Genomic DNA, 72,089 nt, shown 5'->3' with positions numbered 1-72,089 from the left:
TTCATGGTTTTCAAGCACAGTTGGCCAGTTATCACCTTCACTATGACAGATTTTGTTGTATTACCCATTGCCAGGAATGGCCATTTCTCACAATATCATTGATCACACCAACAGAAGTTTTCATGTTTCAGACAATGTCTACTTTTTCCAGCACCTTTCAAGTCCTTCCTCAATCTTCTAGCAACTACTTAATCCTGAGTAGCCCACAATATTGGGTGTCACTGCCCTGACACACTCCCTCCTCTCCCCAAGGCAGCCTGTTTTCAGAGGACACTTCTCTCATGCTACTCCTGCCTGTGTCCTCCATTCCACCCACACGTCCTGACCTTCTCCTGCTGCCCCTTGTTGCCTCTGACCTCTGATTGCTCCTGGAACTCTAGGCTGTGGCCCCCTCCACACACCCATGGCTCTATGAAGGGACTGAAATGTTTCTGTGAAGGTTTTCATCACCTTGAACACAATCAGCTGAAGAACGTGCTGAGTGTGAGAAGAAATCATGTGGAGGTCTTGTGGGATGCAGCAGAGTTCAACCCAAGTTGCAGAGGATGAATCTTATGTGGGATGACACTACTAGAATTCTTTCCCTAAAGTTCTGCACAGGTACCCAGGAAGTCCTAAAGCTCTTACAGGCTCTGAGAGATTTATGTTTTCTTGCATGACAATCATTTTTCTAATAAAACCTTAGGCATTTTATATTAAAAAAAATCTAAAGATTTGGAGCAATTCAGGTTCACTGGAGTGCGCGGGATCAGGTACTGGTTTTCAAATGATTGACTTCAAGTCAAAAAACTAAGAATAGATGTTCCTTATCTATAGGGAAGAGAATCCAATTTAAAGCCACTCTGATGTACAAACACGCTATGTAAAATACACTAGGCTTCTGCTTAAGAATGAAAGTGACACCTGGAGTTGGTGACTTATGCTTGTCATTTCAACTACTCAGGAGGCTGAGATCTGAGGATCCTGTTTGGAAGCCAGGTGAAGCAGGATTTCTATGAGGCCCAATCTCCAATTAACCACCAAAACAGAGAACTGGAGCTGTAGTTAAAGTGACAGAGGGTTAATCTTGACCAGAAATGTTCAGGGTCAGCAGCCAGGCCCTGATTTCAGGCCGCTGGATCCACAAAAACGTAACTCAATTATTCAGATTTCATCACAAGGGTTCAAAAGCTATATGAACTTCAAGAAATGAAACAAGAAAGTGTTTTGTAAATTTTATTGTACTGTTAGCAGGTTTCCCCACCCTATTTTTCCCTATTTGTCAACAGTTTTTTATTTCTGTTCCCTTGATCTTTTTTATGTATTTATTTTGTCAGTTGTAGGGCTTGAACTCTAGGTCTGGACGCTGTCACTGAGCTCTTCACATAAAGGATATCACTCTATCCCTTGAGCCACAGCACCACTTCTGGTTTTTTGGTTTATTTGGGGATAAGAGTTTCATGGACTTTCATGCCTGGGTTGATTTTGAACTGGAATATTCATATTTTAGCCTCCAGAGTAGCTAGGATTATAGACATGAACTTAGGGCACACCTGGTACCCTTTATCTTGGATGTAAGTTTATGTGATTTGAGGAGAGGATGGAGCAACACAGAAATCATGGGAAAAAAGGGTAAACTAACTCAGCAGTAATGCTCACTAGACACTATGCAGGAAATGAACTAATCAACTGGAGGGAGAAAGGGGGAAGGAAGGGAAAAATCTGGGCGAAAATAAGGGAGGGGCTTGTAGCAAGCACAATACTCATGGAAAATTGAGATATTGAATTTCACAAGCACTGGTATTTCATTACCATCCACTAGATGACAGACGTTACCCACCTAACTCACTCAGCATAGCAAGTATTGTAATTGGGGTGCCTAAAGTTATTTATTTGCACAAACAGTGCAATCCCATTACCATCTATTAGATGTAGCACTTACACACCTAATACAATTCTCTTCCAACTCATCCTACCTCTCTGCCTCAAGACTGGTCACTTGTTAGGTCCCTGGGTCTGAGGTCAAGTCACATATGGGTCTGTGAGTCCCTGGGTCTGGTTGACTGAGTAATGGCTTTTGGCGACTCAGCAGGATCCATATGGCTTGCTTTGTTGGACAGAGAGTAGTATGTGACCCTCCCTAGTATAGAAGACTAGCAAATGGGTTTCAGGTTGCTCTATTTTGTTTTCTGTGTTCATCTTCTAGGCATGACCTGCCAAGTACCTAGTTCATTCGCAAAACCCAGCCCACAAGTGTCCACTTTGAACCATCACATATGGGGGGCTCATTTCCATATCTTAAGGCCTCAATGGTCTTGGTGATTCTTTGTGTAAATTGTCCCGTCTTGTTTACTACTGCACACTAGCTATGCTCTCAACAGAGTGAACTATAAACTATCTGTATATCACCTTTACAACCAAAGTTTTAGAAAGGCATTCAGACTTCAATATGAAGAAACGTGGATGGATATTTAATCTCTCCTTGAAATCTCGGTAATGATTACATATAATATATCCCTAGCCAGGTGCTGGTGGCTCATGCCTGTAATCCTAGCTACTCAGGAGACTGAGAGAAGTGAGGATCACAGTTCAGAAAGTCAGCCCAAGAAGAAAAGTCCATGAGACTCTCATCTTCAATAACTCAGAAATGTCTGGAAGTCGTGCTGTGGTCCAAGTGGTAGAGCGCTAGCCTTGAGCAAAAGAACTCAAAGATAGTGCCCAGGCCTTGAGTTCAAGTCTCAAAACTGCCCGGACTAGCAATACATGAATATATATATATATATATATATATATATATATATATATATATATATGACCTTTACGTCAAGAAATGGAACTAAAACTTGAATAGGGTGTTTATGGTCTTTTTCCACTCAAAAATATTAAGTCTAAGAAAATTCTTGGAAACTACTGATTATATTATATCCTCATATATTTTTTTATGGTCTGTTTTCTTGCCAGTCCTGGGTTTGAATTCAGGGCCAGGTCAGTGTCCTTGGCCTTTCCTCAAGACTAGCACTCTACCACTGGAGCCAGAGCATCATTTCCTGCCTTTTCTGTGTATGTGGTATGGAAGAGTCCAACCAGGGTTTTCATGTACGCTAAGTTAGCACGCTATCTCTAGCCCAAACTCTAGGCCCTTATTACTTTTTTAAGGCCCAACAACTATTCTGTGTCCTGATACTGTTTGTATGTTTACTTCATCTCTTTCTAAACTTGCAATTTGTTTTGAGAAAATAGATTGTTTTACCATAGCAAAGATATGGAACCAACCTAGATGTCCCTCAGTTGATGAGTGGATCAACAAGTTGTGGTATTTGTACACAATGGAATTCTATGCTGCTGTCAGAAAAAAAAACATCGACCCATTTGTTAGGAAATGGAAAGACTTAGAAAAAATTATATTAAGTGAAGTAAGCCAGACTCAAAGGAAGATAGGCTCAATGGTTTCCCTCATTTGTCATAATCAGTAGAAACCTTGGGCTCTACTAGCAGAGATCTGCAATAGAGCAAAACAAATAATTGTTGTCCTTAATGTACTATGTTATCTCTCATCTCCTTTGCTGTCCCTTGGGTATCTCATATTGTTACAGTACCTCACTTTGTTAGCTGATATATTGAATTTATTTGTATTTGGTTAATTGAAATTTGATAGGGAAGGGGGGAAAACCAAGACGGGGGTGGGGGTGGGAGGGTGGGTAAAGAGTACCAAGACATATGAAAGGGTATCAATGTATGTGAATTAATGTACCTTCTATATGGCAAATATCATGTAACCCTTTTATTAATTACAATAAAAAATATTAAAAAAAAGAATTTGAAAAAAAAAAGAAAGACTAAACATAGAGTTCCCCTACCGCCCAGCAATCCCACTACTAGGAATTTATCCAAATTTCTAGAAACAAGGGCATTCTAAAGCCACTAGCACAACGATGTTTATCACAGCATTATTTACCATAGCTACGATATGGAACCAACCCAGATGCTCCTCAGTAGATGAATGGATCAAGATGATGTGGTATTTATACACAATGGAATTCTATGCTGCCATCAGAAAGAATGGCATTGCCCCATTTGTAAAGAAATGGAAAGACTTGAAAAAAAAACATATTAAGTGAAGTAAGCCAGACTCAAAGGAACATAGGCTCCATGGTTTCCCTCATTTGTAATAATTACACATCTAGAACTCTCTTAGCAGACGATTACAATAGCTCAAAAGCTATGTACATATGGTCACACATGATGACATTACAATGTTGGTGGGAGTGCAAACTCGTTCAACCACTATGGAAAGCAGTGTGGCAGTGCCTCAAAAGGCTAAACATAGAATTCCCCTATGACTCAGCAATTCCACTACTTGGCATTTACCCAACCATCCAGAAACAAGGACATACTAAACCCACTAGCACAACAATGTTCATTGCAGCACTATTCACCATAGCAAAGATATGGAACCAACCTAGATGTCCCTCAGTTGATGAGTGGATCATCAAGTTGTGGTATTTGTACACAATGGAATTCTATGCTGCTGTCAGTAAGAATGACATCGCCCCATTTGTTAGGAAATGGAAAGATTTAGAAAAAATCATATTAAGTGAAGTAAGCCAGACTCAAAGGAACTTAGGCTCAATGGTTTCCCTCATTCGTCATAATCAGTAGAAACCTTGGGCTCTACTAGCAGAGATTTGCAATAGAGCAAAATCTTGATACATAAGGACATATAATGTGAAGCTAATTGAAAGGACCTCCAGGATAGTGAAACAAAAGCCATATAATGAATGATTGTTGTCCTTAATGTACTATGTTGTCTCTCATCTCCTTTGCTATCCCTTGGTTATCTCATATTGTTACACTATCTCACTTTGTTATCTTATATATTGAATTTATTTGTATTTGGATATTTGAAATTTGATAGGGAAGGGGGGAAAACCAAGACGGGTGGGGGGTGTGGGGGGGGAGGGAAACGGGTACCAAGACATGTGAAAGGGTATCAATGTATGTGAATTAACGCACCTTCTATCTGGCAAATATCATGTAACCCTTTTACAAATTACAATAAAAAAGAAAAAAATCAAAAAAAAAAGAAATGGAAAGACTTGAAAAAAAAACATATTAAGTGAAGTAAGCCAGACTCAAAGGAACATAGGCTCCATGGTTTCCCTCATTTGTAATAATTACACATCTAGAACTCTCTTAGCAGACGATTACAATAGCTCAAAAGCTATGTACATATGGTCACACATGATGACATTAAATGAAATGACCTCTAGGATATAGAAACAAGAGGTTTATCTTTGTGAGTATTGTCTTTAATAAACTATGTGAAGTTATTTCTTTTATCTTTCTTTCTCCTTTTGGTTAATCTCATGTGGTTACTGTTTCTGACTTTATTACCTGGTATATTATATATGTGTGTGTGTGTGTGTGTGCGTGTGCGTGTGTGTGTGTGTGTATGTATTTTGTTTATTTGAAATAAGGAGGGGAAGGGGCAAACAAGATGATTGGGAGGGGTGGAAGGAAGGAAGGGGGAAGGGGTATCAATGTGTGTGTGAGAAGTAATCCTCCCCCTACCTGACAAATGTAACTATAATGCTTCTATACATTATCCCAACAATAAAATATGATAAAATAAAAGAAAAAAAACTTAAAAAAAGTCTTCCAGGTTCAGCCACACTATTGTCAATGGTAAGATGTCTCTGGATTTATCAATAAAAAATATTTCTTTCTTTGTGTGCATAGATATTATACATATATGTAATTAATATAATACATGTTATATGTTTTGTATCATTATATATGACATAAAGCAAATATAAATGTACATGTGTATTTTTGGTGGTTATACATAGCTTGTACATATCCATATATATGGATTTGTGTGTGTGTGTGTGTGTATATAGTTTAATCCATATATATATATAAATATATTAACAGACACTTACACTCATTCCATGCCTTGGTTTTTGTGAACAATAACACAAGTAACATTAGGGTACATGTACTAAGGGTATTCTACAGAGTAAGCTTCTCCTCATTTGCCTAGAACTAGGCTGCACCTTATCCCCTACCTTACCTCCTGAGTAGCTGGGATTGTAGAGGAAAGCCACTTTGCCAGACTTATTTTTGTTTCAATAATGGATATGTATAAAATTCAGTACTAACAGAATAAGCCTAATGACAATTGAGTCCTGATGCTAAGAACAATATGGTCAATCCAAATTGAAAAGGCAATCTCAGTGAGTAATACAACACATAAGAAATGCAGCACCTCTACCCCATACCTCACATGTAGGCTTGCACACTCACTCTAAAACAGGCCCTGGAGGAGGAGTGCTTCTAGGAATGCTGCCTTCTCAACTGTGCTGTACCTTACCCCTCTACCTTAGGTTTCTCTTTTCTTTTCTGTTATACTTCAATTTAATCTCAGGGCTTCACATGTGGGTGCTCTACCACTTTGAACTATGCTTCCAGCTCATCTTTTGCTGGTTATTCTGAAAGTGAAGTCTCTCAGACACTATGATTTTGAAGGATGATCCTCAAAATCTCACCTTCCTGAGTAGTGAGGAACTCAAGTGTGAGCCAAAGGTGCTAGCCTGCTGTGGCTTTTCCTATTTTCAGTGCAGAGATACTAGAAATACTTAGCTCACTGCAGACAGATTTAGTAGGTAACAGCAGTGCTTAGCCCATAGTAGGTTACTTTTATAAAGTGTTAAGGAGAAAGCTTGGCATATGGTTACAGTAATCATGCACATACTAGAATCAAGTATATAAATGAAATCTTATCAGTATCCCTTAGAGGACAACTCTTTTGGGTTAGGTTCTGGAAGAAGGAAGAATAATTCTGAATGGAATGTCTTTTTGGGTTTATAGATCCTAACCCTAAGTGGATAGAGGACAAGGAACTCAGTGTTCTTATGAATACTATTTACTTATTATACATTTGTGAAATAAGTGACAGAATGAGTGAGTAAAGAAATGAGGTATTAGCAGATGAAAGAGACAAAGAGTCACATACATATACCTAAGATGACTGCTTTCCTTACCAAATGCTAGGTGGCATGATGGCCTCTCGGCCTTTCCAACACTTCCTCCTGGTTCCTAAAAGGGAAGTTGCCTGGAGGATGACCATTCAAAAACTGAACCACTATCTAGATCTGCCAAGGGCTCTAACAACTGTGGAGTGTCTGCTTCATGACTAGGCCTCCCCATACATCCTGGACAGAGAAAGAGGACATGAGAAGAAGCAGGGGACTTGAGAGGAGACAGAACAATGCTAACATAAGTTGGTGGCATTTGCTAAGGAAGGAGGGGATGTAGGTCCTGGAGACCTAGGACTTCTTCATGCTGTCTGCACTCTTCCTTCCTCTACTCTTTCAACTTTTCAGGGGAATTTCCATTTCCCAGGGAACTCTGAAACCTGGGTCTGATGAAGTTTTTTTTTGGAATGAGATAAAAAATTGGTGTTTGTAGCAATGACTGTATGTGAGGTGGATGGGGGTCACTTGTTTCCTAAGTGAGGGATTCCCTACATACACAAGGCTGATCTCAAGTTGATGATCCTCGTGTCTCAACCTTGCAAACACTAGCATGTGCATGTACCACCATTGTAATTTTATTGACCATTTTCACTTAATACTATCACCCCAAACTGTATTGATCAATACCTGTTCCTCACCACTGGTTATGTACACACACACACACAGACACAGACACACAGACACACACACAGACACACACACACACACACACAATTATGTTGCTGGAAATCCATGGAGCACACCTGTAATCCTAGCTACTCTGTAGACTGAGCTCGAAGGATCATGGTTCAAAGCCAGCCAGCCAGCAAAGTTCATGAAACCTTTATCTCCCATAAACCACTCAAAGCTGGACATGGAGATATGGCTCAAGTGGTAGAATGCTAGCCTTCACATAAAGTTTAAGGAAAGTGCCCAGATGCTAAGCTCAAGCCCCAGAACCAGCACACACACATACACACATACACATACACACACACACACACACACACACACACACACACACACAAACACACAGGTCTTAATAACATTAAGCATCTTAAATAACATTGTACGGGCCTTTCTCAAGGTGTAACTTGAACATGAAAACACAGGGGAACCTTCCCAAACTTTTGAGATGTTAGGGTGCTAGTCTAACAGTTCCATTGTCTCTTGAATAGCTGGGGCATAGACACCTCTGTCACAGCAGCAGCACTGCAGATGTGTAACTGTCTGCAGTGGAGTGGGGATGTCCCCAGGGGAATCACAGCAGCGTTGCTCAAATGAGGCAACAGTGCAAGAAGCAAAGAGAAGCAGGAACCTTAGAAAACTTCCCAGCATACAGAATCTGTGTAAAAGGGAATTTAATAAATATAAAGGTTCTTTCTTTTTTTTTTGCCAGTCCTGGGCTTGAGCTCAGGGCCTGAGCACTGTCCTTGGACTTTCTCAAGGCTAGAGCTCTACCACTTGAGCCTGAGCACCACTTCCGGCTTTTTTCTATGTATGTGGTACCGAGGAATCGAACCCGGGTCTTCATGCATGCTAGGCAAGCACTTTAACCACTAGGCCAAACTCCCGGCCCTAAAGGTTCTTTCTGAATCGTGTGCTACAAGTCGATTTTAAATATTTACAATAGATATGTCTACTTTTGATCCTATAAAATATTGCTATTCCATGGTTTCTAGTTACTCATAGGTAAACATACTTTTTGTGTATGTTTATATACTTTAGAACATATGGTTGTTTAATGTTAAGTCATTGAATATTTGAAGTAGCTCAGAGAACTAATTGCGACAACATTCAATTTGTTGGCAGTTAAGATAAAAATAAGAATGCACCTAAAGTATTGCCACTTTAATGACTATGTAAATTTCGTTTTGATTTTATAATATTCACAATTAATCTTTGTAAAAACAGAGTCTTTTGTAGTTATATATCTTTTTTTACAACAAACACATCATGGGAGCGAAAATAAATTCTATTTTTAAGTATAGATTTGTAGAGAATAGACAGTGATTTAGAAAACTTTATTACCTGCTTGCTGTGTGCATACGTATGCCAGTCCTGTGGCTTGAACACAATACCAAGGTGCTTTTCCTAAGCTTCTTTGCTCATGGCTAGCCCTTTACCACTTGAGCCACAGCACTCTTTCTGGCTCTTGGCTGGTTACTTGGATTTAAGAGTCCGGGTACTTTCCTGCCAAAGCTTGTATGATCCTCAGATCTCAGACTCCTATGTACCAATAGTTCTAAGCATGAGCCAGGGCATCAGGCCTACATGCTTATTTTTTTTTTTTTTTGCCAGTCCTGGGCTTGAGCACAGGGCCTGAGCACTGTCCTTGGACTTTCTCAAGGCTAGAGCTCTACCACTTGAGCCTCAGTACCACTTCCGGCTTTTTTCTATGTATGTGGTACCGAGGAATCGAACCCGGGTCTTCATGCATGCTAGGCAAGCACTTTAACCACTAGGCCAAGCTCCCGGCCCCTACATGCTTATTTTTAAATCGAGTTTTAAAAATTATGTTTAAGTGGTTACACAAATAACTTTCAATTCAGCATATGAGTTTACTACATGCTAGTATTTAACTGTCTATCATTCCAGCTTTTAAAATAAGAAGTTCTGGCAGTGTTTCTAAGGTCTCTTCTGTTTTGAGTAACTGATTGACCCAGGGAATATTGTCCCATCTTCCACTTTCCAATGTGATCAGGGGAGTAACGCTGCGGCTTACGTCGCCCTCTAGTGGCAGTAAATTAGAAGGAATAAAAGAATCCTAATTGTTACCCAAAAGTTGAAAGAAACAAAGGATCCAGGAGGAATTGACAGCAAATGATCTAGACAGTGAGAGCAAAAGTAAAACAGGAGGAAAGGGCAAACTACAGGAAACACAGAGAAGAAGTCCCAGGGTCAAATTTTAAGCTTTTCATGCATTTGCTAACTTTATCTTCATTAGAACTCCATCAAGACAGCATAACCTCTATTATTTATTATTATAGAGAAATTAAAAATGAAAGGACAAAATAATGTGCCAAATAATAATGTAATCAGAAACTATACATGAAGGGATTAATTCCAAAGTCAATGCCCTTTGAATCTCAGCTTATAAATAAAGTTGGGAACTTTGAAAAGATGTTGGAATGATGTTGTCCTTTGTTCTTCATTGTCAGTCCACCCCTCGGGGTCAAGCACGATGAGTGTGACAGTGTCACCATTCAATTGCACATCTAGCCACCTATTATGGTCCTTGTGGAAGCTGGAATGAGGGGTGGCCTTTACTGAGGCCTCCCAGGTTTGTACCTCATTCTATAATTCATTAAATCAAATGGGTTGGGGCTGGGGTTATCCAAAAATACTATTACTATTTTTCCTAAGTGATTTCTAGGCTGGGGGTGTGGCTTGGTGGTAAAGTGCTTGCCTAGCATTCAGGAAACCCTGGGATCAATTCCTCACTATCACATATACAGAAAAAGCCAGAAGTGGTACTGTGACTCAATTGGTAGAGTCTTAGCCTTGAGAAAGCCCAACGATACTGCCAGGCTCTGAGTTCAAGCACCAAGAAAGGCGAAAAAAAACTGATTTCTATATCCCAGGTTCTGTACATCATTCACCTGTAACAACTGTCTATCCCTTTGAGTTGATAGCCTTGTTTATATTTCCTACTACATTTATTCCTTTTATCTTTTCCTTGGCATGTAATAGTCTATCTTTAACTAAACATTAGTGATAGGCTATATTTGGTAAAAGATTACTCTGATTCCAGACAATATAAACACTGTGAATGACTTTAAGGAAAGTTCTTAGGCAAGGAACAAAATATGACAGAGAATTCCTGTTAAGTTGTAAATGTTCTCAATTTCTTTTTGAAAACTTCTAATGTGTTATGCACTTTTTCTAGTACTACAGAGCAAACCGAAGACCTGGCACATGGAAAGCACACTCTCTCCTACTGAGTTTCATCCCCAGCATTTTAAAGTAGTACTTAAAAGTGCAAAAGAGACTGTGCATTGGTAGCTGATTCATATAAACCTGGCTACCTAGGAGGCTGGGAATTGAGGGTCAGCTTTTAAAGCCAGCTGTGACCCGTAAATTACATTTTTTTACAAGGAACATCATTAAACATGTAACAATTTTAAGACATCATAAAGTTTACTTTTTTTGGTTTTTCTGTGTGGAGTCAGGCTTGAACTCTGGGCCTGGCCACTGTCCCTGAGTTCTTCAGCTAAAGGCTGGCACTCTACAACTGGCGCCATAGCACCACTTCTGGTTTTCTGGTGGGTAACTGGAGATAAAGAGTCTCACAGACTTTAGTGCCTGGGGAGGGGGGCTGGGAACTGTGATCCTCAGATCTCAGCCTCCTGAGTATCTAGGACTGCAGGCCTGAGACACCACTACACAGCGAAGTGCATGTTTTGTTGTTAAAAATCACTATTCACACACACACACGCACACACACACGCACACGCACACACACGCACGCACACACACACGCACGCGCACACACACGCACGCGCACACACACACACACGCACGCACACACACACGCACACACACGCAGGCACGCGCACACACACGCACACGCGCGCACACGCACACACACACGCACACACGCACGCACACACGCGCGCACACACACATACGCACGCGCACACACGCACACGCACACACGCGCACGCGCGCATACACACACGCACACATGCACGCACACACGCACGCACGCACACGCGCGCACACACACACGCACACACACACGCACACATACACGCACGCACACGCGCGCACACACACGCACGCGCACACACACGCACACGAGCGCACACACACACGCACACACGCACGCACACACGTGCACACACACGCACACACGCACGCGCACACACACGCACACACACACGCACACACGCACGCACGCACACACACGTGCACACACACGCACATGCACACATGCACACGCACACACACGCACATGCACACACACGCACACACACGCACACACGCGCGCGCACACACACGCACACACACACAAACACGCACACGCAAACATGCACACGCGCGCACACACACACAAACACGCACACGCAAACATGCACACGCGCGCACACACACACACACACACGCCTGGCGCCCCGCTCAACAACAAGCTCCACGTTCCTTTCCTGTCCCTGCTCGGTGCGCCCCTGCGTTCCCCATCCCAACGTGAAGGCAGGGAACCCCAGCACCCGCTGATCCCGGGGTGGGGGTCGGGCACATCGTTTCCAGGGCCGGAGCGCGGCCACACGAGGACCCGGACAGTGGAGCCCCGATGCACCTCCTGGTCTGGCCCGAGGCGCCCCACCCCACAGAGGCCCACCGGACCTTAGAACCACACTTACCTCCTGCTCAGGTTCAGTTCACCATCCACGTTCACGTCCGCCTCCTGCAGCGTCGCCATCTTTCCCAGGGATCCTGACTGGAAAGTAACAAGGGTATCAGGACTACTTCCAGGTTAAGCTCCAAAAATCCCGCCTGTTCCGGGGAAAGAGGGGAGAGTGTGAGCTGCGCACGCGCGGAGCGGAAAATAGGCACCACAGTCCCACCTCTTCCGGGAGGAGGGAGGGCGGGCGCTTTGGCTGTGCTGCGCACGCGCAGTGCTAGGTTTCCTGGGTACCTAGCGTTGGGTCGGGCCTCGCCATGGCGGAGCCGAGGCATTTAAGCCAAGACCCAACGGGCCCACCCACTCCTCCACTCTGTTTGTGCGGAAGGACGGCAACTCTATGTCGTTCTACCTACGGCCCAGGACAGCCAAGCGCCGGCTGTCGACGGTCATCCTGCTCAATGTTGCTTGTAGTTGGATTTCTTTTATGGCCAGAGATATTGAACACTTCCTTGTGTATCTATTGGCCATTCTTTTTTTAAAATTTTTTATTGTAATTAGTAAAAGGTTACATGATATTTGCCAGGTAGAAGGTGCATTAATTCACATATCTATTGGCCATTCTTATTCTTCTTTGGAGTAGTCTTTCTTTAAGTCTTTAGCCCATTCACTGATTGAACTGTTGAGTTTTTAAGAGTTTATTTTTGGGGGGGTAATTTTTTGAGTTTTGAGCATATTTTAGATATGAGGGTTTTATCTGATGCAGAGTTGGTAAAAGTCTTCTTCCATTCTGTGGGATTTCTATATAACTTTCAGCTGTGTCTTTGGGCATGCAGAAGCTCTTTGGTTTGATGCAGCCCCACTTATCTAGTCTTTCTTGATTTGTTGTGATCCTGGGTCTTCATTTATGAAGTTCTGACCCATGCCTAGAAGACTTCATGTTTCCTCTACCCCTTCCTGTAATCTTTTCATGATGTCTGGCCTTATATCGGGGTCTTTGGTCCATTTAGAAGAGATTCTGATACAGGGTGATACGATAGCAGAGATTTCTGATAATGGTATTTCAATGGGCCATATATTGTTCAATTATTCTATTTTAGTCATTTCATCATAGTTTTTCATTAAGATTCACTCATTTGGTTTATAACACAAAACTGAAGTTATTTTTACTGCCTATATTAGAAAAATACTAAAAATAACCATTACAGCATTGACAATTAGATTTTTAATATTTCATTCCAATTCTTTATGTTATAGGTATCGATTGCTATTTAGAAGAACTATAAGCAGAATGACATGGCTTTTAGCAAGTTCTCATGAAGTCTACCATAATTGACTAACAATTTGAAAGTCAGTTAACCTGAATCTTCTCTTTAATACTTTTAATATAATCATCTCATCTCCTCATCATTATTGAGTGCATTCAAGGCCATCTAGTATCTGTCTGCTGAAAATTACCAGGGGAAAATGAGATCCCTCATATATTCATCAACATTTCAATGAAACTGCAGATTAAAACTCACTGTCATGTACGCTATTTCTTCTGTCTTCAAAATAATGTGCATTAGTCAATGCTAGGGCTTCCCTATCAGTGTTAAAATATTGGCTTAATACTGCGAGGTGCTTGTGGTTCATATCTGTAATCCTAACTATTCAGGCTGAGATCTGAGGATGATGGTTCTAAGACAGCCTGGACAGGAAAGTTCTTGAGACTCTTCTCTTCAGTTAACCACCAAAAAGCTGGAAATGAAGCTGTAGTTCAAGTGGCAGAGTGCTAGCCTTGATCACAAAAGCTCAGAACTTCACTCAGGCATTGAGTTCAAGCCCCAGGACTGGTGCAAAAAAAGACAAGAGTGTAAGTTAAAATTTAAACATATTCCTTAAAGTTTTCTTCTTTCTGGATAGATATTTGAGAATGTTTATTCTTTGGTGATTATTTCTTTCTTATTTTTGTTCTTTCCCTGAATTTCAGCGTTGCTTGTTATCATTAGCATTTCATGAACACACTTACATTGTTTCTCCTGTGAGAGTTCATGTGTGATCTCAGGTAGGCAATTTTTTTTTGTAATTGTAAGGTGATGAAAGTCACCACTACCTGGTTTCCATCAACAAACTCCTCCCAGATGTCCTGAATCTCAATTCCAGATTCCCCATGAATGAACAAAGCCAACTGAAATGTGCTTCAAAGGGGAGTGTTCCTTAATCAAAACATCTAGGGGCTGGATATGTGGCCTAGTGGTAGAGTGCTTGCCTAGCATTCATGAAGCCCTGGGTTTGATTCCTAGGTACCACATACAAAGAAAAAGCCAGAAGTGGTCATGTGGCTCAAGTGGTAGAGCACTAGCCTTGAGGAAAGCCTAAGGACTATGCTCAACCCTGAGTCCAAGCCCCAGGACTGGCAAAAAAAAAATCTATCCATTGAGTTTTGACCGTTATATATATATTTTTAGTGTCAGTCCAGGGGCTTGAACTCAGGGCCTGGGCACTGTCCTTGGGCATTCTCAAGGCTAGCACTCTACCACTTGAGCCACAGCACTACTTCCAGCCTTGTCTGTGTATGTGATACTGAGGAATCAAACCCACGGGTTCATGCATGCTAGGCAAGCACTCCACCACTAGACCACGCTCCTGGCCCTCCTTTATCTAATTTTAAACTTTCATGCATTGACTGTCTCTAGTTTCTAGGCTTTTTTATTTAGCAGAAATTGAGAACTATCTTTACGGTGAAAGACCACAAGGGGGTGGACAAGTTCTAGCACAGAATAGATGAACTTCAGAGAAGAAAGCAGAAATCTTCTCTGTCTACAAAGTCACAGCCCAGATCAAGTTGTTTCCTTAAATTTTTTTCATTGTATTTAAGCACACAAAAACATAGAAGATATTAGTATTCAAATGAGGGGTTTTAGCTGGTTGCTGTTAGCTCTTGCCTGTCAACTTAGCAACTCAGGAGGCTGAGATCTGAGGAGCATAGTTTGAAGCCAGCAGGGATAGGAAAGTCCTTGGACCTTATGTCCAAGTAAGGATCAAAAACAAATACACAAACCCAAATTTGGAGTTGTGGCTCAAGTGATAGAGCACTAGCCTGGAACACAAAAGCTCAGGGATTGTACCCATGCCCTGTGTCTAAACTCCAAGACAAAAAGAAAAGAAAAGAAAAGGTCAAAGATTATTTTTGTTGTGGTATTATAGTTGTCCTTAATGACTGAAACACACACAAGTTTTGTTTTGCTTTCATTTATTTTTTAACTCATTTGGGGAAAACAGAACATCTATTCAGGTGCTGTGGGCTTCATTCCAGAATGAGAGGGGAGTGAGCTCTGAGAGCTGAGGTACTCACACTTGCCTAGCAGGGAAGGAATGCTCAATCAAGAAAGCCAGGACACCCTAGCCAAATATCACTTGGCTGTTTACCCAATTGTATTACTTGTATGACCTGGCAAGCAGGCAGTACAAAACAAGTTACAAGATGTTGGGATTCCAAGTCCTGGGAAAGGACTCACTTCAGTTTCAAGACATTGATGTCTTGAACTGAGATGAGACATACAATGTGGTGAATCAACTGAAAGCTGAGATGGAGACAGAATATGAAGTCAGGAGGATTAAGTAGAGGACACATCATGGCCAATAGAACTGTTGAACAGACTACGGGAGTTAGATTGTGGTTCAAGTGGGAGAGTACCAGCCTTGAAATAAAGCTCAGGTCAGCCCACAGAATCAGTATTAAAACATAAACAAACAAACAAAAAAACAGCCTTTGTTGGTGGCTCATGCCTATAATATTAGCTACTCAGGACGCTGAGATCTGAGGATCATAGTTCAAAGCCAGCCCAGACACTAAAGTCTGTGAGACTCAAGTATTAGACTTGAGTGAAAGAGCTCAGGGTCAGTGCCCAGGCCCACAGTTCAAGCCGCCATGACTGACAAAAAAAAATAAGAAAGAATGAAAGAAAAGAAAGAAAAAAAAGAAAAGAAAAAAGGAGAGTGGAAGAAGAGACGAACAGACAAACCAAAAAAAGGATCCTAAAGGCAGCCAGGGAAAATGGTTCAGTAACCTATAAAGGAAAACCAATCAGAATAACCCCAGATTACTCAGCAGAGACCATGCAAGCAAGAAGTGACTGGAAGCATATATGTCATGCCCTTAAGTCAAATAACTACCAACCAAGAATACTGTACCCAGCTAAGCTCTCATTCATAACTGAGGGAACAATAAAAACATTCCATTCCAGGGAAAAGCTGCAACAATATGTCGCAACAAAACCAACACTACAGACAATTCTGAAAGATGTTCTATACATAGAAAACCAAAATAAAGGCAATATAGGGAAAGAAATGGCACCTAAACAGCATACCACCTAAGGACCACAAGAACTGTCAAGACACAGGCCCAAATAAAAACTTTTAAAAATGGTAGGACCTAATAAATATCTCTCAATCCTAACTCTCAATATCAATGGACTCAACTCTCCAATTAAACGGCATAGGCTGTCTAGTTGGATCAAAAAGCAAGAGCCATCGTTCTGCTGTCTTCAAGAGACACATCTTACCCAAAAAAACAAGCATCTTTTGAAAGTGAGAGGTTGGAATAAACTCTATCAAGCTAACGGCCCCCATAAACAGGCTGGAGTTGCCATCCTCATATCAGATAAAATAGACTTCAAACCAAAATTAGTAAGAAAAGACAAAGAAGGTTACTACATACTACTAAAGGGATCTTTCCTCCAGGAAGACATAACGATCCTAAATATTTACACACCCAATCCCGGAGCTCCAAACTTCATCAAGCAAACTTTACTTACACTGAAACCATACATAGATCGAAATACAGTGATTGTCGGTGACTTTAACACACCACTTTCACCTATGGACAGATCAACAAGGCAAAAACTCAATAGAGAAACCTTAGAACTGAACAACTATATAGACCAACTAGATCTAACAGACATCTGCAGAATATTCCACCCAGCAACAACATAATATACGTTCTTCTCAGCAGCACATGGAACATTTTCCAAAATAGATCACATCTTAGGCCATAAAACAAACCTGGACAGATTCAGAAACACAGAAATTATTCCATGCACACTCTCAGACCACAAAGGCATCAAACTGGAACTGAACACACATCTCCACCAACGAAAACCCTGTAACTCATGGAGACTGAACAACGCATTGTTGAATCACCAATGGGTCATCGAAGAGATCAGAACAGAAATCCAACAGTTTATGAAATTTAACAGTAAGGAGCACACAAAATACCAACTCCTTTGGGACACAGCAAAGGCAGTACTCAGAGGAAAATTTATAGCGCTGAGTGCCTACAACAAGAAACTAAGGAAATGGAAAAACCTCCCATGCTCCTGGACTGGAAGAATCAACATTGTGAAAATGACAATCTTGCCAAGAGCTATCTACAAATTCAATGCAATACCCATCAACATCCCAATGTCATTCTTCAAAGAAATAGAAGAGGCAATCCAAAACTTCATATGGAATAATAAAAGACCCCGTATAGCAAAAACACTTCTTAGCAGAAAGAACAGTGCTGGAGGAATTTCAATTCCAAACTTTAGACTCTATTACAGAGCTATAATTCTCAAAACAGCTTGGTACTGGCACAGGAACAGGCCTGAAGACCAATGGAATAGAACTGAGGACCCAGATATTAAACCACAGACCTATGGCCACCTATTCTTTGACAAGGGAGCCAAAAAAATAGAATGGAAGAAAGACAGCCTCTTCAACAAGTTGTGCTGGCAGAACTGGTTAAGCACCTGCAGAAAACTAAAGCTGGATCCTTCTTTGTCACCTTGCACTAGAATTAACTCCAAATGAATCAAAGACCTGGAGGTAAAAGCTGACACACTGAAAACTCTACAGGAAGGAATAGGAGATACACTAGGCCTCCTTGGGACAGGTCGAAACTTTCTTAATAAGGACCAAGAATCACAACAAATCAGAGAAAGGCTGGATAAGTGGGACTGCATTAAACTGCAGAGCTTCTGTATGACAAAGGACATAGCTAGTAAACTAATCAGGAAGCCTACAGAATGGGAGAAGATCTTCACCAACCAAACAATGGACAAAGGCCTCATATCTAAAATATATCAACAACTCAAAAAATTGAATCACTCCAAAACTAATCTCCAAAGTAACAACCATCCCATTAAAAAATGGGCCAAAGACTTAAAGAGAGTCTTCTCTGAAGAAGAAACAAAAATGCCCTATAGACACATGAAGAAATGCTCAACATCTCTGGTCATAAAAGAAATGCAAATCAAAACAACTCTAAGATTCTATCTCACTCCAGTTAGAATGGCCAGGATCAGGAAAACGAATGACAACAGATGCTGGAGGGCATGTGGCCAGGAGGGATCACTAGTACACTGTTGGTGGGAGTGCAAACTCATTCAACCACTATGGAAAGCAGTGTGGCAGTGCCTCAAAAGGCTAAACATAGAACTCCCCTATGACCCAGCAATTCCACTACTTGGCATTTACCCAACCATTCAGAAACAAGGACATACTAAACCCACTAGCACAACAATGTTCATTGCAGCACTATTCACCATAGCAAAGATATGGAACCAACCCAGATGTCCCTCAGTTGATGAGTGGATCAACAAGTTGTGGTATTTGTACACAATGGAATTCTATGCTGCTGTCAGAAAGAATGACATCGCCCCATTTGATAGGAAATGGAAAGACTTAGAAAAAATCATATTAAGTGAAGTAAGCCAGACTCAAAGGAACTTAGGCTCAGTGGTTTCCCTCATTCGTCATAATCAGTAGAAACCTTGGGCTCTACTAGCAGAGATTTGCAATAGAGCAAAAGGCCATATATAAGGTCATATAATGTGAAGCTAATTGAAAGGACCTCCAGGATATTGAAACAAAAGCCATATAATGAATGATTGTTGTCCTTAATGTACTATGTTGTCTCTCATCTCCTTTGCTGTCCCTTGGTTACCCCATATTGGTATAGTATCTCAGTTTGTTATCTGATATATTGAATTTATTTGTATTTGGTTATTTGAAATTTGATAGGGAAGGGGGAAAAACCAAGACGGGTGGGGGGTGTGGGGGGGAGGGAAATGGGTACCAAGACATGTGAAAGGGTATCAATGTATGTGAATTAATGCACCTTCTATCTGGCAAATATCATGTAACCCTTTTACTAATTACAATAAAAATATATATATATATAAAAAGAATTAGTTTCAGAATGCACAAAGTTCATATGTGGAAGCTAAATCCAAAAGATAAACATATGTACATAAAAGATCATATATATCTATATGTACATAAATGAACATATGTATTCATAAAGAGAAAAACAATTGCAATAGGACTGTTTGAAATTAGGGGGAGGAAGCAATTCCACTACTTGCCATTTACCCAATTGTTCAGAAACAAGGACATACTAAATCCACTAGCACAACGATGGTCATTGAAGCACTATTTACCATAGCAAAGATATGGAACCAACCCAGATGTCCCTCAGTTGATGAGTGGATCAACAAGATTTGGTATTTATATACAATGGAATTCTATGCTGCTGTCAGAAAGAACGACATTGCCCCATTTGTAAGGAAATGGAAAGACTTAAAAAAAATCATATTAAGTGAAGTAAGCCAGACTCAAAGGAACATAGGCTCAATGGTCTCCCTCATTTGTCATAATCAGTAGAAACCTTGGGCTCTCCTAGCAGAGATTTGCAATAGCACAAAACCTAGATACATAAGGCCATATAGTATGACGCTAAATGAAAGGACCTCTAGGATATAAAAACAAAAGCCATATAATGAGTGGTTGTTGTCCTTAATGTACTATGTTATCTCTCATCTCTTTGGCTGTCCATTGGTTATCTTATATTGTTACAGTATTTTACCTGGTTATCTGATATATTGAATGTATGGGTATTTGGGTTTTTAAGTTGGATAGGGAAGGGAGGAAAACAAGATGAGAGGTGGGGGTGAGGGGAGGGAAATGGGGACCAAGACATGAGAAAGCATATCAATGTATGTGAAGTAATGCACCTTCTATCTGGTGAATAAAATGTAACCCTTCTATTAATTACAATAAAAATATATGAAAAAAGAATAGAAGATAATCTAAGTTTGAATGGGCTTCCTTTGTGTGAAGAAGGGATGTCAGACAGAGTCCATGAGCTTTAGAACAAGTGTTCTTGGGCACAGATATGATATATCTTTCATTTGGGTTTCTTCCCCAAGTAAAAGTGAATAAAAGGAGGTAGGATGATGACAAAGAGGGTTCTGAACTTTGCTCACTACCGCTATTTTATTTATTATGAATAAATAAAATTAATCTCTATGCTGCTGTCAGAAAGAACGATATTGCCCCATTTGTAAGGAAATGGAAAGACTTAGAAAAAATCATATTAAGTGAAGTAAGCCAGACTCAAATGAACATAGGCTTAATGGTTTCCCTCATTTATCATAATCAGTAGAAACCTTGGGCTCTCCTAGCAGAGATTTACAATAGAACAAAATCTAGATAAATAAGGCCATATAGTATGATACTAAATGTAAGGACTTTCAGGATATAGAAACAAAAGCCATATAATGAGTGATTGTTTTCCTTAATGTACTGTGTTATCTCTCATCTCTTTTGCTGTCCCTTGGTTATCTCATATTGTTACACTATTTCACCTTGTTATCGGATATATTTTATATATGCTTAATTGGGTATTTGAAATAGGATAGGGAAGGGGGGAAATCAAGATGAGCGGGGGAGGGGGGAAGGAAATGGGGACTATAACATAAGAAAGGGTATTATCAATATATGTGAAGTAATATATCTTCTTTCTGGTGAATATAATGTAACCCTTCTATTAATAACAATAAAAAATATATGAAAAAAAACCTTTAGGACCAGTGCCCATGACAGGGGAAGAAAGTGACAGGAACTGGACTCAGTCTGGTGAGAATCATTCAACTTCATAAAATCACAAATTGAGTCATTTTCATTGGGAAGACATTAAAATGTTTTTTGCACTTGGAAAAAAATCATATTAAGTGAAGTAAGCCAGACCCAAAGGAACATAGGCTCAATGGTTTCCCTCATTTGTAATAATTATTACACATCTAGAAATCTAGGAGAGGATTACAATAGCTCAAACCCTAGATACATAAGGCCATATAGGATGAGGCCAAATTAATGGACCTCCAGGACATGGAAACAAGAGCTTAATGATGAGTGACTTAATTTTAATGTATTATGTTTCTCTTCTCTTGTGTTGCCCTTTGGTTAATGTCATATTGTTACAGTATCCCACTTTGTTACCTGGTATATTATATAGATGCTTACTTATTTGAAATAGGAGGGGGGAAAATGAGTGAAAGGAGTGATGGGAGGGAAATGGGGACAAAAACATAAGAAGGGATATCAATGTGTGAGAAGTAACGCACCTTCTATCTGGCGAATATAACTAACCCTTCTATACATTAAAATAAAAAATAATAAAGAAATTAGGGGAAGGAAAATGATAAAGAGTAAATAATATCAACATTGTATCTGTGTACTATGATGGCACAATGAAATTGACAGCTATTGAATAATAGTGTCGAGGAATAGAGTATGAGTAGTAGAGGAGGTTAACTTGATTAAAGTACAATATATGCGGGCTGGGAGTTTGGCCTAGTGGTAGAGTGCTTGCTTAGCATGCACAAAGACCCAGATTCGATTCCTTAGTACCACATATATAGAAAAGCTGGAACTGGTGCTGTGGCTTAAGTGGTAGAGCACTAACCTTGAGGAAAGCCCCAGGACAGTGCTCAGGCCATGAGTTCAGTCCCTAGGACTGGCAAAAAAAAGTACAATATGCACATTGTGAAATATTACCGGGAACTCCCCCCCCCGATAATAAATATACACTTAAAAATGAATGACAGTAATATAAAGCAAATCCTGTCCAGGGGAAGGTAGTAGTGACAACTGAGTGGGAGGATCAACAGCAGGAACTTTACATTCCTGCACAAAAATAGAAAAATGAAACCTACTGGAATTGCTTTCTGAAAGGGGAATGATAAGGAGGGTGAGTCTAGCCCAGAAGCATTGTAAACATTTTAAATGTCAAAATAAACCCCCCAAAACTAAATGTTTAAAAAACAAAAAGAAATTGAGGGAAAAAATTGTGAAGCCAATGAAGTAGAAACCTGTTTGATTCCTGGAATACAGCATTTAATTGAATTCTCAAACTGAATTACACTATTTTCTCACCAAAAACACTATTCTATAGGTAAAAACTAGAATCACAAATGCAAACAACCTAAACACCCACTGGAAGAGATTTTAGGATTTGAATGACATTCTAAATGCACATATACATATACATACACATACACACACATTCTCTCTCTGTCTCTCTGTCTCTCTCTGTGTCTCTGTCTGTCTGTCTCTCTGTCTCTCTTCAAGGTATTCACATTATCATAAAATCAAGAAGAAAAAATGAGTGTATTCATCATTTCCTAGTTTAGAAGTAACTTTGGAACACTGAACATATAGCCATCAAGTTTAATTAACTAGTACAAGGTTACAATTTAGTAATTTATTTTACAACTAAATTCTTGGTAAGTTTCCACACAAATATTCCTGGTAGCTATATAAGTAGACTGACATAGATTTCAATTTTCATAAGCAACATTATAAATATAAAATTCTAAATTCCTTAAATAAAACATATTAATACCTAAAACCTTGAGGAAAAAGAAGAGGCAATAAAGTAAACAGTAGGTATTTACTTTTTCTATTTTTAATCCCTCTCAGGGTGGCTACACTGTCAGTGATGATCATCATCCTGAAATATGTCAAGAATATTTCTGAATTTCAGCAAGAAAACTATGAACATAATAATTTTATCAGGTACCACCAAATATAAGCCAAGTATACTGCACATTCAAAATATCTTCATTCCTAAACTCAACAAATTCTAAATTTTATACTCAACCAATTAGATAAACTGACCATTACTGACTGAATACCACCTAATATGTATTCAATGTCTGTTATATGCATAGATTTTAATATATTCTTTTTCATTTATTATTCAAATAGTATACTTAACTTGAGGCAGACCATTTGCCTAGCTAGTAAGAAACCTGAGTTTCAACCCCAGTACCAAAAAAAAAAAGGAAAAAGAAAGATGTAAGGATGCTAGATAGTAAAAGGGAAGCTAAATAATGAAATATAACTAAAATTATGTGTATTTATATATATATATGTATGTATGTTCATATATACACATTAAAATTTGGGGGGTTATAGAATGCTAACGCTCTGTACAACACATTAACCATAAAATTTTATTTTAAAAATCCATACCAAAGAATCCTGTGTATCAAACAACAATGACTTTATGTTGTCAAACTTCAAGAACATCTTATGTAAAAGGTATCTTCCAAAATAAATTACTATATAAATGTACAGCTATCTCCAGGAACAATGCAGCAAGCAAAAACTTTTTTCTATGAATTATCAGAAGGTGAAGCAAAAAGCCTAAGCAGAAAAGTATTTTTGTACTTGTTTGTACTTATACCTTTTGAATTCAGCTACATTTATTTTCAATATTGATACTCAAAAGTTTCAAAAGAAAATGAATTAATTATATCTAAATTATTTTAATACTGCCTTTAATCATCTTTAAGTTGCCTCTGGTAATAAATTTTAAACTACTCAACTTTTTAGCTGACAATTCTATGTAATTGAGAAAATATACAAGGGGCTGGGAGCATAGCTAATTGATAGAGTGCTGGCCTAGCATGCACAAAGCCTTGGTTTGTATTCCTCAGTAACACATACACAGAAAAAGCAGAAGTGTCGTTGTGGGTCAAATGGCAGAGCACTAGTCTTGAGAAAAAGTGTCTAAGGACAGTGTCCAGGCGCTGAGTTCAAGCCACAGGAGTGGCAAAGAAATTTTTTAAAAAAAGACAAAGAGAGGGGCCGGGTGTTTGGCCTAGTGGTAGAGTGCTTGCCTAGCATGCACGAAGACCCGGGTTCGATTCCTCAGTACTACATACATAGAAAAAAGCCGAAAGTGGTGCTGAGGCTCAAGTGGTAGAGTTCTAGCCTTGAGAAAGACCAAGGACAGTGCTCAGGCCCTGAGCTCAAGCCCAGGACTAGCAAAAATAAAAAAAGACAAAGAGAGAGAGAGAAAATAATCTTTACAGATGAAGTACCTAGCAATGTTCAAAGCAAGTTTTGCCAAATGGGAGATTATATCAACTATTTGTTTACCTTGAAAAGATAACATTAAAATAAAAGCATAACACTAAAACCTTAAGGTCTGAATATTTATAAAGTACTATGTAGTGTTTTAATTATACATTAAATAATGTTAAATTACATTAAGGATATGTATCTCCTCATAATGATCATGTCTTTCTGGTAAAAAAAAATCCCTTCTTCTAGCTTTTTTTCATATATTTTTATGGTAATTAATAGAAGGGTTACATTATATTTACCAGATAGACGGTACATTACCCTTTCTCAGGCCATGGTCCCCATTTCCCTCCCCCCTCCCTCCACACAACTTGATTTCCCCCCTACCCTCTCCTATTTCAAATACCCAATTAAGCATATATAAAATATATCAGATAACAAGGTGAAATATTATAACAATATGAGATAACCAAGGCACAGTAAAAGAGATGAGAGATAACATACTACGTTAAGGACAACAATCATTCATTATATGGCTTTTGTTTCTTTATCCTAGAGGTCCTTACATTTAGTGTCATACTAGATGGCCTTATTTATCTAGATTTTGTTCTATTGTGAATCTCTGCTAGGAGATCCCAAGGTTTCTACTGATCATGTCAGATGAGGGAAGCCATTGAACCTATGTTCCTTTGAGTCTGGCTTACTTCACTTAATATGATTTTTTCTAAGTTAGATTCACAGCTGAATTCTATAAGGTCTTCAAAGTAGAGCTCACACCAATACTCTTCAAGCTCTTCAATGAAACTGAAAATGAAGGCACTTTGACAAACTCATTCTACTCATCCTAAAACCAGACAGAGATTCATCAAAGAAAGAGAACTGTAGACCCATTTCTTTGATGAACATCAATGTAAAACTTCTCAACAAGATACTGGCCAACCGTCTTCAACAACTCATCAAAAAAATCACACACTATGATCAAACAGGATTCATCACAAGGATGCAAAGCTGGTGCAACATATGCAAATCAATTAATATAATTCAACACATCAACAGGAGCAAGGACAAAAATCACTAATTTACTGGATAGATGCAGAAAATGCATTTGACAAGATCCAATACCCCTTTATGCTAAAAGTTCTGGAGAAACTAGGAATCCATGGAACATTTCTCAGTATAATAAAGGCTATGTATGACAAACCCACAGCTAGCATTGTACTTAATAGCAAAAATCTAAAGCCATTGCATCTAAAATCAGAAACGAAACAAGGATGCTCACTCTCTCCACTCCTCTTTAACATATTATTAGAATTCCTAGCCAGAGCAATAAGGCAAGAAGCAAGCATAAAGGGGATCCAAATAGGGAAAGAGGAAGTGAAACTTTCTCTCTTTGCAGATGACATGATTCTGTAATTAAAGAACCCTAAAGACTCCACTCCCAAGCTCCTTGAGCTGATTCAAAACTTTGGCTAGGTAAAAGGGTATTAAATTAACCCTCAAAAATCAACTGCCTTCCTTTACGCCAACAGTGAGAGGAAAAAGGCAACAATCAGGAAAGCAACTCCTTTTGCAATAGCCTCAAAGAAAATAAAATACCTAGGAATCAACTTAACTAAGAATGTAAAGGACCTTTTTGATGAAAACTTTAAACCCTGAAAAAGGAAATTAAAGCAGAACTGAGGAAATGGAAAAACCTCCCATGCTCCTGGTTCGGAAGAATCAACATCATAAAAATGGCAATCTTGCCAAGGGCTATCTACAAATTCAACGCAATACCCATCAAGATCCCAATGTCATTCTTTAAAGAAATAGAAGAAGCAATCCAAAACTTCATATGCAATAATAAAAGACCCAATATAGAAAAAACACTTCTTAGCAGAATGAACAGCACAGGAGGAATTTCGATACCAAAACTTTAGACTCTATAGAGCTATAGTTACCAAAACAGCTTGGTACTGGCATAAGAACAGGCCTGAAGACCAATGGAATAGAACTGAGGACCCAGATATTAACCTACAGACCTATGGTAGACCACCTAATCTTCGATAAGGGAGCCAAAAAAATAGAATGGAAGAAAGACAGCCTCTTCAACAAATGTTGCTTACAGAACTGGTTAAGCACCTGCAGAAAACTAAAGTTGGATCCTTCTTTGTCACACTGCACCAGGATTAACTCCAAATGGATCAAAGACCATACACTGAAAACTTTACAAGAAGGAATTGGAGATACTCTAGTCTCTTTGGTACAGGTCAAAAATTTCTTAATAAGGACCAAGAAACACAACAAATCAAAGAAAGGCTGGATAAGTGGAACTGCATTAAACTGCAGAGCTTCTGTATGGCAAAGGACATAGCTTGCAAATTAACTAGAAAGTCTATAGAGTGGGAGAAGGTCTTCACTAACCATACAACGAACAAAGGCCTTATATCTAAAATATATCAACAGCTCAAAAAATTAAATCACTCCAAAACTAATCTCCAAAGAAACATCCATCCCATTAAAAAATGGGCCAAAGACTTAAAAGAGAGACTTTTCTGACGAAGAAATAAGAATGGCCTATAGACACATGAAGAAATGCTCGACATCTCTTATCACAAAAGAAATGCAAATTAAAACAACTCTAAGATTCCACATCACTCCAGTTAGAATGGCCATGATCAAGAAATCTAATAACAACACATGCTGGAGGGGATGTGGCCAGGAGGGATCACTACTACACTGTTGGTGGGAGTGCAAACTCGTCCAACCACTATAGAAAGCAGTATGGCAGTTCCTCAAAAGACTAAACATAGAATTCCCCTATGACCCAGCAATTCCACTACTTGGCATTTACCCAATCATCCAGAAACAAGGACATACTAAATCCACTAGCACAACGATGTTCATTACAGCAAAGATATGGAACCAACCCAGATGTCCCTCAGTTGATGAGTGGATCAACAAGATGTGTATTTATACACAATGGAATACTATGCTGCTGTCAGAAAGAATGACATCACCCCATTTGTAAGGAACTAGAATCGAACCTGTGTCTTTGTGCATGCTAAGCAAGCACTCTACTACTATGCCAAACTCCCGGCCCACATATATTGTACTTTAATCAAGTTAACCTCCTCTACTACTCACACTCTATTCCTGGACACTATTATTCAATAGCTGTCAATTTCATTGTGCCATAATAGTACACTGGGCACCAGTGGCCTGTAGCTGTAATATTAGCCACTCAGGAGGTTAAAATCTAAGGATTGCAATTTGAAGCCAATCCAGGCAGCCTGTGAGACTCTTATCTACAAATTTTATGCATCAAAACATTCACAAGTGGAGTTATGGCTCCGGTGGTAATGCATCAGACTTAGGTGAAAAAGCTAAGGGATAGCGCTCAGGCCCTGAGATCAAGCCTCAGAACTGGCACACACAAAAAATTAAAGACAATGCATAAATGTGTCCTTTGGCCATATACCTAAGCCTTAACTGTCTCAGTGGCACCTGTGGCTCATGCCTGTACTTCTAGCTACTCAGGAAGCTGGGATCTGAAGATTATGGTTCAAAGCCAGCCTGGCACTAAACTGAAGTCTCTGAGACACTTATCTCTAGTTAACCACCACAAAACTGGAAGTGGTGCTGTGATTCAAGTGGTAAAGCACTAGCCTTAAGCTGAAGAGTTCAGAGACAGCCCCCAGGCCCAGTGTTCATGCCCCACAGCCAACAAAAAGTAAAAAACATGTGTAGGATGGTGTTCACTGTACATTTAAGCATTAACCACACTCAGCAGACTAAGAGGGGGAAGTAGACAAGACAAAAGCCAATTTCCTCTAGAACTAATTAAGCTTCAGCTTCAGGATCCTCATTTAAATGTGCCCCTTCCAAGCTTTGTATTTGACTTTGTATAATAAAGAAGCCTCGCCTATAACCAGCTCAGCCCTATGTGTACCCTAGTACACTTAGCCTGTAATCCCTACAAAGTGAGTCAGGTCTTATATTCATTAGATTTGGAGAATATGTAGTCAAACTACAAAACAGAAAATAGTATTAAATATGTTTTATATTCTAACCGAATTCTAACTAATTTGACTACCTTGAAATTTTTTTTTTGGTGGTGGTGGGACTTGAACTCTGAGCCTGGGCACTGTCTGAGATCTTCAGCTCAAAGCTACAGCCCAACCCCTAGAGCCACAGTGTCTCTTCCAGTTTTCTAGTGATTTTGGAGGTAAGGGTCTCCCTGACTTTTTAGTGGCCCAGCTGGCTTTGAACCACAATCCTCAAAGCTCAGTGTCCTGAGTAGCTAGGATTACAGGAGTGAGCCACTGCGCCCAGCTATCTTAGAATCTTTACTAGCTATATACCAATCCAAATCACTAACACTGCAAACCAATACTCATAAAACACCCTTTCATTGTGCTACCCTTGCCCTTGAGTGGCTCTGTGGCTTCCAGCGGACATATATCATCTTATCTTCAATTATACAATGTTTCTTTCTTTTTCACTATCTAATCCTTCCTTTAGGAGATCAATTAAAGCTTTGACCTGTTGGTCCCAATGAATTTTTAAAAATTATTTAATTTTTTTTAATTTACAAAATTTTACCCTCAAAACAAACTTTATATCAATTACTAATTCCTTTATATTTTTATTAGTAAAACTATCCTATGCTCTACCCCTATTCATATTACTTATTCTTATAGCATATATTTGGGCTTCTTTTCCTAAAACAATGTCAAACTTAGTGGCACATTCTTCCCCATCAGTAAACTCTAGATCTCTTGAAAAAATACTAGATTTTAGTTACTTTGTACTTTCTTCCTGAAACACAGTACTCTGTTATTTGGTTAGATGAAGGCCTGCATTTACAAATGATAGCCTCTTTCTACCTCTATTAAACAGAACCTTTCCTGTGCTTTTATAAGACACTCATCCAACTCTCGAATCACAATTATAAACATAATTGCCTTCATTTATACAAAGTTTTACATTATGTACAGTGGTGTATTTCTAGAGCTATAGTCTGATTCTAGACAATATTTTGCAGTACAAGTCTGGTTTCACATTTATTATCCTTTCTTCCTACCATTTCCTCATTTTGTTTTTTTTTTATTTTTCCTCTTTCAAATCTCACCTTGATTTCATCAAGAAATAGAGGCTTCAGTAGTGACTTTCACAAATGAAACATTAAAAAAGAGAATTCTAGGTCAATGATTTCCAGATGAGTAAACAAACTGCTTATAACTGATGAAAATGACACAGGACTGATGTTAACTTCACTTATAAGGGATTTTTAAAATAAAAATGCTAGAAGGGTAAAACTTTGGGAGAAAAAAGTCCACTGAAAACAATGTCACCGATTAGCAAGATTCATATACATGTAAATTAGTGGCTTTACAGCACCTGCTTCATAAGCATGAGGTCCTGAGTTCAGCCCCCAGAATCGGCAAAAAGCAGTACTCATTGTTCCTGAACTTGAGAGTCCCTCACCACAGCCCAAAGAACAGGATAAGGTAAGGCTCATGCAGGTGGGAGAATAAGCCCCCTAGAAATGGCTCTGCACCCCTAGAAACTAAGTGCTCAAACTGGCTAAGTCACATAGCCGTCACCAAATCTGTGCCTTGAAAAACCAGCCTAAGGAAAGACAGGGAACAAATGACATCAAACCCACTGAGGTCAGCTCAAGGTCAAAGACTAGTATTCTGACTTGTAGCTGGCAAGATTCAGGAGTAAGCATTGTGAGAGGCTTATATTTGCTGGGGCTGTGGTCTTTATGGACACATCATCACAGGGCCATCTTGACCACAATAAATCAGACAGGCTCACAGGCCAACCTCAGGGAAATCCCTTCACCTTCTAAGTCAAGATAATAAAAGCTACTTAACACTGAAAAAAAAATAGAGGTTTTAAGATCAATTTTTTTTTCTTTTGTTAGTAGTGAGGCTTTAATGTGGGGTCTGGGTATATGTCCCTGAGCTCCACCACAGCATCTCTTTCAGTTTTCTGGTGATTAACTAGAGATAAAAATTATATTAAGCAATGTAAGCCAGACCCAAAGAAACACAGGCCGCATGGATTCTCTCATTTGTAATAACTAGAGAATGTCTACCATATTCTATTTTTTGTCAAATGTGAGGCTTGAACTCTGGGCCCAGGCATTGTCCCTGAGCCTCTTTGCACTAGATGTTAGTACTCTACCATTTTAGCCACAGCCCTACTTCTGGTTTTTGAGTGGTTCACTAGAGATAAGAGTCTCATGGTGGACTTTCTTGCCCAGGCTGGCTTTGAACTGGGAATCTCACATCTCAGTCTTCTGAGTAGCTAGGATTACAGTTGTGAGTTATGGATACCTGGCTAGTATATTCTTAGTAGATAGGATTACAGGCCTGAACAACTGACACCTGGCTGGGATATTCTTAGCAGGGGATCACTAAGGCTCAATAGCTATGTGGATCTGACCATATAAAACGATGCTTATCGAAGAATGGAAATTAAGAGGTTTTTTTTTAATTGCACTGTTTTCAGTAATTTCTTCTCCTCCTGCAACTTTGGTCTATTCCATATTGTCACTATTTGTTATTTCTGTACCCTTTGTGGTACTGTGGCTCAAGTGGCAGAGTGCTAGCCTTGAGCAAAAAGTATACAAGGATAGTGCTCAGGCTCTGACTTCAAGCCTCAGACTTTGGTCTATTCCATATTGTCACTATTTGTTATTTCTGAACACTTTGTGGTACTGTGGCTCAAGTGGCAGAGTGCTAGCCTTGAGCAAAAAGTATCCAAGGATAGTGCTCAGGCTCTGACTTCAAGCCCCAGAACTGGCAGAAAGATAGAAAGAAAGAAAGAAAGAAAGAAAGAAAGAAAGAAAGAAAGAAAGAAAGAAAGAAAGAAAGAAGGGAGGGAGGGAGGGAGGGAGGGAGGGAGGGAGGGAGGGAGGGACTTATTACCAATGTAACTATAACCCCTTTAATCCCTCTGTACATCACCTTTACAATAAAATTAATTGGTGGGGTGGGGGGAGTCACAGACTGCTGCCTGGCTGGCTCTGAACAGCAATCCTCAGATCTCAGTCTCATGAATAGCTAGAATTACAAGAGTGAGCCTGGTAAGATCAAATCTTGTTACCCTTAATGAGATTGTGGACTGAAGTGAAATGGTAGGGTATCTTGCAAACATGTTTAAAAACCACATCAAAACAAGCCAAGAAAACAATTTTTAAAAGAATAGCTACAACTATTTCCCTGAGAACTCCTTAACTGAAGAGCAAATAAAGGTCAAATGTCAAGTTTATTTTATGTGAGAAATGCTGGCCCTTGCACTCTTATTGTCAAGAAGTCATCAAGTGATTGAGTCTACAATTAAACTTAATAGACTGAGTTTCCATAATATAAAAACAGTATTTCAACATTTTATCATAAGGTCTTTTTATAAAAAACAAAATCATTTTTCTCTTCTTTTGTAAAGCCCTAAACATTTCAAAAACAGACATGTAAAAATGCAGTTAATAAACAGACATTGGTGGCTCATACCTATAATCATAGCTACTCAGGAGACTGAGATCTGAGAATCTTGATTCAAAGCCAAACCAGGCAGGAAAATACATGAGATCCTTTTTTGTTGTCTGTTTCTTCCAATCCTAGGGCTTGAACTCAAGGTCTCGGCACTGTCCTTGAGCTTTCTCAAGGCTAGCACTCTACTACTTAAGCCACAGCAGTACTTCGGCTTTTTCTGTGTATGTGGTACTGGAGAATTGAACCCAGGGCTTCATGCATGCTAGGCAAGCACTCTACCAGTAGGACACACTTCTGGCCAAATCCATGAAATTCTTATTTCCAATTAACCACCTCAAAATTGGAAGTGAACTGTGGCTCCAGTGGTCAAGCACTAGCCTTAAGAAAAAAACTCAAACAGTGCACAGTCCCTGAATTTAAGCTCCAGGACTAGTACTTCCTCCCACCCCCCAGCAAAGAAACACTAACGTTGAATGTTCTGGAAGGCTTTGAGTTCAAATCCTAGTACTGCTAAAAGAAAACAATACTCAGCAGTGTTGAAAATGAACTACACAACTTGTGGGTGGGGAGAGGAGGGAAACACTTGGAGAGAGTGAGGAAAGGGATGACACCTTACTATCTTTGAGAAACAAAATCTTAGACTACATTATTTTTGCAGTATAGTGCTTTTGTGAACTCTCATAACTAAAATATTCCTCCTAGAATAACCAGGAAAGTCTGTGTAATATTACACACACACACACACACACACACACACACACACACAAACAACAACAACAACAACAAAAACAGCCCTTTAGGCAATTAGGACAAAAAGCCTGCCTCCCTCTCTCTCACAGAGGTTCTACTTCCCTCACCATGGCCCCAAAAACTCCTTGGTACAGGCCCCTAGATATCACATCACCATAACTAAATAGTTGTGCATGTGGGCCCCTAGTCATCACATCCATGATTCACTGACCTTGCAAGACTCAAAAGTGATCAGCAGACTGACTGGATCCCAGCCATGTACTCCAGAATAGGCATCCAATCAGAGAAACTAAAGTCTATACAGCTTGTACACTGTATGGTGCCTCCAATTGGGTCTAGGGTCTGCTATGGCCCTCAGGCTGTCCAATGATCTTGAGAGTTACATTGATCTCTCCTAATTAACCCCTTATTTACTCCTAATTAACTCCTTATCTCCCCCCCACCCCCCATGCCCTCCCTTGGGACCCCTGTATAGCAGGAGCTTTATTTCTCTCTGCTTATCTTTTCCTTCAATAAAGTTTTGCCATTTTATTTCTCCTTCTGTGTCCAGGGACTCACTCAAGACCACAGAGACAAAAGAAGGTGCTCAAGGTTTTTTTTTGTTTGTTTGTTTTTAGCAATGACAAGAGCCACCCACTTCAAAAAAATTTTTTTCTACATTAATGGAACCTAGCATTTTATTGGACTTTTTCAGAATTTTTCACTGCCAAATCAAAGTTTATTATTTTGCACGTGAGCACCCCAATCCCTAGAGTTCTACAGCATGTTGTAATAATAAGAGAGATGTCCTGTTTTATCAAAACCTTCCTTTCCTTATCTGGACACATTTTCCCTGGTAGTTTTTACCATGGTCTCAGAGATTCATGATTGCAAATGTAAATCCACTTAAGACACTCTTAAAAATGTGTGGTTGCCATGGAGGAAGAGGCTAAGGGAAATGAACTACAGGATATGGAAACAAGAGATTTATCTTTGTGATTGTTGTTCTTAACGTACTATGTAAAGTTATTTCTTTTCCATCTCTTTTTTTTCTCCTTAGTTTATCTCATGTTGTTACTATATCTGACCTTGGTACTTGGTATATACTTTGTATATACATTTATTTGTTTATTTCAAATAGGAAAGGAAGGGGAAAAACAAGATGATTGGAAGGGGTGGGAGGAGAGAAAAGGAGAAAAACATAGGAAGCGGTATCAATGTTAAAGAAGTAATGTACCTACTACCTGATGAATATAATTGTAACCCCTTTATATATCATCCTGACAATATAATACAATTATTAAATTTTAGAAATATGTGGTTATTATTCTCTGAAAAATACTTTGCTAAATGTTGCCAGAAATTTTGCATCCGAATATATGTAATAGAACACTTGCTACTTTGGATTACCATACAAGCCTTTATGGCATCTGTAACACAAGCTTTATGATATCTTGAGGCTTAACATGTAGTGACAATCTTGTCTCTCATGATCTCAGTGGTGTGCTATTAAGTCCAACAGTAGTAGAGACTTGGGTAGATTAAAACAATGACTCCTTATTACCTTTATTGATCCTTCTTTCCACACAAGTCTCTCTCTACTGTGTTTTCTCACCAGACTTTGTATGTGACCTGTCTTTTATTTTTAATTGTACACACTCTTGTTCACTAAGTCTTTTGTGGTGAGAAATTAAAAGATTACAGTTCATTTACAAAGGTAGGCTACATATTGAGCACAAAATAGATACACTGTTGTACTGACTAAATTGATTATACTAACTAGAGCAATGCAATAATAAAAATACAATGCCTTTAGATAAGTCCCATGACTGCTGGAGATTTGTCATCAGTTCAGAGTGAAAAATATTTGTATAAAACAGCAAATGAAAATGTAAGTACTGTATTACAAATTTTGAAGGAACCTCATACTGATTATAAGTATAAATCTTATATATTTTTAAAGATTTTACTCACTGATTTTACATCATATTTCAAATGTCATGTTAAACAAGTATTCAAGAAGGAACTTTATATGTAATCACTGGCACATTCATTTTAGAACATAATTAAAATTAAACTAAGGGTTTGTATGTAATAGATACAGTTTAATCTATATAATAAAACATTATGTCTATAGAGTGTATGTCCCAGCATGGATTTTTATGTCTATGTAGTAATGTTCAAAAAAATCTTTCAATATTGACATTAACAAATGTACAATTCAGGCCAGCTACAGTGACTTACACCTACAATCTCCATTACCAGGGAGGTAGAAACAGAAAAATCACAGTTTGATGCCAGCCTTGGCAAGAAGTTATCAAAACTTCATCATAACTAACAAGCTTATGACAAGCTCTTGCCATCCCAGTTAAGCAAGAGGCAGTAGGTAATAAAATTATCAGCCAGCCCTAGGCATAAAACTCAAGACCCTATCTGAGAAATAAAGTGATAAAATGCCTTATAGCAAGTGCAAGGCCCTAAATTCATACATAAGCATCATATTATACTCATGGATCAAACATGGATGACGTGTATTAAATTTTCATTTTTTCACAAATTCAAGTGTGCTCTTACAATACTAGCCACAGTAAACTCAGTAAATTTCTAAAATACAATGCTAATATATTCAATAGAATAAATGCTCTCAAATATAGTTAGAACACTTGTTTTGTAACAAGCAAAGGTGAAGGCCTGGGAATGGTGGCTCTCACCTATAATCCTAGCTTCTATGGAGGTATACATCAGAACAACTTTTGAGGTCAGCGCAAGCTAAAAACCAGCAAGTCTAGCTGAGTGCTGGTGGCTCATGCCTGTAAACTTAGCAACTCAGGAGGCTGAGAACCGAGGATATTGGTTTGAAGCCAGCCCAGGCAGGAAGCCTATGCAAATCATTTCTAATTAATCACAGAAAAAGGCATAAATGGAGCTGTGGCTCAAATGGTAGAGTGCTACCCTTGAACAAAAGGCACTCAAGGACAAGGCCAAGCTTTAGTTCAAGCCCCAGGACTCCTACACACTCACACATACACACACACACACAATTAACAAGACCTCACTTCAACAAATAAGTATAGTGGTTCAGATCTATAATCCTAACTTTATGTAAGGCCACAGATAGGTGAATTGTTGTCAGAGGACCCTGGGGGGAGAAGAAAAAAACCTGAAGACCGTATACAAAAAAAAATTAAAGTCAAAGAGGGCTGGAGTTATGAAGTAGGAAACCTAAGTTAGTTAAAACCCTAGTGTCCTCCCCACCCCAGCCAAAAACAGAAATCAGCAAACACAAAAAATCATTTCTCATGGGCCGGGAGTTTGGCCTAGTGATAGAGTGCCTGCCTAGCACGCATGAAGACCCAGGTTCGATTCCTCAGTACCACACACATAGAAAAAAAGCTGGAAGTGGTGCTGTGGCTCAAGTGGTAGAGCTCTAACCTTGAGAAAGTTTAAGGACAGTACTCAGGCCCTGAGCTCAAGCCTAGGTCTGGCAAAAAAAAAAAATCATTTCTCATTAATTCTCTTTTCTGGAACTTGGGCATGAACACAGGGCTGGGCCTCTGCTTTGGCACTCACAGGTGGTGCCATTCCCCTAGAGCTAAACCTCCACCTTGGGATTTTTGCTGGTTAATTGCAGAGTTCTGGATCTGTCTGCCTTAGATGGCTTTAAACTTCAATCACCTGGATCTCAGCCTCCTAAGTGGTTAAGGTTACAGGTGTGAACTATCTGTAACTGATATATAAATTCTTTGGGGGGGGGGGAAAGGGGGATCATGAGGCTTGATCTCAGCCTGGGAGCTATCTCTGAGCTCTTCAGCTTAAGGTTACCAACCTACAGTTGAGCTAAGCCCCACTTCCTGTTTTCTAGAGGTTAATTGGAGATAAGAGTCTCAGGTCCTGGCTTTGAACCTCAATCCTCAGATCTCAGCCTGCTGAGTAGCTAGAATTACAGGCATGAGCCACTGCCCCCGACATGACATAAATTCTTTTCTTTTTCTTTTTGCCAGTCCCAGGCTAGAGCTCAGGGCCTGAGCATTGTCCTTGGACTTTCTCAAGGCTAGAGCTCTACCACTTGAGCCTCAGTACCAATTCTGGCTTTTTTCTAAGTATGTGGTACCGAGGAATCGAACCTGGGTCTTCATGCATGCTAGGCAAGCACTCTACCACTAAGCCAAACTCCCAGCCCCCCCCCTTTTTTTTTTTTTTTGCTAATCCTGGGCTTGAGCTCAGGGTCTGAGCACTGTCCTTGGGCTTTCCTCAAGGCTAGGATTCTACCCTGAGCCACTGCACCACTTCTGGCTTTTTCTATATATGTGGTACCAAGGAATCGAACCGGGGTCTTCGTGCATGCTAGGCAGGCACTCTACCACTAGGCCAAACTCCTGGCCCATAAATTCTTTAAATCATAAAATTTTACATTCTAACTCCAACACTACTGTCCTGGGTATAGTTATCACACAGACAAACAAAAGCTATGTATTGTATCATTGTGATTCAAAAACTCTTCAAATGGATTCTATTTTTCCAGTGAGGACTAGACAATCAAACACACTTAAAAACCTACATGAATCCGGGTGTGGTGACTCACACCTGTAATCCTAGCTATACAGGAGACTGAGGCCTGAGGATCATGGTTCAAAGCCAGCCAGGGCAAGAAAGACCATGAGACTCTGATCTCCAATTAACCACCAGAAAACAGGAAAAGGTGCTGTGTGACTCAAGGGTGGTAGCCTTGAGTTGAAGAGCTCAAGGACAATGCCCAAGTCCAGAGTTCAAGCCCCACGACTAAGAAAAACAAAACAAACAAACCCTACATGATTTCCACTAGAATTTAAGGAAAGCAGCAATGAATAGGTTTTACAAAAGCAAGCTATCAATCTTCCATACTTTCTTGTAATTAATCTTGAATACAGAGTTGTAAACTATATAGTAGTTATCCACACAAAACTAACTTTACTTCCCTTGAAAAACAAAACTATAAGCTGGACACTGGTGTTGCACATGTGTAATCTTACCTCCTCAGGACTCCAGGATGAGATCCGAGGATCACGCTTCAAAGCCTGACAAGACTCTTACCTCCAACTTGCCAGAAAAAAACAAAACAAAAAACAAAAAACTGGAAGTGGAGTTGTAGGTCAAGTGGTAGGCCTCAGGCCTTGAAAACAAATGCCTAAGCCCTGAGTTCAAGCTTCAGTAACACACAAAAAACAAAAATTGCAATGCGGAGGAGGTGTAAAGCTGGCTCTGGTCCGTCAGGCACAGGCGCCATGGGAGCTGTATGTAGGCCAGGCTCCGGTGTGGCGCAGGCGCACTGGGAGCAGTAGGCCAGCCTCAGGTGTGGCGCAGACATATTAGGAGCAATAGGCGGCCTGGCTCAGTGCTCCAGGCCGAATTAAAGGAGGGACTCCGAAGCTTACCCACAGTGGACCCCCCAAACCGAAGTTTATGGAGGCAGAAGCTAAGCCGCGTCAGGAAACAGAGGAACGCGTCTGAAAGTCCAGAGGCGCCACTTACCGGGAGCCCCCAACCCAGTTCATCGCTCCGGACCTTCGGAGGACTTCCGCCTGGGCCAAGCCGGACACCTCCCGTCGTCCACTGCGCTCAGGAGCTCCTTCCGGTTCCGGTCCTGAGACCCACCTCCAGACCTCGCTGCTGCGCAGGCATTTCCGGCCAGGAACGCACTTCTGGCCAGGAGCCTCATGTCGAGGGCCAAGGGGAGCCGTATGGGGAAACGGTGTGGTGGGGACCCAGGGGTCCTCGAGGCCCAGCCAGGAGGGCAGAGGGTTAGGATTTCACAAGTTCCCCTCTAGGGGCCGGGAGTTTGGCCTAGTGGTAGAGTGCTTGCCTAGCATGCACGAAGGTCCAGTTTCGATTCCTCTGCACCACATACATAGAAAAAAAAAAAGCTGGAAGTGGTGCTGTGGCTCAAATGGCAGAGCTCTAGGCTGGAGAAAGCTCAAGGACAGTGCTCAAGCCCGGAGTTCAAGGCCCAGGACTGGAAAAACAACAAAAGCTTCTCCACTGTAATGATGTCGGGCCCTCTCCCTCTCTCTCCACTCTACTATTTGAGCGGTGGGGCCACTTGCAGGTTGTTTTGGGGGCAGTGGTTAATTGGTGATAAGACTGTAGGCCTTTCCTCACATCTCAGTCTCCTGAGTAGGTAGGATTATAGGCACAAGCCTATCAGGTCAGAGAGAGGAAAGAAGACATCAAATGTCACCTGAATTCTTCAATGACCAGCAAAAAGCAGGTCAGGAGGTGTGGTTCAGGTGGTAGACCATCTTCTATGAGGGGATCAAGCCCAACCAGCCAAAAGCCTTGAAATTAAACCCCCTTGGGGGAAAAAAAAAACCTTCCTTTAGCAGTAACAGTTCTATTATTTTAAACTGCTTAATAGATAAGGTCCTGAACAAAAATTGGATCTTGCTGTTCATTTCTGTATTTTTATTATATCATCAAAAAGCATATATCTTACAAACTGACTTACACTTATTCCAAATATAAATGCACACACACACTCAAATTCACCAGCACCAGTAATCAATTACTCAGAAGGCAGAGATCTGAGGATTGCAAGGCAAGGCAGGAAAGTTTATGAGACTCTTCAGTCAACACCAAAAGGCGGAAAGTGGAAGTGTGGCTCAAATTAGAATGCTAGCCTTGAACAAAATTGTTCAAGGAACAGTGCCCAGGTCCCGAGTTCAAGCCCTAGTACTGGCACCAAGAAAAGCAAATCAAGCCAGTCACTGATGACCCACATCTGTAATCCCAGCCACTTAGGTGGCTGAGATCACAGTTTGAAGCCAGTCTGGGCTGGAAAGTTCATGAGACAATCTGCACTAAACTACCGAAGAAGCCAGAAGTGGTGCTGCGGCTCAAGCAGTAAAGTGTTAGTCTTGAGCAAAAGAAGCTCAGGGACAGTGCCCAGGACCAGAATTCAAACCTCAGACAGGACAGGCAAAAGAAGAAGAAGAAGAAGAAAGAAAAAAAGTTACTATGACTTCCTCCCCGCCAGGGTAAAATAATACATTTTCTAAGTCATTGGAAAATAGTACCAAGGATAGGTCCTTCATTAGTATTGTAAATTTTAACTTTTAAACTCATCACAGTATATCTGGCTGATTTGTTGGAGATGGAATCTTGCACTCTTTGCTGTCTCCACTGGTTTCCTATTTCTATCCTTCAGGTCTTACCTCCTTAGTAGCTAGGGTTACGCACATGGACCTGGTACCTAGTTTACTTTCATTATGCCCCAGCTGGAAGAACTGCAGACCCTGCTTCTCCCAGTAACCTGTGACGACAGGGCCATGTAACCACATCCACTTTATCCACTAAGATGGGTGTCTCCCTGACTTTTTGTTTGGTTGGCATTGAACTGTGATCCTCCCAATTTCCACCACCAAAGCAATTTGAGCCACTTCCCCCAGCCTACTTTCAACACTCTAAAACCTGACTAAATTCACTGGGAGGAACAATTAGTTCCAGGACTTTCTGAAGGCACCCAAAGGTAGAATTCGTTGGAGAAGAATCAAGAACTCGAGAGCTAAATGGAACCATCTCTTGTTCCTCACTAGAGCCACTGATGTCTTCCATTACTGGGAGGCAATGAGAGACTAAGATTAAAGCATGAGACATTTTTTCAGACAAAGTATTAATGATGATTTCTTTCACAGGAAAAGAGATTTCCTTAGGAGCAAGGAAATAGCTTGACCTAAAAGCTTATCTTCGGTATTGCTTATATCTACAATGAGTAGGGCTAACAAGACTGAAAATAAGAATCAAACACTGCTATTTTGGGGCCAGTGCAGCAATTATGTAATCTCTTGGGAAAGGAAACAGTTCAAGAAAACAATACAGTACTGATGAAATATTATTTAGCATTTGTTGAAAATAAAATCCATTCCAAATTCTTAACACTTAACTATTTCTAGAAAATCCTTGCCAGGGTTTTATAATCTAAACACAACGCATATATAATATACGTTATGTGTTTATATGCAAATACATTATTCTCTATTATAAAACTTTTTTTTGTTGTTTTAGTTTTTTGTCAGTGCTGGGATGTGCACTTAGGACCTAGCCACTCTGCCACTTGAGCCACAGCACCACTTCCAGCTTTTTCTGTGTATGTAGTATCAAGGCTTCGAACCCAGGGCTTCATGCATCCTAGGCAAGCACTCTACCACTAGGCCAAACTCCCAGCCCACAACATATTTTTAATGTTTCATTCTTTATATAATTTTGTGTATATACATATAATTTCCTTAAATACTTTAAATTACCTTTAAGTAGTTCTAAAAAGGGTTACAGTTTCTAATATATATTCTAATCCTGCTGAGATGGATATTTATGATAATAATTAGAATATCATACATTAGCTAGGTGCTGGTTGCTCTCACCTGTTATCCTAGCTACTGAGGAGACTAACATCTGAGGATCACAATTCATATTCAGGCCAGGCAACTAAAGATGAGAGACTTTTATCTCTAGCTAGCCACCAAAATATTGGAAGTGGAGGTATCACTCAACTGGTAGAGCACCACTCTTGAGTGAAAATCTCAGGGACACCAACCAGGCTCTGAGTTCACGCACCAGAACTAAACAAAAGAATATCATACTTTAAAGCAGAGTGATTTATTTTTGCCAGCCCTGGGGCATGAACTCAAGGCCCGAGCACTGTCCTTGGGCTTTCTTATGGCTAAAGTGCTACCACTTGAGCCACACCACCACTTCTGGCTATTTCTATGTATGTGGTGCTGAAGAATCAAACCTGAGTTTTTGTGCAAGCTAGGCAAGCGCTCTATCACTAAGCCAAACTCCTGGCCCTTCCAGTTCTTTGTTAAGATTATTTTTCTCCTCTGAAGAAATTTTAAAATATTTTCCTATTTAAACATGCCCAAAGATGAGAATCTGGACGGGAGATTAAAGTGAATATGTTTATTGTAGTAAATGATTTCTTTTTCATGTCTTTTTTTCCTCTCTTATTTTGGAATTCAAATGAAAATTAACATTCTCTTTAATTGCATTCTGCCAATATTTTTAAAAGCAAATCTCTTAGTAATCTCAACTTTGCAATTAGAAAAGCATATGTATAATCAATCGTATGACATTTATTGATGGGAATACCTTCTGAGAAATTCATCATCGATGGTTTAGTCATTAAACAAATTTGAAAACACCTAGCTAGTATGGGCAAGTAACTCCTTGGGTTTTCTCGCGCTTGGCGCGGTCGGGCCGTGGCGGGAAGAGCCCAGCTGCCCGCGGGCCCGCGGGTGACCCGGCGAGGCTGCAGGGCGCAGGGGCAGCGGGCGGGAAGCCCGCGCCAGGGCTGAATGCCGATTTTTTCAGGCAGCTGCTGCAACTTCGCAAGATTCTCTTCCCCAGAGTCGTGACCACGGAAACCGGGTGGCTGTGCCTGCACTCGGTGGCTCTGGTCCCCAGGACCTTCCTGTCCATCTACGTGGCCGGTCTGGACGGGAAGATCGTCAAGAGCATCGTGCAGAAGCAGCCCCGGGCTTTCATCCTCAAACTGATCAAGTGGCTCCTGATCGCCATTCCAGCCAGCTTCGTCCACAGCGCCATCCTGTACCTGGAGTGCAAACTGGCCTTGGCGTTCCGGACGCGCCTCGTAGACCACGCGCCAATCAGACCTATTACAAGGTGATCAACATGGACAGGAGGCTCACCAATCCCGACCAGTCGCTCACCGAGGACATCATGATGTTCTCCCAGTCCGTGGCTCACCTGTATTCCAATCTGACCAAGCCCATTCTGGACGTCATCCTCACCTCCTACACCCTCATCCGGACCGCGGTGTCCCGGGGAGCCAGCCCCATGGAACCCACCCTCCTAGCGGGACTCATGGTCTATGCCAGGGCTAAAGTGTTGAAAGCCTGCTCTCCCAGATTTGGCAAGTTGGTGGCCGAAGAGGCTCACAAGAAAGGCTATCTGCGCTAGGTGCACTCTATAATTATAGCCAATGTGGAAGAAATTGCTTTCTACAGAGGCCATAGGTAAGGTGGAATGGAAGGTGATGGGTGAAACGGGAGATGGTTCAAGCAGCCTCTGCAGCAGTAAATGCCATCTGTTGTATTGGGTTTTTCACCACCGGTGGTGGTTGATGTTATTCCATACCCTCAAATGACATTGTTCAACTTTTATCTAATGTATGTGGAATAGAATGACTCCATTTGTTCACCCTTTATGTATTCTTGTCCTTCCCTAATCTCCCCCCCCAAAAAAAAACCCTACAAAAAAACACAAACAAACCAACCAACCCACGCTTCAGCTTCCTGGTATTCATTTTGTTAAGCAGTTAAGCTGCTCAGAGGAGTGACACCATTCGACTCTTCTTAGCTTAACATCCTTTGGTCAACTTGTTTGTGTAGATACGCATACAGCCCTGTCTTGTCTGCGTTTTCATATATGTTTGTATTTTCTACATAGAGATAAGACATGGGCCCTTTGTCTTTCTGGTGTACTTCAGATAGACCTCCTTTCTTAGAACTTTAGATCCCTTTGATATTTAAATTTCTAGTAAAGCTGAAGACCTTGTGGTCCTTTTTGAAATCACAGCTGTTAAAGAATTATAAACGGCCAACTTTTCTCGTTTCACTAGAATAGTTTCAATAGAAGGTCTACATCGTTTCAGTTATGCAGACAGAAGCAAAAATGGTCTCCAAAGCATTGTCTCTAAACTTTAAGTACTAACTTGGTAAATGGTTCTAGTGTGTGTGAAAGAAATTGGTAGGTGAAAACTAAGAGGAAATACGTACTTGGAAACTCCTTTGCGTGGATGGCAAACGTAGCTTGGTATTATGCTTGGTTGGTGTTGCTCCTTCAACGTTCAAGAGACAGGTTCCATGCTTTCACGTGGGAGTTTTGACAATTCTGGGGTCTGCTCAATGATGGAGCCCCCAAGTCCTAGGAAATGTGTGTGTGGGGGGGGTATAGAATGACATTTCCATTACTCTTAGTTCTTGCTCAGCACCAAATTCTGACGCATACAAAAAGAGGAAGTGAAATGAAATATTGCAGCCCAAAAGCTGCAACTAAAGAGGAAGCAAGTGAGGAGGAAGCAGTTATGTAGGATGTTACCTTTCAGTCCTGAAGATGTCAGTCACTGCAGGCCCTTCAAACAATTAGCACAATTACATAAACCTGTCATGCCTGGTGGGCACCTCAGAATGGATGTGACGTAGAGCAAGCATTTTGGAGGGGTTACATCTGAAATCTGATTACAGATGAGCTGGCAAATTAAATATTGAGGTATTCTAAATCAGAAGATGATAATTTAAGTATCAGGTAGATTTGTTTACTTTTTAGTGTAGCAATAAAGATCTGTTTAACAAAATCAGTCGAAAGAAAAAGTTTCAATGTTAGGACCTCTACTCCTGCTTGGAAATTGGCCTCATATATTGTATTACTGCTGATGTGTTTTTGTTTTTGAATCATTGAACTTGATGATGTAAATTGCAGTCTGTTGTAAGTTTCTTGCACAAAAGACCATGGAGCTAATTAAAGATGTCTAATTATATATACATATTGTCATGTGATTGCTTTTACATACTTTTGGAGTGTTTGAGAATAATTTGCCTCTGTTTATTTGGGCCTTCGAGAATATAATGTAATCTTAACATCATAGAATTTGAAGCAGCAATTATAATTTGTGTATGTAGACATACTTGTATATATATGTATTTATATATTTACGCACATATACATACAGACAGATAACTATATCTATCTAGTAGTGTTGAGATTGAACCCAGGGTCTCATATTTGCTAGTCAAGTGCTTTACCACTGAGCTCAACCCTCAGTTCACTAGTATATATTTCACCATATTAACATATTATCATTATATTTATGAAATGGCATGTTTTAAAAATAACACATATATAACCCAAACTAAATAATGCCTAATTCTAAGAGTAATCTGCATTTACTGGTAGACTTCACCCATAATGTTTACTGTAGTACTCAGAATGATTTAGTATGTCCAGAACATTGAGAGAAAAATCGTCCATTGCAGTCGATTTATTTTGCAGCTATTGCTGGATTAATTCTTATCTCTTTCCCTCTATAGGTAGAAATGAAGCAACTCCAGCAATGTTACCAAGCTTTAGCAGATCAGATGAACCTGATTCTGTCCAAACGCTTATGGTACATCATGATAGAGCAGTTCTTGATGAAGTATGTGTGGAGCAGCTGTGGACTGATTATGGTGGCCATACCTATTATCACTGCAACTGGCTTTGCAGATGGTGGTAATGAAACTTATACTTAATATTAAATATAGAGTGAACATGATATCTCTTGAAGCTATCCAGTTTGGCTAGTTTTGTGAGTGAAACCATATACAGAGTCATCATTCTGTGCTTATTGGTAGTCAGAAACAATGCCAGACAATATTCAGTAATGAGACCAGCAATGTGTGTGTGTGTTTGTGTGTGTGTGTGTGTGTGAAATCTGAAATACTCAGAGTCTCGATGCAATGTTGATGGCAGTCTGCCGTGAGCAACCTCAATTCATGCTCTAATTTTTTTAGTTTGCATTTCAATTTAAGTTACCGTTAGAAAGAATTGAAATACAAGATCTCCTTGTGTTTAATTCTTTATAGTCCAGTCATATAAGTTTAAATAATACATTAATAACATGTATTAATAATAATATAAATACTCGATAACTCAATATTCCCATGAAAAGTAGGTTGGAATATTAGACAACCACAAGTCTTGTTTCAGAGTATGCTAACATCATGACCTTCCGTCTCTGCAGCTTGCTGATTACACAGATAATCTTCTTTGTGGCATGCTTTGTGCTTCTTTTGAAGCAGGGTACTCAACTATCACTGCCTCAGAAATCTCTGCAAACATTTTCCATCCTTTGGAATAACTAAGAAATGTAAGGACAAGAGAGAAACAGGGAATACATTATACAGTCCTCTGAAGACAATTTGGGTCTTCATTGTCTGGACAGAGAGGAATTATAGTCAGAACTCCATACCCATGGTGGGCATTCAAGAATTCAACCAACTAAAGATAAAAAAATACTTGAAAAATAAGTAAGTTTGATTTATATAGCCTGATACCATGGTTCATACCTGTAATCCTAAGATCTAGAGGATCCTGTTTCAAGGCCAACTCAGGCAAAAAGTTCATAAGATACCATCTCAACCAATAAAAAAGCTGGATGTAGTGGTATGCTTGTCATCCCACTAATGGTAGGAAACATAAAATAGGTAGATTACAGTCCAGACTAGCATAGGCAAAAAAAAGTAAGACCCTATCTCAAAAGTAACCAAAGCACAAAGGGCTGTAGGCATGGCTCATTAAGTTAAACTTCCTCCCTCATTAGTACAAGGTCTTTAATTAAAAACCTAGCTCCACCATCAAAAGAAAAAACATAGAAATTTTTATCCATAATGAGTATGTATAAGTAGCTTGTATGATGTTAAACATAACATAGTATAACACTACCTTTATTATTTAGACATTATAAATAATATAGATGTAATTTAAAGTATATGAGAGGATGTAAGTTATAAACAATTAATGCAGCATTTTCTATATGAGACTTGTGCATCTGTGGACTTATGTATTCTCAGGAGTAGGTTCTTGAAACCAATCCATCTTCATCCCCCTGGGGATACCAAAGGATTAATGTATTTGAAGAAGCATATTTTCTTCTCTTCTCCCTCTCTTCTTTCAAAACCACTTGACTGAAATTGACCATGGCATCAGGGAGTCAGGAAAAAGCATAAGCCTTACTTTGAATGAAAGATTTCTGTTCAGATGATGGCTCCAGTTCTTCCTATTAAGAACTTTTTCGTCGTATTAATTAAAACTCGATAAGGTACAGACCATGTGGTACTATTGATATACAGTAACAGTTACTAATTAGAAAACAAAAGACAACATGGAGAATAATGTGAAAGAAGCCACACTATTTTAGTGACTTATCACGCACTATTAAAGACTAACAATATGATGAAACTGAATTAAAATTAAAACAAGTAAAAATAATATTTAGTGTTCCAAAACAGTGCTTCAACCCTGTAACCAATTTTTACAAAAACTTGTCAAATCTGAGTCATTCCTCTACTAAAAATGTTTGGCTTAGTTAACTAGGATGTGATACAAATATATGTAATATATGTATATATGCATATATATCACACATCTAAATTTCCTAATAGACAACTGAAGAATTGAATTTTATCTGTTTTTACGTATTGAAACTATGCCAGAGGGAAAAAAGGTATCATTTAAAAAGTGTCCTGATGCTGGGACCTGAAGATCAATGTTCAAAGACTACGTAGGCAGAAAAGTCTGCAGAGTTTTATCTCGAATTAACCACCAAAAGAGTTGGAAGTAGTATGGTTCACGTGGTAGCTTTAAGTGAGAAGAAGCCAAACGAGAACCCAAGGCCCAGTGCTTAAGACCTAGTACTAGCATACACAAAACATATTGTTAGTACTTGTATTTTACACATTCACCTTTCATAAGTAAAAGAGTATTGGAGAGGAGAAAGACACTTAAAAACTTAAGGTTCTAAAATTAGTCTTACTAAGATATTTGGTAACATAGCCTTTCAAAAGTCATTTCTTACACTGATATTCTTTAAAAAGTTTGAGATATTGGCCAGGAGTTTGGCCTAGTGGTTAAAGTGCTTGTCTAGCATGCACGAAGACCCAGGTTCGATTCCTTGGTACCACATACATAGAAAAAAGCCAGAAGTGGTGCTGAGGCTCAAGTGGTAGAGCTCTAACCTTGAGAAAATCCAAGGACAGTACTCAGGCCCTGAGCTCAAGCCCAGGACTGGCAAAAAAAAAGTTTGAGATATTATGTATGATAAAGGCAATTCCAAGACAAGATTATAACGAAGTACTTTTAGCAGTGTTTGCTCTTATTAGAATACCCTGGGGTATCCAACACAGAATAGAGAAAATGCATCTATTAATGGTGACAAATTAACCCCATAGAGACTAGTAAAAAGTAAACAACTTGTGCAGAGAATCTAACAAGCTTGGTTAACAAGATGCAATAGGATGTTTAAAAATAAATCCTACCAATCCTGAAAATATCATATTAAAGGAAGGGTTTTAGATTGAAATTGTAAGTGAAACAAAGTATTTCTTGAAATTTCTCTTAAAAGAAAAAAATGCATATAGAGAAGAGCAATGCAAACTTCGTATGTAAGAAAAAAATGAAATCATATGACATTATTTGGAAATATGCTTTAATATTTTTATATTTAAAGATATATGTGTTTACAATGTTTGTGCATATGTATATATTTTACTACATACATTTTACCTACACTGGCCTAACACATGAAGATATTATTTCACTCAGACAAACTATTTTTTCCATATATTTTTATTGTAATTAATAGAAGGGTTACATTATATTCACCAGATAGAAAGAAGGTGCATTACTTCACAAACATTGATACCCTTTCTCATGCCTTGGTCCCTGTTTCCCCCCCCCCAAGACAAAATATTTTTTGCGGGACTCTTACTTGGCACTTCAAGGTGAATACTCTATCACTTATACTAATGCCTTCAGTTAATTGAAGGTAAGGATCACATAGACATTATTTTTTTGGTCTGGGTTGACTTCAAGCCTGAATCCTCAAATCTCATGCTCTTCAGTAGCTGGGTATACAGTTGTGAGCCACCAATGCAACGTAAGTTAAAATGATGACTTATTTCAGAAGTTTTATATCTTGGAATTATATACCATATTTCCTAATCTAGTGAAGACTAGATTAGACTAAATTTACCTTCATGTCCTTTATGTTAGAGATGAAGTACACTAAAGTATATATTTTAAGGCAAAAAGCAATGGAAAATGAGTCAGTCAGAAAAAAAGAGCAAAGAGAAAATAAAGGAGGGGAGGAATGGAAAAAGCAAGAGTGGGAAGCACACCACTGTTCCAATCTTGGTCTGCTAGTTCTCATCATTCATCCTTGGGGTGTTCTGCTTGGGAGGCCGTGGCTTTGGGCAGATCATTTGTTTTTTGTTTCAGTTTTAAAGATTAAAATCACATATGTAAAGCTTAGAACAGTGCCTGGCTCCTAGAAGATGCTCAATAGATGGTTGCTGACATGATTAGCTTTTTGCCACACCTTGCTACAGATGCTTATCAAGTAGGGAAAAAAGCACCTAAGGTATTGATCTTTATATCTAAGCAACTGGCTGTCTCTGTGATGTGTGAGTGTGAACTGGCACAGCAGGAGTGAATGAGAGACTCTGCTCCCAGAAATGGAGCCTGTATCCTCCCTAGAACCATGGGTGATGTTCTTACTTTTAAAATGCACCTTCAACATTGCTTGTTTAGTATCACTTCTCTATTCTGTCTCATAATCCAATAACAAATAAGTAAAATATATTGTGGGCAATTTGAATATATAGTAATTACATCTGTATTAAACAGTTACCATGGCATTAATGATGAGTACATTACATGTGTGCTGATCCTGGGGCTTGAACTCAGGATCTGAGCACTGTTTCTAAGCTTTTGTGCTTAAGGATAGCACCCTACCACTAGACCACTTCTGACTGGTGAATAATTGGAGATAACAGTGACATTGACTTCTCTGAATGGGCCGACTTCAAACCAAGATCCTCAGCTCTCATCCTCTTAAGTAGCTACGATGACAAGTATGAGCTACCAGTCCCCTGCTTTCAGAGACTTTCTTTTAAAGCTGGGATTAGCTAAGCATATAAGTCATTACAGTTGCTCCTAGTACAACATATGTGCTAACAAGCAAATATGTCACTAACATGAGCCATACCAACACCCCAGAACATTCCATGAGCCTTCCCCAACCCCTGCTAGCTCCCCACACCTCCACCCAGCCACAGCCAAGGTATTCACCGAGCTGACTTTCTCACCAGTGGCTTTTCAACTTTATTTAAATACTATTATAACTATGTGTTCTTTAGGTACTAGCTTTTTTCCCCTCAACATTATTTTTATGAGATTCATCAGTGTTATTGAGAATAACTCAAATTCCTCTATTCTCACCACTAATACATTTATTCCTATTTTACTATTTTTATCTTGAGGATAGACATTTACATCATATCCAATTTTGAGAATATTAGTACCAGTCCAGGGACCTGAACTCAAAGCCTGGGCACTGTCCTTGGATACTTTTGCTCAAGCTAGCACTCTGCCAGTTGAGTGAGCCACAGAGCCGCTTCTGGCCTTTTCTGTATATTTGGTGCCGGGAATCAAACCCAGGGCTTTGTGCGTGGTAGGCAAGCATTCTACCACTAGGCTACACTCCCAGCCCCTAATGAATAGTATGTACTTTATTTTGTGCCTTCATCTGCTAGACTATGCTATAAAAGTAGTCAGTGTCAGTGATTTTGTTAGTCTTTTCTAAAATAGCTTTTCCAGTGTACATTCCAATGAACAGAATGGGAAAGTTTCTTTGTCATTATTTGATATTGTCTCTCTTTTTTGTTGTAGACATTCTTACCACCATACAGTCTTATACTCTGAATAAAGGAAGTACTTTGGCACGTGTGTGTGTGTGTGTGTGTGTGTGTGTGTGTGTGTGTGTGTGTGTATTTTGTGAGGATACTAGGGATTCACCTATGCACTCTGTTACTTGAACCAGCCCCTATTGTGTTGGCTATCCTCAGGTAGAATCTCATTTTATGTCTGAGCTGGCCTGGGCTGTGATCCTCCTATTTGTGCTTCCCTGTGCCCAGCCACTGGTTGAGATAGAGGCTTATAAAATTCTCTGTGCCTAGACTGGCACTGAACCACAATATCCAGAGTTCTGCTTCCCAAGATAGCTAGCATTACAAACCTGGGCTAGTGTGCTTGGCTCACTGAGGCCGCCTATATTGTGAAGTGTCTCTTGTGCCTAGTTTTAATGTTTATCTGTCAAATTTATTATGTAATGTAGACGTCTTCTGCTAGAATTGTATACTTGTATACTTCACACACATAATCTCAGTGTCATTTCCTACTCTTAAGTTGTCTTATTGCTATTGATAGTGTCTAAAGGAAGTTTATAATTTATTGGTACTTTTCTTTGTGATTGGTAGTTTTATATCTTAGTTAAGAAATATTTGCCTAACCAAAGGTCATAAATGTTTTTCTATTTTATGTTCTAGAAATTTAGTTGGTTTTTCATTTCACATTTAGATCTTTAGACCATTTAGAATTGATAATTACATATGGCATGAGTTAAAGCTATATTTTTTGAGATTCATCAAGATGACAAAGACAAAAAGCAAACAATGATTATAAGTCAAATTATAAGTCAAAAAAGTACAGAGGAATCATATTACTTTATATTAAAAACTAAGGTACGTAATTTCTAGAACAGTTAAAGCTTTGTAAAATGATGGAATAGAAAGTATAGAATTCTCCAATATCCTCTTTCTAGTTTTTTCCTCTGTTCTTTACATCCTATCTTAATGTGGAATATTTGTTGTATGGAATATTTATTATAAAGGAAGAACCAAGGCCTGGACTTGGCCTAGTGGTGGAGTGCTCACTTAGCATGCATGAAGCTCTGGGTTCAATTCCTTGGTACCATGTACATGAAAAAACCGGAAGTAGCACTGTGGCCTAAGTGGTAGGGCGCTAGCCTTGAGCAAAAAGTGTCCAAGGACAGATCCTAGGCCCTGAGTTCAAGCACCAGGACTGGAAAAAAAAGATGAACCAATATTTGTATAATATTAACTAAAATCTATAGGTTCCATTAAGGTGCATTCTTGGTGTTGTCCAGTTGTAAGGGTTTTGATAAATCTGTTTTAATATAACATTGGCCCAAAATTCTTTCTTATCCTCTCAGTGAAAAATCCAGTTATGGGACTAGTTTTCAATAGATATTACCCTCAAAATTGAGAAGTAGCAGTAAAACACATAGAATCTTTAACTTTTCTATAAAGTAGATAAAATATATGTGGCAAGGAAGGAAAAATGTGTTGAGTTAGCATACAGAATAGGTGAATGATTTTAGGTCATGGATCTCTCTTCTCTTCTTTGCCTCTCTCTCTTCCCCTCCCCTCCTCTCTTCTCTTTCCCCTTCCCCTCATTCCATAGAAAGAAAGACTTGAACTTACTAGCCTTCTACTCCTAATTCCTGAATGCTTTGCAGGCAGGTGTGCCATGCCTGGCCTATAGATTTATGTCTCTGACACTAATGAATCTGTCCTTTTCACCAAGGACAGGCTGATGGCTATGACATGTATGATAAAATATTACTGGCACTGCTTTCACATTACATGTTGCATAAAATCCATGAGAAACTATTTGTTCATGGCTAAAAACATGAAAAGAACCCAGTAGGAACAAATCAGCCAAGAAAGTGAAAATAGCCATTTCATATCAGCTAGTAGTCCAAATGTTATTTTTGTTCTTCTTAGCAGAGATTGCCATGAAAGCTCCTGGACAAAAGCCTTTTCATTTAAATTCATAAAAACCCTAGGATTTTAGATCATTAGGCAGTTTGGGCTCAGAGAGTTTATATTCTCCATGTTTTCACAGATATAGCAATTCACTGCTTTGGTAATTTGCCATGAGTCCTATATTTTGTTTTGTTTTTGTGACTAACTAAATCTTACCATATGTGTAATTGTATTAGTCACAATTTCTAGAGTTGAAATCTGGGTGCTGGTGGCTCACGCCTATAATCCTAGCTACTCAGGAGGCTGAGATCTAAGATCACCATTTGAAGTCAACCTAGGCAGCAGTCTTTGAAACTCTTATCTTCAATTCACCACCAAAAGCTTAAGCTGTGGCTTACGTGGTATAGTGCTAGCTTTGAGTACCAGCAATGAAAGTCAGTGGCCAGGTCCTGAATTCAAGCCCTTGGACTGGCATATAACCACATACAAATTCATATTCTCTCCCCCCTCTCTAACACACACACACACACACACACACACACACACACACACACACAGGGAAATTCTAAAATTAGTGCGGTGGATGGACACTTGTAATTCAAGTATTTGTTGGATGAAGGCTGAAGGATCACAAATGTGAGGCTCACCTGGGCTGTATAATAAGATCCTGTAGCAAAAAGAAAGAAAGAAAGAAAAAGAAAGGGGAAGAAAGGCAACTCCTTTGTACAATGACCTAAATAAAAAGAGAAAAAACAAAGATTACATTCTTTCACCAATCTATTTTTCTTTCTTTTTAAAAATTTGCTGTGTCTTCATTGTAACAGCAGAAGGTTTCATTGTGACATTTCCCAAGCATGTGTACACAATCCTTGGTTCTATTCATCCATCACTGCTCTTGGCCCCTCTCCGCCCTTCTCTCCCATCCTCCCCAAGTAATCTCCTACTCTGTTCACACTACTTAGTCTTTGTTTTGTGATACTTGTTTTTGTGAAACTGGCTTATTTTATTTAACATAATGGTCTTGAGTCCATCTGTTTTTCTTTTGTCAGTCATGGGGTTTGAACTCAGGGCCTGGAAGCTGTCCCTGAGCTTTTGTGCCCAAGTCTAGTACTCTAACACTTGGAACAGCAGTTCCACTTCTGGTTTTATATGGTTAATGGGAGGCAAGAGTCTCACAGATTTTCTGCCTGGGCTGACTGTGTACTGCAATCCTCAGATCTGTCTCCTTAGTAGCTACGGTTATCGGAGTGAGACACCAGCACCTGGCTCTCCTCTGCTTTCCTACAAATGGTATAATCTTACTATTTCCAGTGATTGAATCAAACTCCACTGTTCATATGATGATAGGCACCTACCTTGATTCCATAATCTGACTATTAGGAATAGTGCTGTGATAAAAACTGGCATATAGATATTTCTATACTTAACTATATTTACACAGGATCATTTGGAATTCTACTTTTCATTGTTTTGAGGAACCTCCATGCTGAATTCCATGAAGTCCTTGACTGATTCATGTACATATCAGCAGACAGTACCAGTTTCTTTTTCCCGTATCTGTACCAGTATTTGTTGTCATCTGTTTTCTTGATGATAGCAATTCTGATGGGGTGAGGTAGAATCTCAGTGTAAAACTATCTCATAATAATATTGGAATAGAACTTACATATTTGTCACAGGAGCAGAATTTTTAATATAAAATATGAGGAAATAAATATCAAAGTGGCCCCAGAGCTATCTCACATCATTATTGATTTCTTCATTAATTTATAACACTTACTTTGGAATTTGGTTGATAATCTTACTGTAGGCCCAAATAGGGAAGGCTGAAATACTAACCTGATTCAATAATAGTACTAATGAGGCTAGGAATTGGCCTAGTGGTTGAGTGCTTGCCTAGCATGCATGAAACCCTGAGCTAGATTCCCTGGTACCACATATACAGAAAAATCTAGAAGTGGCACTGAAGCTCAAGTGGTAGAGTGCTAGCACTGAGAAACCCCAAGTGCCCAGGTCCTGAGTTCAAGCCCCAGGTCTGGCAAAAAAAATTAGTAATAACTAGAGAAGGTAATGATGCCACAAATGCAGCATTTTCTGTGGACATATATTCGACTAACACTTCATTATTATTTTACTTTTAACCCTGGAACATATTTTGTTGTTGTTGTTGATTGTGGGACTTGAACTCGGGCCGCCGCACCCTGTCCCTGAGCTCTCCAGCTCAAGGCTACCGCCCTGCTTTTGGAGCCACAGCAGATACTTCCAATTTCCTGGTGATTAATTGGAGATAAGAGTCTCTGGGCTTTGAACCAAGATCCTCAAATCCCAGCCTGCTGAGTATCTAGGATTACAGGCTTGAGCCACCATGCCCAGCTTATTTCCCACATTTTAAAGACTTGAAAACAAGTGTGGGGAAGGTGTCTTGTTCTATTTAGCTTCCTACTTTTCCATAAGTAATAGAACCTGAATTCATGCATGCCTCAATCTGATTTCTGGCTTTTAACCAATAACCTAACAGTGTCCATAGGTCCGTCAGTCCATCCGTCTATTCATTCACCCACCTCTTCTCTATACACTATGGAATACTATGTGCTAGGTCCTATACTGAATACTAGGGTTTAAGCATGAAAGGGTTTTGACCCTCAAGAACTGGTAATCCACTGGAAGAGACAAATAAGCCCTTTTCAGAAAAATCTATAATTAAAGTTAAGTTATGTTTTATTCCCCTTAAAGAGGAGAGTTAGCAAAATAAAGAGCCAGGCAATTTTAAAAAAGCACATTAATGTTGGAAGAAATAAACGTGCCAATACCAGAAGACTGACAGAATAGGGCAAAGTTTGGGATACATCTGAATCTTGAGAAAAGCAGAATCTAGACTGAAGGCCAGCTAGTTTGTATTTCTGTTAAAGAAACTACATCATGAATGTTTGTTATATTCACTAATAGTATTTATTGGCCACACCGGTAGTATTTTATTGCGCAGCTACAATGATTAGAGAAGACTGAATATATGAAAAATCAGAAATTACATGAAAGCAATCTCTCATTCCTCTAGATTTAACTGTCTTAGCTCTCCTTTTAGATGATAATAAAAGGAAGCTTCAAATAAAATCTATTTATTCAATACTCCATTTTTAATAATTCATTTCATTTCTAGAAAATTGCTAATACTAATGAAATATTTATGGCTGTTTTCACCATTATTTAGTTGATCTAAAGTAATGCATGGAGCTACTCTGAAAAACAAGAAACTCAGGAGTTGTGTGATTGACTTTTAGATCTAGAGGATGGCCAGAAACAAGCCATGGTCAGTGACCGGACCGAAGCCTTTACCACTGCGCGCAACTTACTTGCTTCTGGAGCTGATGCAATTGAGAGGATCATGTCTTCCTACAAAGAGGTATTGGCCACTTCCTGTCATTAAAGTAAGATAACACATAAGAAAATCAAACGAAGGGTAAATTTTCAAGTACACATAGTGTTTCAGAAATACCTTTACTCTATCCCAGGTTTTTTTCTTTTCTTTTCTTTTTGTTGCCAGTCCCGGGACTTGAATGCAGAGCACTGTCATTGGGCTTTCTTAAGGCTAGCACTCTACCACATGAGCCACGGCACCACTTAGGGCTTTTTCTATGTGTGTGATACCAAGGAATTGAACCCAGACCCTCACACATGCTAGGCAAGCACTCTACCACTAGGCCAAAACCCTGGCCCCTCTACCCTAGCTTTTAAGAGTACAGGCAAGGTTACGAGTGGCCCCTCCCCCATACATGTCGGCTGGTACATTGGTTGATTCTTCTGGTTTTGTTTTGTTGTTGTTGTTGTTGTTGTTGTTGTTTTTGTCTGTAGAATTACTTATTTGCTTTTAAATTGAAAAAAAATCCCTCAGCTGTGGACTCTAGAACCTGCTTATATTTACATTCTTACATTTGTATTTACTAATTAGGTAAGCTTGGTTCATTTCCCTAAATCCTCTGGTATTTTTATTTACTCATCTGTAAGAAAGGGAAGATCAAGGGCTGCTGCTAGTTAATGAGTGTAGAGTACTGATGATAGTACATTTTCCTTATTTTGTGGCACTGGGTATGGAACCCAGGGCCTTTTCACTGGCTAGACAAGCCCTCTACCACTGAGCCAGATTCCACAACCCTGGAACAATACAAACTTTTGGCATTCAACAAATGTCAGCTAATAATACTTCCGTATCTTGCAAGCTTTTGCCATCCTTCATTGATAAAATCTCAAACCATTTAGAAAGCCTCTTTCACCCCACCTTCCCTGCAGCTGGCATCTCCTTCTCTGTCTTTACCTGTGTCATCTGACCCACATTGTCCTGTTATCCTATTGACCTGGAGAAGCTTTGCGACAAGGGTTGTCTGAATTACCCTTACATTCCTAATACTCATTTTACTGTTTTGTGTAATATGCATGTGGCTAGGAAAAGTAAAGAATGGTAACAGACATGCATCCCTTAGGGTTAAGATTAAAATCACTTTATTCAACTCAGATTTGCCTCTGAACAATTATTATCGCAATTGATTATTCTTGTGTTTTTCACATCAATATAAATTGCTACAGCCATATTACAGATTTAGTTTCTAAGCTAACCTTGAGGCAACGAGATAATGCAGTTTTGGAATTGTATATTATATTTTATTTTAATATTAAGTGATAATTGAAATTAACTGACAAAACTTGATTCATCCATATTAAAACACTCTCAAGTTTAGGAAATGGTATCATTTAATCAGTCTAGGTTATCTCTAATCCAAAAAATGACTGAATTCTGCCTTAAATGCCTCTACTTGTTTTTTTGTTTGTTTTTTGTTTTTGCCAGTCCTGGGGCTTGAACTCAGGGCTTGTGCACTGTCCTTGGGCTTTTTCAAGGCTAGTGCTCTACCACTTCAGCCACTGCACCACTTCCAGCTTTTTTTTCATATATTTTTTATTGTAATTAATAGAAGGGTTACATTATATTCACCACATAGAAGGTGCATTACTTCGCAAACATTAATACCCTTTCTCACGTTTTGGTCCCCATTTCCCCTCCCCCATTCCCACCCCGCATCTAATATATTGTACATATGTCTATTTGGTTATTTGAAATAGGATAGGGAAGGGGGGAATCCAGCATTTTTTTTCTATGTATGTGGTACCAAGGAATCGAACCTGGGTCTTCGTGCGTGCTAGGCAAGCACTCTACCACTAGGCCAAACTCCCAGCCCTGCCTCCATTTATTTTGAAACATATAATTATACTTCTTAAAAGTTATGCACTAAGCCAGGCCCTGGTGGTTCACACCTATAATCCTACTACTCAGAAGGCTGAGATCTGAGGATTATAGTTTGAAGCCAGCCTAGGCAAAAAAGTCTAAGATGCTTATCTTCAATTATCCACCAGTCAGAAGTGAAGTTGTGGCTCAAGTGATAGAACACTAGCTTAGGAACAATGTGCCCAGGCCCTGAGTGCAAACCCCAGGAGTGGTGTACATGCATGTGTGTGTATACACACACACACACACACACACACACACACACACACACAAAGGAACAGTACTGTGTAGTGCTGTGGTTACACAGGCCATTGCTATGCCTTCTTTGTTGACTCCAGAGAAGCTGGATTCCTTTTATAGTCAGTTTCTGGGACAAGTCCTTTGACTTTTTTTTTGGTTGATCATGGAGCTTGAAAACTGGGCCTGGGCACTGTCCCTGAGTTCTTTAGCTCAAGGCTAGTGCTCTACCTCTTTGATCCACAGCACCACTTCTGGTTTTTGTGGTGGTTAATTGGAGATAAGAGTCTCATGGATTTTTGTGTTTTGTCTGGGTTTGAATTGTGATTTTCAGATCCCAGTCTCGTGAGTAGCTAGGATTACAGATGTGAGCCACCAGTTCCTAGCTAAGTCCTGTGTCTTAAATCTCCAAATAATTTGTTCATGGACACATTCTGAAGTTTTCTGAAGGCACAACCTGCCTATACCACCCTCTATCCAAGTCTACTTACTCATTAATGCCTACCTTGTTTATTGCATTTGGATTTTGGACGTTGTATTTTTCTTATTCAAATATTAGTCCGTCTTTCTTTCTTTCTTTCTTTCTCTTTCTTTCTCTCTCTCTCCCTCTCTCTCTCTCTCTCTCTCTCTCTCTCTCTCTCTCTCTCTCTCTCTCTCTCTCTCTCTGTCTCTCTCTCTCTGTCTCGCTCACTCTCTCTCTGTCTCTCTCTCTCTGTCTGTCTGTCTGTCTTTATTTCCCTCCTTCCCTCCCTTCCTCCCTCTCTTTCTCTTTGTTGGTCGGGGGGCTTGGACTGTGGGCTTGGGTGCTATCCCTGAGCTCTTCAGCTCAAGGCTACTGCCCTACTTCTTGAGCACAGCACCACTTCAGTTTTCCAGTGGTTAACTGGAGATAAGAGTCGCATGGTCTTTAGTTCCCCAGGCTGGCTTTGAACCTCAAACCTCAGATCTCAGCCTCCTGAGTAGTTAGGATTTCAGGCATGAACCACCTGGCCCAGGCCCATGTTTCTTTTGAATACAGATTTGGTTAAGCTTTAACTTTCTTTTTCTCTACTTTCAAATATAAAACTCTCTTTAAGGCATGGTCCTGGAAATGTAAACACAACTACATAGACATAAAAATTTATGACTGTAGACATAATGTTTTATTACATAGATTAATATGTATATATGACATACAAAACCCTCAGCCTAATTTTAATTATGTTCTAAAATCTTAAGTGCCAGTGATTGTATATAGAGATTCCCTTCTTGAATACTTGTTTGTTAAATACGTTATTTGAAATATGATGTCAAAATCAATGTTAATAAATTCTTTAATAAAAAAACTCTTTAAGGTAGCAGTTTAGAAATTATCCTTTTAATAGTTATTAACATAAGCAAACAAAAATGAAATGGCAGTGTTATTATTTTCATTCAGTAGATAGCTTTTTGTGGGGAGGGTCGGTCTTAGAGTTTGAACATATGGCCTTGTTCCTGTGTGCAGGTACTATCTAATCCCTGACTTTCTAATACTATGGAAAGGAAATTTGTCGTATGAACATGGGCCATGACAGAAGTATGGTAACAAGATCCTTAAGACTCATTTCTCATTTTGAAGCTTAACATTCATTATGTGTTTTAAAATCCCAATGAAATTTGCATTAATACAGATTGCATTACTTATGCCTATAGTCTTAGCTACACAGGAGTCTGAGGTCTGAGAATCATGGTTCAAAGCCAGCCCCAGCAGACATCTGTGAAACTCTTACCTTCAATTAACCACCAGAAGTGGTGCTGTTGCTCAAGTGGTAGAGTGCTAGCCTTAAGCAAAAGAAGCTCAGGGACAGTGCCCAGGCCTTGAGTTCAAGTCCCAGGACTGGTATGCCCTTGTGCATGCATACACACACACACGCACACACACACACACACACACACACACACAAAATTACATTGATATCTAGCTTTATTATTGCCTTGGGTAAGCTTTTAAAAATCTTTTACTGATATTAGTTATGAAATGTATTATCTACTTCTCATGTATAATAAAATAGAATCTTTAATGTTATATCAAGCCAGGCTCTCTTGGCACACACCCGTAATCTTAACCTGCTCAAGAGACTGAGATCTGAGGACTCCATGAGAGTCTTATCTCCAATAATTTACATAGAAAAAGCTAGAAGTAGCATTGTGGCTCAAGTGGTTGAGCACTCACTAGCTTTGAGCAAAGGAAGCTGAGACACAGCGCCTAGACCCAGAGTTCAAGCCCCAGGAATGGCAAAAGTAAAAATAAAAAATTACATCAAGAAGCACCTATAATCTACTTATTTTAAAGCTTATGGTGCCTGCCGCACCGCTGGACCCCGCCGCCGCCGCCGCGTCCCGTCCCCATCCCCGCCACACAGCAGTCCCGCCAGCTATGAGCTCCATGCAGTTCAACAAGGGACCTTCATAAGGACTTTCGGCCGAAGTCAAGAACCGGCTCCTGTCCAAATACGACCCCCAGAAGGAGGCAGAGCTCCGCAGCTGGATCGAAGGACTCATGGGCCTCTCCATCGGGCCCGACTTCCAGAAGGGTCTGAAGGATGGAGTTATCCTGTGCACACTCATGAACAAGCTGCAGCCAGGCTCTGTCTCCAAGATCAACCGCTCCATGCAGAACTGGCACCAGCTAGAAAACCTCTCCAACTTCATCAAGGCCATGGTCAACTATGGTATGAACCCTGTGGACCTGTTTGAGGCCAATGACCTGTTCGAGAGCGGGAACATAACTCAGGTTCAGGTGTCACTTCTCGCACTGGCAGGGAAGGCCAAGACAAAAGGACTGCAGAGTGGCGTGGACATTGGAGTCAAGTACTCAGAGAAGCAGCAGCTGAACTTTGATGATGCCACCATGAAGGCCGGCCAGTGCGTTATTGGGCTGCAGATGGGTACCAACAAATGTGCCAGCCAGTCGGGGATGACAGCCTATGGCACCAGGAGACACCTCTATGACCCCGAAAACCACATCCTGCCTCCCATGGACCACTCCACCATCAGCCTGCAGATGGGCACAAACAAGTGTGCCAGTCAGGTGGGCATGACTGCTCCAGGGACCCGACGACATATCTACGACACCAAGCTGGGAACGGACAAGTGTGATAACTCCTCCATGTCGCTGCAGATGGGTTACACTCAGGGTGCCAATCAGAGCGGCCAAATCTTTGGTCTGGGCCGCCAGATATACGACCCCAAGTATTGCCCACAAGGCTCTGTGGCGGATGGGATGCCACCTGGTGCCAGCGATGACTCCAGGGAGGCCCCAGAGTATCCACCCTACCAGGAGGAAGCTGGCTACTGAAGCACCCCAGAAAGTCAACTGTCTGTTGCAGCACCTTATCTGGGGTTTTGGGAGGTCCTGTGGGTTTATTTTTCCTTTTCTAATTCTTCTTTCTTAAACATTGACTGCCACCCATGGAGGGTCTGTCTGTAGGTGATTGGGGCTGCTCTTACCTATTCTGCCAGGATGTCCCATCCTGGGCAGAAGTGAGGGAGTCAGTGGGTGGGGCATGTTGCCTGGCAACAAATTTCCCAGAAGGCTCTAAGGTAGGGAGGGCCAGTTATGGGCCAGCCCCCAAATGACTTCCTGTTTCCTCATCTCTTCATCAACTTGTGGTTTCTGTAAGGCAGAAGTTTCTAGGTAATTTTAAGGAAAGAAAACATTGTGTGTGTGTGTGTGTGTGTGTGTGTGTGTGTGTGTGTGTGTGTGTGTGCGTGTGTTGTTTTTCTGCCAATATTGAGGCTTGAGCTCAAGGACTGGGTTCTGTCCCTTAACTTTATCTACTCAAGGCTAGCAGTCTACCACTTGAACCACAGCTCTACTCCTGGCTATTTTGTGGTTAATTGGAATTAAAAGAGTTCCATGGGCTTTCCTGCCTGGTTGGCTTTGAACTGGGATCCACAGCTCTCAGCCTCCTGAGTAACTGTGATTATAGGTAGGAGCCACAGTTTCCCCTGTTATTTCTTTCCTTTTTTGGGGGAATGGGGCAAGGTTAGTAGAGAGGAATGCTGGGTAGTTGACACCCCCCCCCAGAGTGGGGGAAGCCCAAAATATTGTAGACCTCTTAAGGACTAGGTTTCCCTAATATTCCCTGATGAACAACTCTAACCTCTCTCAGCAGCCTAGTGGGGAAACTGAGGCCAGACAGCCCAGTAGCGTTCGGAATGTTTCTCACAAGTGCCTCCCCAGGCCGCTCGGGTCTTCCCATTTTGAGTCTGACTAGTTCCACTGTGGCCTTCTCTTCTCTATCTGCCCCTCTGTACTGCCCACTGTCCCCCCTCTCTAGCCCAGGGGCCCTTGGACTTTTAAGATAATGTGAAATACTTAGTGTGGACCAAAAGCAATAAAAACCTCCATTTTTAATGAAAAAAAAATAAAGCTTATGGTGGATATAGTAACTTAATTTTATCGCTTCATATTAATTTTAGGTCACTGAATTAGCAGGCTATACTGCTCGAGTGTACAATATGTTTTGGGTGTTTGATGAAGTGAAGAGAGGCATTTATAAAAGAGCTGCTGTCATTCAAGAGCCTGAAATTCAGAGCAAGAATGAAACTAACATAGAATTACCCCTCAGTGACACACGGGAAATTAAAGGTATGAATCCCAACTGCTTTTTATACTTTTCTTATATTTAAGTATTATTTTATCAGCAGAACTAAAGAGATTTTTTTGGAAGATAGCTTTTAATATTTATAAGGGACCAGTATTTTATAAGCAATGTTACATAAGCTTCAATCCCTAAAATGAGCACTGCAGTGTGAAGAGCAGTAACTAGATACCATAAAAATATTATACTACTTTTACTTAAGAAAACATTTCCAGAATTTTATTTAGAAACATTTGGCTGAATAAATGATTTGCTCGTAAAATTCAATTGCCAAATCGAATTAGAACAGATGTCAAATTGTTTTTCATTTTTTTCTGTATCTAAACTTGTTTGGTCACTATGTATGAAAATATGTTATCCAATTTCTTTTTTTTTTTTTGCCAGTCCTGGGCTTGGGCTCAGGGCCTGAGCACTGTCCTTGGACTTTCTCAAGGCTAGGGCTCTACCACTTGAGCCACAGCACCACTTCTGGCTTTTTGCTATGTATGTGGTACCGAGGAATTGAACCCGGGTCTTCGTGCATGCTAGGCAAGCACTCTACCACTAGTCCAAACTCCCGGCCCGTTATCCAATTTCTTAATTCTGTTTTTGGAGTTTTTTTCTGTAAGAAAGAATGATTCAGGGAAAATTGGCTGTTAAAACATATGACTGAGCTATGAAAGATTGCATTTAGCTGTGTTATCATAATGATGTTGACATTGCACTATTATAAAATAATGCTTCTCAGAAAGATTTCCTAAACAGATGTGTCAAAAATATACTATACGTTATTTAGTATTAGTATACTAAATAGATGTGTCAAAAATATTAAACATCATTTCATATCTTTATATTTTCCTAGGAGTTGTTAACATGAATTTTCTGTATCACTACCTCTACCCATTATACTACATTATACCTTGAGCTATTTAATTAGCAGTAAACTGTGATAGCTTTTGTAACTTAAGCTCATCCTTAATTATAGGAAAAGTTGTTGATGTGGATCATGGAATTATATGTGAAAATGTTCCCATAATTACGCCAGCAGGAGAAGTGGTGGCTTCCAGTCTAAACTTCAAAGTAAGATGATATTCACAAACTCTCTGATTGTTGCTGTCACACTGGTACATAGGTTTTAACTCAGAATTCATGTCCCTTATGTTAAATGCTTGGAGGAGTGTGAAAGGAGGAGAAATCAAGAAAGATATGCATAGTGGCTCAGGCACAGAAACAGTTACCTTCTAGGAGCAGAAAGAAGAGAAATTTCTGCTGCTTTATTATCAGGTTGAAAATCAGTGCCCTGAGAGCCTATGCCAGGTAACATAGGGGAACAATAGAAAAATTCTTTATAAATTAATATATGAAAATACTAGTTTTCCTTACAGAAACTGAAAAATAATGGGACTATTGTAATATGTTCAGTAATCACATTTACGATTAGGAGAAAGCAGCAGAAGTTACACAGAATTAAATTTGGCTTGGCTTTCTTTGGAAAATAACCAATTATTTAATACTTTTTATACTACTTGTGCCACAGCTACTCTCCTGGCTTTTTGCTGGCAAAAACAAACAAACAAAAAACAGTCTCATGGATTTTTAATTAATTAATTTTTTTCTTTTTTGTCAGTAGTCTTGAACTTTGGGCTTGGGTACTGTCCCTGAGTTCTTCAGCTCAAGGCTGACACTCTACCACTTGAGCCACAGTGCCACTTCTGTTTTTTTGGGTGTTAATTAGAGGTAAGAGTCTCATGGACTTTCGTGCCTGGGCTGATTTTGAAGTGGGATCCTCAGATCTCAGCCTCTTGAGTAGCTACGATTACAGGTGTTAGACACTGATGCTCAGCTCTCATGGATGTTTATAATCAAGGTGACTTTGAACTGCTATCCTCAGATCTAGTCTCCTGAGTATAGAGAGGATTGTAGGCATGAGCCACTAGTGCTCAGTTAGTATGAATATTTGGCATAAGTTCTCTGGCTTGCTGTTCACAGTATGCAGTAAAAAGCATTTTCACTTACTGAATTTTCTTCTACAAGTGGTATTTTTAATTTTGGAGGTAGAATAAAATAGAATGACAATCCTTTCCTCTAGAAAGCTATTTATTTTAAATCAATACAGGGGCAACAAAACTTTCTATTATATTTTACATAAAAATATAACTCTCTAAGTTAGAAATCAATAATTCTAAAAGAGGAGTACCTTTTAAAATATTTTGTGAATGCAGGTCTCGGCATCGTATATATATCTTTAAAATGTCACTTGGGAAACATAGAAACTTGTATAAATTCAAACTTCCTTAATCTTGTCTAGTGAAAGAGTAGGCATATCATAAAATGAGTTTATTCAAGGTTTGTTGCAGGATTTTCTTTGATACGATGCCCTTCATCTTTGAGTTTTCAGTATTGAAAATTCCTTGTCACTGATGTTGGATATTAATATCCATTCACTACAAAGCTACAGCTACAGATAACCTGAAGATTTTTTTGCCTCTCATGCTTTCATATTGTATTCTTGTTGGTTTTCTCATTGACTATAAAAACTATTTGTTCTTAGGAAAAAGCAAATCAACTTTAAATGATGTTCCTTTTCCTTATTCACAGTATCTTTAACTTAATACAGTAATACACCTTCTTCATCCTACTGAACATAGTAGATGTTCATGAAATTTATTCAAACTTAAATTTAAAAATATGATAAACAAGCCTGGCAACAGTGGCTCATGCCTATAATCCTAGCTACAGATGAAGCTGAGACCTGAAGGATAACAGTTTGAAGCCAGGCCCATACAGAAAAGTTTGTGAGTCTCTGACTCTAATTAACGAACAATATACTGCACTGAAGGCTTGGCTCAAGTGGTAGAGTGCCAGACCTAAGCAAGGAAACCAACTGGAAGCATGAAACCTTTGACTCACGTTCAAGTCACAGGAAAAAGTAATTAATAATTAAAATAGAAGAGCTAGTGCTCACACCTGTAATTCTAGCTACTCAGGAGACTGAGATCTGAGAATCACAGCTCAAAGACAGCCCAGGCATGAAAGTCTGTAAGAGACTTTTATCTCCAATTAACCATCAGGAAACCGGAAGTGGCTCTGTAGCTCAAGTGGTAGAACCACTGGCATTGAGCTGAAGAGCTCAGGAATAATGCCCAGACTCAGAGTTCAAGCCTCGTGACCAACAAATACAAAATAAAAGAAAGCATCTAAGATAATATTTTATCATTGAATACTGTAAAGCATGAAATATTTATGTATGTAGAGAATGACTCACTTATATATGCATATATAAGTGCATATACATGTATTCATGTGTATGTATGTGCATACATACAGTTTTCCCATCAGGTATCTTGTAGTAATCAGTTTCAAGACACCTTGTGGTTATCAAAATTTGTTGATACTCAAGTCCCTCATATAAAGTGGTGCACATAAGCCAGGTGCAGTGGCTCCTGCCTGTGCCCTAGCTACTCAGGAGGCTGAGATGTGAGGATCACAGTTCAAAACCAGCCCAGGCACTAAAAAGTCCATGTGACTCTTGTCTCCAATTAACCACCAAAAAACCAGAAGTGGCACTGTGCCTCAAAGGGTAGGGCAGTAACCTTGAGCTGAAGAGCTCAGAGACAGTGCCTAGGCCCAGAGTTCAAGTCCCATGACCAACAATAAAATAAAATAAAATGGCACATAGAAAAACATGTCTGTTTTTAGAGCAGGTACAATTTTTTTCTCTTTAACCCACAGTTATTGTGTTCTCAATTCTAGAACTTGTGAGTATTGAGAACAGACTACATATATTTTCTCATCTTAGTTTTGGTAAATCTATTTTCTACATCTGTGAACAAAACAGAATTTGACTCAGACTGGACTTTTTTTTTTTTTTGCCAGTCCTGGGCTTGAGCTTGGGGCCTGAGCACTGTCCTTGGACTTTTCTCAAGGCTAGAGCTCTACCACTTGAGCCTCAGCACCACTTCTGGCTTTTTTTTTTCTATGTATGTGGTACCGAGGAATCGAACCCGGGTCTTCATGCATGCTAGGCGAGCACTTTAACCACTAGGACAAATTCCCGGCCCCAGACTGGACTTTTTGTGATGGCTGAAATGCAAAATTGGTTACTTTGGCTCTTCAGAAAACTGTGCTTTACAGAGTAACAGTTGAATTTTTACACTTAATATAAAGCAATTATTTTTGCAGTTATTTTTACATTCAATATAAATCTTAATCAACTATTAATATGAAATTTACTATATTTTAATGCAGATGTCATAATTTCTCTCATGTGATTGTATCACCTTGTATGTGTAGTTATGTGATAATAAAAGTTCAGTGAAAACATTGGAAGCCAGGCAATGATAGGATCATGTCTATAAACCTAGCTACTTGGGATGCTGCGATCTGAGACATCTTGGACAGAAAAGTGAGAGTTTTATTTCTAATTAACCTGCAAAAAGCCCGAAGTGGAGTTGTGGCTCAAGTGATAGAGTATAAAAAGGATAAGTGCAAGTCCCAGTATTGGCACAAAAAAAAATTTGTTCTAAGAAATTCATCTTCTTTGCAATTAAATTATGCTGCTTTTCATTTTAGATACTAATTAAAGCAAAACTGGAGATTCTCAACCTTGGTCCATTTTTCTTTGATTTCTTGTCCATCAGAGGTCATGTGATTGAATGTTCTCAAAATTTTTACAAAAGCACTTTTAAATGCTGCCAAAATAATTTTAAATATTCTAGTTTTTAATTTGATTTCTCACTTTAGGTACAAGAAGGAATGCATCTTTTGATAACCGGTCCCAATGGCTGTGGGAAAAGTTCTCTCTTCCGAACTTTAAGTGGGCTCTGGCCTGTATATGAAGGGACCCTCTACAAACCACCTCCTCAGCACATGTTCTATATCCCACAAAGGTAGGTCTCCCCACCCCCCCTCTCTCTATGTATATGTGTATAATATATATATATATATATACACATCATCCAGGGCTGGGAATGTGGCTTAATGGTAGAGTGCTTGCCTAGCATGCATGAAGCCCTGGGTTCGATTTCTCAGTACCACATACACACAAAAAAAGCTGGAAGTGGCACTATGGCTCAAGTGGTAGCATGGAAGCCTGAGCAAAAAGAACTCAGGGACAGTGCCCAGGCTCTGAGTTCAAGCCCCAGGACTGGCAAAAAAAATCCTTTCACTCTTAATTTATCTTCATTCTTCACACACTCTTGGATTGATAAATCTCGTGGATATTTTCACTGAAAGATCTACTAAGGAAATAAAAATTCAATCACCCCAATTTGATTATAATAGTTTCTGGCACAAAATTGTTACTTTTTATTCTCACATCTGGTGAAATATAACGAATACTCAAGAACTATAGACGTTTGCCTGAGGGATTAGCAAACTATTGCAAAGGATGGACTGCCTTAGATGTGAAATTCTCACAAAGTCCTGAGTATTCAGATAGTTTACCTATCTCTCCATTAAGCTTGTCAGCATTCTTCCACTCTAAAATTGCCCATTAATTATTTATTTATTTATTTGTATTTTTTATTGTAATTAATAAAAGAGTTACATGATATTTGCCAGATAGAAGGTGCATTAATTCACATACATTGATACCCTTTCACATGTCTTGGTACCCATTTCCCTTCCCCCCCACACCCCTCACCTGTCTTGGTTTTCCCCCCTTCCCTATCAAATTTCAATTAACCAAATACAAAGAAATTCAATATATCAGATAACAAAGTGAGATACTATACCAATATGAGATAACCAAGGGACAGCAAAGGAGATGAGAGACAACATAGTACATTAAGGACAACAATCATTCGTTATATGGCTTTTGTTTCGATATCCTGGAGGTCCTTTCAATTAGCTTCATACTATATGGCCTTAGTATCAAGATTTTGCTCTATTGCAGATCTCTACTAGTAGAGCCCAAGGTTTCTACTGATTATGACGAATGAGGGAAACCATTGAGCCTAAGTTCCTTTGAGTCTGGCTTACTTCACTTAATATGATTTTTTCTAAGTCTTTCCATTTCCTAACAAATGGGGCGATGTCATTCTTTCTGACAGCAGCATAGAATTCCATTGTGTACAAATACCACAACTTGTTGATCCACTCATCAACTGAGGGACATCTAGGTTGGTTCCATATCTTTGCTATGGTGAATAGTGCTGCAATGAACATTGTTGTGCTAGTGGATTTAGTATGCCCTTGTTTCTGGATGGTTGGGTAAATGCCAAGTAGTGGAATTGCTGGGTCATAGGGGAGTTCTATGTTTAGCCTTTTGAGGCACTGCCACACTGCTTTCCATAGTGGTTGAACGAGTTTGCACTCCCACCAACAGTGTAGTAGTGATCCCTCCTGGCCACATCCCCTCCAGCATCTGTTGTTATTTGTTTTCCTGATCCTGGCCATTCTAACTGGAGTGAGGTGGAATCTTAGAGTTGTTTTGATTTGCATTTTTTTTATGACCAGAGATGTTGAGCATTTCTTCATGTGTCTATAGGCCATAAAAATTGCCCATTTATGTTGAAGAGTTTCTGGGAAAAGTATTATGACTGTGCTTCATGAGTAACAATTTTAAGTATTTTAATTAAAATTGGTTTAAAACTGAAAATGTTGCCATAGGGAAAGAACATTTCTTCCTCTGATGTGTTCAGCTGTCTTCCCTCATAATGCTTTGGAAGTGCCACACACAATGAAACAGAGGCAGGATTTTATTTATTTTTTGATAAGATGAAATGGGGCTTGAACAAAAGGCATTCTTCATGTACTTCTGGACCAGTAATTTTTCCATGCTTTATTACTAAGGGTTAAATAACCTTGAATGATAAAAACCAAATGAGACAATAAGGCCCTGAGTTTAAGTACTAATATTGGTGCCCAAGTGTGCATGTGTATGCACACACACTCATGCACACACACTCATGCACACACACACACACACACACACACACAGAGACACACACACAGACACATCCACAAAGTTCAAATTTCAGGAATTATAGTAAGTAGAATATTCTTAATTTTGTACTCATGTTGTAAGGCGTAGAATCATGAGGAAAAATGGTCTCAATAATATCTGTTCTCTTAAGGTAAATCAAAGTATATAGTGAATTTAATATCTTAGCTCTTGTAGAGTCTGTATTAGTATGAAAGAAACAGTTCTTGACTAGACCTTTTTGGCCTTACTGACTTAAGAAATTTCCAAGCAATGAATAAATTTTTAAAAGTGCATGTTTGCCCAAAGGGAGACCTGTTATTTTGCAACAAACAAATAACTTACTTGTGAAACTTTTCCCAAGCAAAAAGGTCAAATGCAACCTAGTTAAGAAGAAAAATAAGAGAAAGATGTCTACATTTGAAAGCTAAACTGTTTTAAAATAATTAGTTTATAGTCATTTTTACCTTACTTCTGTAGTTCTTAGGATCATGAAAATTTGCAGTATATGTTTACATTTTCTAATAAGATCTCTTTTTTTTTGTCAGTCCTGGGCTTGAGCTCAGGGCCTGAGCAATGTCCTTGGACTTTCTCAAGGTTAGAGCTCTACCACTTGAGCCTCAGCACCACTTCCGGCTTTTTTCTATGTATGTGGTAGCAAGGAATCGAACCCAGGCCTTCGTGCATGCTAGGCAAGCACTTTAACCACTAGGCCAAACTCCTGGCCCCATAAGATCTCTTTTTAAAAGGTATAAGTTTATTTAAATGTGTATGTAAACTGAAAGAGGTTTATTTCTTATACTTTAAAAGCTGGTATTTTCTCAAGTAAAATTCAAGGTAATTTTATATGCAATACAACTTATTTTGAAATATGTGTCAGGAAATAACCTTCTGTTCTTAGGCTGTTTTCATTAATGAATATCTTAATTGAGTTTTATATTACTGTATAGCATGGGGATCTAGATTAATTTCTTGTTTGGCAGGGATAAAAAGGAAAAAATCAATATACAAGTGAGGCAAATGTCAACTGCACAAGTCAGAAAACAAATTTCACAGTTCACTTTTTATTTAAGTTTTATGTAATACTTCCTGGTAGGTAACGGGTGGCTATCTGTGCATTGATCAAATACAAAAGTACATGAATAGTTACTGCATGTAGAAAATTGAATCGTTTTTATAACCGTAGACTTCTAATAGTACCACTCAGTATACAAAAGGAAAACATTCTTGTTAGACATATTAAGCCACTAAACCCTGAACAATTTCTTAGTATGTGTTAGATATTCAATAGATATTTGCTGAGAGAAAAACATCATATTTAAGGTTACTTACTTTTTAACCAGCTCTGTGCACGTGTGCTAACACACACACACACACACACACACACACACACACACACACACACACACACAGAGCTATTGGCAGTTTATAAGCTGGGTCACCTAAATTTCTGGGAAATTGTGCAAGCATGTGTATGTTTTCCCAGTTGGAGTCTCCTGATATTTTAGCAATGTTAATAATGAGAACCAGAGAAAATAAAACTTGGGTGTAGGCCAAGAGTACAGAGATGTGCTATATTAATGTAATTTTGAGACACTCTTGCCTCACCCATCTTAATTAATGGTAGAATATAATAACTACAGGAACATGTGGGAAAAGCCCATCTCATCTACAATGTAGACTAGCACTTTACATCCCTGGGATGACAGATGGCAAAATACTGAATTGTGTTCAGATAGTATCTTTGAAAACTATTTTGACAACTGTCATCTGTTAGAGACTGCATTTCCTAAGCAAAGTGATTATCCTGCTTACACTGGTGAGTAGGGTTCCTTGCTGGAGTAGCAGCCCTGACCGTCAAGCAAAGCCTTTCCCTTGAATGTCGGTACTGTTTTGTCAATTCTTTTTTTTTATTTTTTTATTGTATTTAATAAAAGGGTTACATGATATTTGCCAGATAGAAGGTGCATTAATTCACATACATTGATACCCTTCCACATGTCTTGGTCCCCATTAACCTCCCCCCCACCCCCCCTTCCCTGTCCAATTTCAAGTAACCAAATACAAATGTATCCAATATATCAGATAACAAAGTGAGATATTGTGACAATATGAGATTCTTAGTGTGGTATCTCTCTGCCTTCCAAAGTCCCTAGATGGAACTGTGCACCTCTGCTCTTGATTCCACTCCCCCAATAACTGATGGCCCTTCCCTAGCTCACTTATCCCCAGTGAGCTTTCGTAATCAGCTACCAGAGCTCCACAAGTCAGCCTTCTGTGCATTTATTTAGTTCACCTTCTAACAGAACAGAATGTGCTACCCATCACCAAAATGAGAACCGGAAGTAGCTGCCAGCGAGGAGAAGGAAAGACAGGAAGCAGTTGGTGTCTACTAACAGGAGGTCACAAAGTGCAGCCTTCCTCTGTACTGCAGAGGTGCTCTTTCATTCACCACAGGACGTCCACCACTGTGTAATTCTACCTCAGTTCTCCTTTGCTCTTTACTCTTGGCAGAAATGGCTCAGGAGAGGATGTGTTTATTTTTTTTAATTATCTGTAAGTAAGTTGTACCAAGAGGTTTTTGTTCCAACATGTAAATTGATGAGTACTATGAATCTTGATCATCACTCCTTCCATCATGCTTTTCCATCTCTATGAATTCCACACACAGCTCAAGTGATCTGGTTCCATGTTTCACATATGTACATTGAATGTTATGACTATATTCTCCCACTCTTCTTATCATTTGTCTACACCCCTAACCCTTGATCTCTTCCCCAATACCTCAAGTTCTACTATCCTCCTATTTATTTAGTCAGTCATGAAGCTTGAACTCAGGGCCTGGGCCCTGTCCCTGAGCTTTTCTGCTCAAGGTTAACATTCTACTACTTTGAGCCATGGCTCCACTTCTGGTCTTCTGGTGATTAATTAGAAATAAGA

General features: G+C 39.5%; 3 pseudogenes across 2 annotated transcripts; 2 read left to right on the top strand and 1 right to left on the bottom strand.

The window, feature by feature from the left end:
• The window catches only part of LOC150066315 (breast cancer metastasis-suppressor 1-like protein pseudogene), a 974-nt pseudogene extending 890 nt beyond the window's left edge, over positions 1 to 84 (bottom strand).
• A 37,209-nt stretch (positions 85 to 37,293) lies between these two features.
• Positions 37,294 to 67,117, top strand: LOC150066313 (ATP-binding cassette sub-family D member 2-like; annotated as a pseudogene).
• LOC150066314 (calponin-2 pseudogene) lies at positions 59,947 to 62,149 on the top strand (annotated as a pseudogene). 2 transcript variants are annotated; one of them, XR_016532916.1, is made up of 2 exons: positions 59,947 to 61,256; positions 62,064 to 62,149. The product of XR_016532916.1 is annotated as a calponin-2 pseudogene, transcript variant X2 (transcript). The 2 variants fall into 2 exon arrangements; XR_016532915.1 differs by having other exon boundaries at positions 59,947 to 61,275.
• Positions 67,118 to 72,089: the final 4,972 nt, after the last annotated feature.

This window comes from Megascapheus bottae, chromosome 2 (assembly GCF_031878675.1).
Source record: "Megascapheus bottae isolate mThoBot1 chromosome 2, mThoBot2.hap1, whole genome shotgun sequence".
Classification (NCBI taxonomy): Eukaryota; Metazoa; Chordata; class Mammalia; order Rodentia; family Geomyidae; genus Megascapheus; species Megascapheus bottae.
This window is presented reverse-complemented; position numbering and strand designations above follow the sequence as displayed.